General features: G+C 42.0%; 1 protein-coding gene and 1 pseudogene across 13 annotated transcripts; one reads left to right on the top strand and one right to left on the bottom strand.

Annotated features, from left to right (window-relative positions):
- Positions 1–44,369: 44,369 nt before the first annotated feature.
- On the bottom strand, positions 44,370–49,731 carry LOC126636547 (recQ-mediated genome instability protein 1-like; annotated as a pseudogene).
- Positions 48,306–70,730, top strand: LOC126636544 (heterogeneous nuclear ribonucleoprotein K-like). 13 transcript variants are annotated; one of them, XM_050308852.1, is made up of 17 exons: positions 48,438–48,664; positions 49,560–49,713; positions 51,028–51,099; positions 51,204–51,283; positions 52,129–52,238; positions 53,838–53,894; positions 55,329–55,372; positions 56,299–56,371; positions 56,966–57,079; positions 58,121–58,249; positions 58,718–59,025; positions 59,354–59,408; positions 66,561–66,611; positions 68,624–68,645; positions 68,735–68,802; positions 69,246–69,415; positions 70,193–70,730. In XM_050308852.1, exons 4-17 carry the CDS (start codon positions 51,235–51,237, stop codon positions 70,224–70,226), a joined length of 1,284 nt encoding a protein of 427 aa, XP_050164809.1. In that variant the 5' UTR covers positions 48,438–48,664; positions 49,560–49,713; positions 51,028–51,099; positions 51,204–51,234; the 3' UTR covers positions 70,227–70,730. The 13 variants fall into 13 exon arrangements, with proteins under 13 accessions (XP_050164801.1, XP_050164806.1, XP_050164802.1 ...); XM_050308846.1 differs by having other exon boundaries at positions 48,441–48,664; positions 68,720–68,802; positions 70,254–70,730; XM_050308840.1 differs by having other exon boundaries at positions 48,443–48,664; positions 68,720–68,802.
- Positions 70,731–72,089: the final 1,359 nt, after the last annotated feature.

Below are 72,089 nucleotides of genomic sequence, written 5' to 3'. Positions count from 1 at the left end.
ACCCACGGGAAAGCTGTAAAACATGCTGAGGAAATCCCACGATTGTTAGAAGCTGTCCAACTCCCAAATCAGGTGGCCATAATGCATTGCAAGGGACACCTAAGAGGTAACACCATTCCAGAAATCGGTAACCGAAAAGCTGATGCAGAAGCTAAATTATCTACTGCAAGAACTGATGAGGTAATTGTATCAACCCTAGTTCCAGAGGAATTAAATACTAATTTTAAGCCAGAGTACCAGGACTCAGATCACAGGTGGATACAGACAAACAAAGGTAAGATGCTAGATAACGGGTGGAGCCAGTTAGAGACAGGACAATTAGTACTTCCAGAAAAATTAAACTGGCAATTTGTAAAAGCAGAACACGAAAAGGTCCACTGGGCCTTAGATCCCCTCTATCAGTACTTAAAAGCCAGGATAGCAGGACCAAAGTTTTTCACAGCAATTAAGCAAGTCACATCTCGATGTGAACGTTGCTTGAAGAATAACCCCAATGCAGGGACTAGAATACAGAAAGGGGCAATTAACAGGGGAAAATTCCCCGGAGAAGTGTGGCAAATTGATTTCTCTGAACTTCCAAGAAAAGGGGGGTATAGATACCTCCTTGTTTGGACAGACACATTTTCTGGGTGGCCTGAAGCATTCCCGTGCAGGACAAATAAAGAGAGGGAAGTAACCAAAGTCCTGCTAAATGAAATCATACCGAGATTTGGGGTACCTAAAAGTATCTCCTCAGACAGAGGCTCACACTTTTGTGCCAAAATTGTAAGAGCAATAAGTAAAGCATTACAAATCAATTGGCAATTGCATACACCTTAGAGAAAATGAATCATCTCATCAAACAACAAATTGCCAAAATCTGCCAAGAAACCAATTTGCAATGGTACCAGGCTTTGCCTATTACTCTGATTAGGCTGAGAGTGAAGCCTCGTTCAAAAGAAAAGCTGAGTCCATTTGAAATTCTGTATGGTAGACCTTATGCAATGCAAGTTGTTAACAGCGAAGCTGTGGATCAAATAGGCAATCAATACATATATGACTATGTAATAGCAGTGGGAAAACATTTTGATAAAAATGCCACAGTGGTAATAGATAACCAACCCAAACAACCTGACTGTAAATTGCATCCTTTCCATCCCGGTGATTGGGTATATGTTCAGAATCTTTTAGGAAAACCTCTGCAGGAAAAGTGGGAAGGACCATTCCAGGTGCTACCGACCACCTTCACGGGGATCCGGATTAAGGAACGACCTGCTTGGATCCACTACTCCCGAGTCAAGAAAGCTCCAGAGAACCCACAAGAGAATTCCTGAAGGAACCCACTACCATGGACTGGCAGACTCCAGCATTATTCCTTGGACTCTTGATAAGTATAACCTCAGCACAAAACGTTACCATGGAATGGCCATGGTCAAATGCACGAATTATCGAATCAATATTTTTGACTGGGGAAGATCCAGGACCTAAGCCAGGCATAGCCATTTACGTCCTACACAATAACAAACCATACACAAAACAGGACTGGATTAAACCCCCGAAATCATTACCCACTGTAATAGGAAAATGGAATGAAGAAATACAAATAGGGTGCAGAGGTATTCATACTTTACCACAAAAGACTAAACTGATCGAATTGGTAGTGAAATCCTTGACAAACCAATTGCTCACATTTAACCAAATAAATAATAATATTTGGGTTAAAAGAAAGGGTCCAATTTCATGCCGAAAAGACAATATAAAAGAGAATGAACAACACAAAGCCAAGTGCGAAACCAAAATACTACTAGATCAATCAGTGTCAGTTCAGTGCACTTGGGAAAGTAAAAATAGAGGTATTTCTGAGATGTTTATCATCAACCTTGAAGCAAGCTCCACTACCAAGCCACCTGAAAAAGGAATGAACAAAACCACAGTTCCTACTCCAAACTGCAAGGGAATACATAATCTGACCTTTATAGGACCCCATGTAGTGCGACAATCTAATGAACTAAAATTACTATTTGATCCCACATATTCACTGAAAAGAATCCAAGTAAGTGTCCAGATAAATGTCACACACATACAGAAGGACTGCCAGCCCTTCATACAACAAAGCCTTAAAGGCTGGAAGGCATGGTTGGCTGCCAGATCACACTCACGACATGTACGAAGAGATGCGACCAGATGGCTTGGCACGGGTTAAGGAGTTCTAAACACAATAGACCAGGAAGTACTAGTAAATAAGCTGAGTGTTGTCACATCCAACCTGGGGAAACTTAAAGTGCCTCTAAGCTCATCCATGCTTATTCTAGCTGAAACACAGTCACTAGCAGTTCAATTATTAACCCTAGTAGCCAACCATACGTCCCAGGATTTTCTCAGAATCACTGATTATATTGGAAAGGCTAACAAAAAAATTGCACTCGCCTTCCAGTGCATACAAACACAACAATGGGTACAAACAGTAGCTGCAGGAATACTAAGAGAGGGAACATCAGGAATACTACCTCAGGAAATAAAAGCCACAAACAGTTCCACCACCCAATTTGAAAAGAATTATCAGGCATGGTGGCAACTACTGAATTTTACTTATAATCCGCAAAATGAACAAATTGAGGCCTACGTGCTTACTATTAGCGCTGCCAAAGAGAGAATTATTTTTCCTGTCCTGACCTTAGGGACCATACATCAGAATGTCATAGTTTGACCCATAAGTCATAACATGTGGGCACACTATGATTCCTCCAAGAACAAATGGCAGTCAATCAGCATGGAAGCCTGTATCCCTAAAGAACAACTAGGATACATCTGCGAAAATGCAGTCATAGAAAATGAAGATTTGTGCTTAGATGTTGAGAATAGTGTGTGTACTTTTGAGATGCTTCCCCATAATATAAACCAATCGCAAGTGTACTATGTAGGAAACGGATGTGCATGTATTAGAACATTTTGTATCTATGTTTTTACTGATCATTGCTATGTAGAAATGAATGGTACTAACTTTTGTGTATGTAATTTTACTAGGATAGTAAGTTGTGATTTTAATTATACTGTTCCTATTACTACTAAGCAACTAATTGAGGTTAAATATAGTTTGTATCATGATATACCAAAATTACAGATAGGAATGGAACCTGATCTTTTTAAAGCAATGCTTAAGCACCCTGACATAGACTAGTCCAAGAAGTAAATAGAAAGTCTCAACGAATGATTTGGCAGGTTGAACACGACTCCACCAGTATAACAAATGTCCTGACTAAAATAGAACAAACGGGACAGCATCATTGGTGGGATATCTTTACAGGACAATCCCCTTCGGCAACAAAAGTGTTCAACTACCTAATACATCCAATATTAATTATAGTAATAACCATGCCTTTGCTGTCTCTTCTAAATATATGGTTGTGGTATAGGTTACACTCTATAATCAAAAGGACCCAAATAATATGGGCAATAATTCACACCCATACTTCATTGGAACTTGACGAAAGAGTTCGTAAGTTCTAAAAAAGGGGGGAATGAAGCAAGACAAGGTTTTAGAAGAGTTAATCGAAACACTTTTACTGTAAGAACCACTTCTCTCCCCCCTCCCTCTTCTGTATTGCTCAAAGGAAGACTATGTTCTGTACTAGTGCACCAGACCCAGAAACCCACATCAAACACTGAACAAGGAGCTCAGCACTAATAAATCTTACCTAGGGGAGCCAGGCTAGACATTTGAATAGGTAAAATAGGCCTGAAGCCAAGCCTTTTCCCATGCTCTACCGATCAGAACATAGAACAATAGAAAGAACAGAAGGTTACGAGGTCAATTGCTGATGAAGAGGAAGATCGAGACCCTTTGACAAAGTAAAGACTGGATCTACCCCAAATTATTCCTCAAAATTGAAGACCATGCCTCCAACTCCACCCTGACCCCTCCTGCTATGAATATTGTAATCTAATAATCCAGTAATATGAATATGTATGCGAATATGTTGTAATCATGGTCAAAGCTGTATAAATCACCCTTTCTTATCTGACCCAAGTGGAATCTCTTTTTCCGGCAATAACCGAGAGACTTCCGCGGCTGCTAATAAATACCTGCTGTTTAAAGGCATAAAACTCTGTCTCTAAGCAGTTTTTTTCAATCTGCCTTTTTGGGTATCACAAATACAGTGCTAGTTTCACCAGGCAGACAAAATGCAGAGCACCTGTTCTCTCAGTGCCTTTTTATAGCCTGCCTGGCCCCCCTACAGGGGTTTCCAGACATGATTGTGAGAACTTTATATTTTTTTTGTAACAGGGAGTCAACCTCCCTGGCAAGCAGAGAGAGAAACACACATAAAGCTATTCATGGGAAGAAATCCTCTCCCAAGCAGCAAAGTTTCCTTGAGTGTTTTTTTCTTCCTCCTCAAGCAATTCTTCCAAAGGTTTTCTATACTTACATTCAATTCCCTCACTCACGGAAAACATTCCCATTGGGACTAGAAATCTAGAACATAATAGTATACAGAGATACGTGGCAAAGCATATAGGAAAGGAATGAACATGCAATGCTATGAGGTGAATGCCCCAGTCTTCCTGTAACGATATTAAACCGTTCAGCTAGCAAGGCATCACTGACAAGGAGCCTTAGTTGCCATATGGAGTCTCGCCAATGGCAAAGTCCCTTTCAGTGCAGCTGGTTCAGCAGTTATGCGGAAGCAGCACATGCTGTCAGACTGAGAACAGTGCATGTAGTATTGAGACAGGAGGTAGCATATCAGCAACTGGACTGGGAAAGTTCTCAAACATAAAATAGAGTTTTTGGTGGACACTGGTGCAACATTTTCTGTGTTAAATCAAGAATTAAATGTTATAGATAATGTATCTTTGAATGTTATAGGAGCAACTGGCCAACATCAGAAGGTACCGTTTCTGAAACCTTTACGTTTCAAATTAGGTAAGACCTTAGGTATGCACAACTTCCTTTATATGCCTCATGCACCTAAATCACTTGTAGGATGGGATTTATTAAAAAAATTGAATGCAGAAATTAAGTTTGAAAATGGGGAAATGAAAATTAAAGTAAGAGAAAATGAACTAATCTAAGTCTTAAGTCTTGCTTTAATTCAGCCACAGATATCGGAAGAAGTGCCATCATCAATCTTTGATCAAGTCTACCCTGGGGTTTTGTTACGCTCTGAATTAAGCTATGAACTGGCCAGAGCGGTTGCATTTTTTTATTTAAGACTTTTTAAAAACCTTTTGGTTCGTTATAACCTCTAATTAGCTGTCAGGAGAAAGAGTCACACATTCTCCTCTAAGAGAACTTCTTTTTAATTTAGTGAGAAAAATAGGATATTTTGGCAAAAAGGTTTAACAGGAGTAAAATACAACCAAGAGAAGAACATTTCACTAAAATATTCAGACAAAGATCCATTCCACAGGAAACACCCACTAAAACAATCCAAATACCAGCTTTAGTAAAACACAATTCATTGGTTTTAAGGTACCCACAAGAGAAGGAAAAGAGTAAAAGAAAATAGATTAAAAGGAATAAGGAAGGAGAGAAGAGAGAAGAGAGAGAGAGAGAGAGAGAGAGGAGAGAACAGTTACTGACAAGATTTGATGGTTCACATGATGTGGACTGGAGAGGGAGAAGAGAAGAGGGAAGAGAGAGAGAGAGAAGAGGAGGAAAAAAAAGTGTTACTGACTCACATGGTTCAAGCTGCATGGAGGGAAGGAGAGAGACACCGCATGGAGTCTCGTGTATTTATAGAGTTCAGTTTCCCTCCCAGGCAGGATATCCAGTCAGGGCCTTCCAGGTCAGAGTGAGTTGTGCTGTAGCCAGTCACAGACTGCAGGGTTGTGGTGTGGGCAGGCTACCAGGCAGTCTCTATCTTGACCAACAGCTGGCTGCAGGCCTTCAGCCGTGCCATGTGCTCTGCATGGGCTGCAGGCCTTGCCTTCTGGCTCTGCCCTGTGCCCTCAGCACAGGCCTTGATGTGCAGGCCTTACCATGTTCCTGCAGGTCCAGACCCAGCCTTTCCCCACATGCACACACACACTCACAGTGAGTTGGTTCTCACCCATATCAATAATTCAGTGAGATTCAGATCCAGGATCTCACAGGTTTGGGCTGATGAGACCCCAGGAAGAGTTAGAACTGCACAACCAGTACAAGTAAGGCTAAAACCCAGAACACAACTGGTAAGAATCAAACAGTATCCTCTCAAACTAGAGGACAGAAAAGGGATTAAGGAAATAATTGACAATTTTATCAAATTTGGGTTGTTAATTGAATGTGAATCAGAATATAATACCCCTATATTGCCAATCCAAAAACCAGATGGCAAAAGTTATAGGTTGGTACAAGATTTAAGGGCCATTAATGAAATTGTTGAAGATCTCCACCCAGTAGTAGCAAACCCATATACACTTTTGACCAAACTAAAAAATTAATATGTCTGGTTTTCTGTTCTAGACTTAAATGATGCCTTTTTCTGCATGGCTTTGGACCCTAAAAGTCAAAAATTGTTCGCCCTTGAGAGGGAGAATTTGGACACAGGTCATCAATCCCAGCTCACCTGGGCCATATTACCTCAGGGATTTAAAAATAGCCCCATGATCTTCAGGAATCAACTTGTGAAAGATCTTGAAGAATGGACTGCACCATCAGACAGCAGAGTCCTCCTGCAGTATGTGGACGATTTGTAAATTGCCACCAGGACCCAGGACGAATGTGGAGAATGGACTGTAAGCTTGTTAAACTTTCTAGGACTGAAAGGGTATAAGGTATCCAAAACCAAAGCCCAGATGGTCCAGAAAGAAGTCACCTATCTAGGGTATGAAATTTCAGGAGGACAACGTCAACTGGGACCAGAGAGGAAAGAAGCCATCTGCAAAATACCTTTGCCCCAGACTCCAAAAGAACTTCGCACATTTTTAGGAATGACTGTCTGGTGTAGACTTTGGATCTACAAATATGGACTGATAGTCAACCCCCTACACCAGATTCTACAAGATGGGATTAAACAATTAATGTGGACTGGGGAAGCTAAGCAAGCTTTCCATCAAGTACAGAAAGAACTTATGCAAGTGTTGGGGGTAATCTGGACGAGGGCGAGGAGTTTAGAAGGTGGAAAGAAATTACTTCTGGCAACATAGGTCAGACAGCATCAGACTGTTTGTTAGATTGTGAGCTGTGAACCCACTGGTCTGAGAAGACCCCAAAATCCCAAACCGTGTTAGATGGCGTCCATCGTGGCCTGAGCTGTGGTTTTCTTAAATTAAGAAAACTTCTCAGTTCCACCAGGACTTCACACTTGTTCAGAGAGGGACAAGTTCTGGCGGTTCCACAATTCGCTTTCGGAAGATCAAGGGAGATTCTTCCTACCTGCTGGACAGGTGAGCGTTTTGTGGCATTTCCCACCCCTACCCCTCCTTTCAAAAAACTCCATCTGGAAATTAACATCTTGAAAATGGGAGCCACATTAAATAAACCAGAAAAAGAAATATATAAGAAAATCAGAGCTCTGATTGAACTTGAAGGACATGCATTTGACAAATGTCCCTAAAAGCCTTGTCTCAGTGGCTCCAAATAAATAAATCTTTTGTCCCAGAGAACCTAAATTACGAAAACTGGGATAGAATCGGGCATCACCTTTGGAAGATAAGCCAGCGAGGCGATACCTTAGCAGCTTGGAGGCTTGTTTTAATGGTGTTAGAAAAAAACCGGCAGAAATCACAGCCTCGAGAGCGAAAAACAGCAAATCCCCCAGAAGCAGAAAATCCTTGGAAATCTGATACTTCCCCCCTTCGCAAGGCACAGCCGACAGACCTGCCGACAAACGAGCTTCCCCCACCCGTTTGCCCCGCTCAGCAAGGAGAGCAGCCGGAGAGGGGTTGCCCCCTCCTCTGTCCCGCTGACCCGGGACCGACACCGACATCAGAGCCCCCCCCTGCCCCCTCGAGCCGTGGACACAAACAAAGGCAGGAGCCGCGGTAGGAATGCAGATTCTCCCCCCCACTCCAGAGAGCTGGATAACAAACTATACTACGGCGAGACTGCCCCTCCCAAGCCCCCTCGGCCCCGGCAACGGTGCGACCCCGCCCCAAGCCTTTCCCAACGCGGCATGCACGGCGGGATCCCGGCAGAGAGTCCGGGAGGGACTAAGGGGGGAGAACAAAGCCTGGGAGGGGTGCACCAGTGCCACATGGCAGCCAAGATGGCGAAAGAGAGAACAAAGAACAAAGCAAACTGAGCGAAAACTTTTCCGAACTTTACAAAGGGGGGAGGGAGAGAGAGGGGGCGGCGACAGAGAAATTATACCCACTCCTTTACACGCCTCCCTCGTATGAGCCTGAAAACTCCTTCATACGGGGAATGAGTCACTCAGCCCCAGAAACTCCGGCCTTCTCACATGACCCAGGGAAGGTTCCCTCCGCCCCTCCGTCACATGACATCGACTATCATGGCTGTGCCCATGAAATACAAACGGAACGAACTGCATCGATGCGACCTATATATATTCCAGTCCCAGTTGCAATGCCTCTTTCATCATCAGACATTTCTCAATATCAAACGCTGTTTCCTAGCCTGCCTGAAATGCAGGCACAGCTGCAAGCTAAATTCCAGCAGCCTGCCTTCAAAAAGCAGACCTCTACAGAGACACAGACAGAAACACCTGCAGCTGCTTCAGGCACACAAACTGAAACAATAATAAAAAAAAAACAGACTACTCTTAAAAAGACAATTTCTACATCTACTGAAAGCTTGAAAACAACCCCTTCAGAGAAACAAGCACCGAGTTCTGCATCTATAAAGCAACGTGCAACATTTACCACAATTAATACAGCCACAGTGTAATAAGCTATATTTTAGAGGGGATTCTTTTTTGTTAAACTTAGTAAAACTTCAGGACATTGATATGTGATTTCCGTGTGTTTCCCACATATCTGTTAACTACCTCTAACAAGCTGGCGTTTGTTCTCGAGGCTGATAAGAAAGGGGGGAGGGAAGTCTGGCACTGTAATCAAACGGCACCAGCTGGGGATACTGAGGAGATTCCTCTAAACAAGAAGTCAAAGTGACTTATATAGACGATAAGACTGGAAGGGGAGGAAAAATACCTACTAAAGGCGCATGCTCCAAGCCGGGTTCATCTAGCGGACATCGAGGAAGACTAAAAATCTTCATCACAGAGACCCCGGCCCACAAAGAAACCCCCAGACCACGGACGCCGGTAACACAGCCCAGGAACATGCATGGGGAAAACTTTGCAACTGAGCATGTGCAAAGAGCACATGCCCCGGACTATGTATGGATAAGAACCTATGTACTGAGCATGTCTGGACGGCGAACCGGGGGGTTCAAAAGGGGAAGTTTGAGAGCCTGAGGGGGGGCGGCGGCGGCGAGCTGTGAGAGAACTTTCTTTTGTTCTAAACAGCACCCCCCCTCCCGGCGCGCCGATTGTTTATCTACCGCTTACTAATAAATTTGCTTACTATTGTAAATTGGCTCCTTCAATTTCTTTGAGGCATCGCTGGTAACCTATAACAACAGGTGCTGTCATACAAAGTAACACAGCACCCGACGACACCAAACAAGTATCAGGACAATGGATAGATGTGACTCATCAACTTGTGGAAGCTCATGAGAGGGCTTAGAAAGTTTTTCAGGAACAAACACTTCAGGCTGGAGATATAGATTTTTTAAAAGCATTTCCTGTTTATACGGAGGAAGGGAAACGACCAGAATGGAGGTCATTTAACTATCCAATCTTGAAAGATATCAAAAAGGCAGTTGTTGATTATGGTTTGAACTCTCCATATACCATGGGTTTAATTTAATCATTTTTTCAAGCATTTACTCTCATCCCCAACAACATAAGACTCATTACAAGAGCCTGGCTAACAGTAGTTCAATATTCAGCTTTTGAAGCAGAATGGAAAGTCCTGATTAAAAAACATGTAATAGAATCAACAGATCTTAAAGGAATGACACAAGTTCAGGCTGTAGACAGGCTTTATGGTGAAGGCAGATATGCTTCTAATGCTGACCAAGCTAAAGTTAACATGGATCAGTTAAATATCACAAAAAACCTTGCTTTTACTGCTTTAAAAAATGTGGCTAACACTTCAACTCCTACACAATCATATGCCATGATTTATCAGGGGATCAAAGAGCCATTTATTGAATTTACCACCAGACTCAAAGGTGCAGTTACTAAACAAATAGAAGACCCCCACTCACAAGAAGTATTGTTTAACAGCTTAGTTATAGAAAAAGCGAGCAAAGACTACCAGAGAGTTCTAAGACCACTCAAACAACCAACACTCCTTGAAATGATTGAGGCCTGCAGGAATGTTGGCTCTCGAGCAGAGAAGCAGAGACTCATGACGTGTGCTGCCACAGGCAAGTGTTTCACCTGTGGAGAATCAGGACATATAGAGAGGAAATGTCCCACATACAGACCACCACAACAACAGCTACCAGCCTATAACTGTCAGAGATGTGGAAAAGGCAGACATTGGACATCCGAATGCAGATCCACATTTGGTATAAACGATCAGCCACTGCCACCAAAATCACCCAAGTTTTCTAGACCACTAACACCAACACTGCCTAGAACATCACCTAGGCCTAAAGTCCGTTTCTCCACACCCCCTCCACAACGACGCTCGCAGTCTTTCAACCAGGGAAACTTGGCAGGGAGCACTGCGGAGAGCGCTCAGACACTAAATGCCCCCCAATGCCAGTGCCACCACTGGTTCCCGAGAACCCAGTGCAGCCCAAACATTGTGGAAATTCAGGACGACCAGGGGGAACAGTGAAAGTTCAAGAAATTCTCCTTACCATGACAATCTTCACAGATCAAGCTGATTTAAACTTCAGTCCATCCTCCCCAATCTCTGAGAAAGACACTTACCTAATTTCAGTTACTCCAGAAGCACAAGAAAAAGAACTAATCGTTGTTCCAAGAATCCTTAAAGGTTTAAATCCAGAAGACTTGTCAATAACAGTGTTTGCTTCTTTTCCCCCTATAGACATTACAGAAGAAGAACCTATTGCAAAACTGTTGTCTCTGACTCAGTTGGCAACAGCAACATCATCAATAGCAGCAAACTGGACACAATCCATCATATGGGAACGCCCCGAAATAACTGTTACTGCTTTTCCCCTTACAGCCTTCTTGATACTGGAGCAGATGTTACCATTGTAGCAGCGAAGGATTGGCCATCCCATTGGCCAGTCAAAACCACCTTCATCAGTGTCACAGGAGTAGGGGGATCTCAGCATCCCAATAGGAGCAAACACCTCATTTCTTTTTCAGATCCAGATGACAAAATTGCTACCTGTAAACCACTCATTTTACCACTGCCAATGACACTATGGGGGAGAGATGTCCTTAACCAGTGGGGAGTCCAAATTAAGTCAAATTTATAAGCTTCTACCCCCCCTCAAGTGGAAAACTGAGGTTCCTATCTGGGTATCCCAGTGGCCAATGCCAAAACATAAGCTGCTTGCATTACATGATCTAATTAGAGAACAATTGGCCTTAAATCATATAATTCCCACAGTGAGCCCCTGGAACTCTCCCATATTTGTCATTCAGAAAGCAACAGGCAAGTGGAGGTTACTTCAAGATCTCAGAAAGATCAATGAGGTCTTGGAGCCAATGGGACCACTCCAACCAGGCATGCCTTCTCTATCCATGCTGCCTCAGGAATGGCCCTTGGTGGTAATAGACATCAAAGACTTCTTCTTTCATATTCCATTACATGATCAGGACATAGACAAATTTGCATTCACTGTCCCTTCCTTAAATGCAGAGGAACCTAACCGGAGGTATACCTGGAAAAATCTTCCGCAGGGTATGAAAAATTCTCCTACCCTGTGTCAGCTGTACGTTTCCCAAATTTTAACCCCAATCAGACGTGAAAATCCAAATGCCATAATCTATCACTACATGGACGATATCTTACTCTGTACCAAATTTGAATCAGACCTCAAAAAATTGTTACATCATACAATTGAAACATTGAAAATTTTCCAGTTATACATCTCTGAGGAGAAAGTTCAGTGGCAAGCCCCTTGGCGATATTTGGGATGGAAAGTAGATAGCAAATGCATTACTCCACAGAAAATCACTCTGAACCACGACATCCACACACTTAATGACCTGCAGAAACTCCTTGGTAATATTAATTGGGCACGCCAGAGCCTTGGGATCTTCACAGATGAATTACATCCCTTGTTTACACTGTTAAAAGGAGATGCTAATCTGGCATCACCCTGAAGCCTTACTCCAGAAACCAAAACTGCATTACAGCTTGTTGAGCATAAAATCTCTCATCTTCAAGCAAGTCGCAAACTCCCAGGTGTTCCACCAACACTCCTGGTACTTCAGGGGCCCAAACAACCCTTTGGGGTACTAGGACAGATAGACCAAAGTCAGAAAGATATCAGCATATGGGAATGGATTTTTCTCCCTCATCAGTTCGGCAAAACATTAGTTACTCAGCCTGAGTTAATTTCTAAAATTGTTTTTAAAGGACGTACAAGGTGCTGGGAAATGTCTGGAGAAGAGCCAGAAACTATCTATCTTCCCCTGACATCTGAACATCTTGAACAGCTACTGACAGTCTGCCTGGATTTTCAATTGGCTATAGCAAATTTCACAGGGCAGATAAAATTCACACTGCCCAACGTAAAAATTTTACAAAAGGTTAAATACCTGCCCATAGACCTAAAATTTGTCCAGTCTGTTGTTCCCCTTCCAGAAGCAACTACTGTGTTCACAGATGGGTCTGGAAAGACTGGAAATGCAGTTGTCATTTGGAAGTCTGGAAGTACCTGGGAACAAGACATCCACAAAGTCCAAGGATCCTCGCAAATTGTAGAATTGTCAGCAGTTGTTCGTGCTTTTACCATTTTTCATTCAGAAGAAATTAATATCATTTCCAACTCCTCTTATGTTGTAGGTATAGTGCAAAGAGCAGAAAATTCCTATTTGAAAGAACTAACAAATCCAACTCTTTTTTCTTTATTCAAACAGCTATTATTCCTAATTCATAGACGAGATCACTCATTTTTTATCACACACATCCGCTCTCATTCCACTTTACCAGGACCTGCTGCTGAAGGGAATCGCCAAGCAGACCAACTCACAGGTATGTCTATTGTCCCACAAAAATTAGAACAAGCAAAAATTTCCCACGATTTTTTCCATCAGAATGCAAGAGCATTACAAAAACAATTCCAATTGACACAAAGTCAAGCTAAAAATATCATAAAAATGTGCCCTGACTGTCAAGAAATTGTGCCTCTCCGGCCTTCTGGAGCCAATCCTAGAGGGTTGGAGCCTTTAAAAATCTGGCAAACAGATGTTACACATGTCCAACAATTTGGCAAACTGCAATTTGTTCACGTTTCAATTGATACATTTTCCAAATTACTAGTTGCTACAGCACATTCTGGAGAAAAGAGCCGTGATGTCAGAAAACACCTAATCACAGCTTTTGCCTACATGGGTATACCTGACCAAATCAAGACTGATAACGGCCCAGCGTATAAGTCAAATTCCATGCAAAGTTTCTTTCAGCAATGGGGCATTAAACATACCACTGGCATTCCCCATAATCCAACAGGTCAAGGCATAGTGGAACGTGCCCATCAGACCCTTAAAAACACTATTAAAAAGCAAAACAGGGGGAGTAAAGACCTAACCCCACAGGAAAGGCTTGCAAAAGCCATGTACGTTTTAAACTTTTTAAACAGGCAGGATGAACAAAACCTAACACCAATCCAGCAACATTTTTCTAATACTAGTATTGTTCCTGTGCAAAAAGCAAAAGTATTGTACAAAGATTTATTAACTGATGAATGGAAAGGTCCATTCCCTCTCATAACGTGGGGGAAGGGACATGCATGTATTTCCACAGGTAACACCACGACATGGGTTCCTGCAAAGCGAGTGCGTGTGTACCACAAGCCCTCATCTTTCTCGCCATCCTCGCCAGCGGGAACTCCGTCCCAATAAGAGAATGGATGAAGCAACCCCAAGAAAACCTCTGGGTATCGTTGGCGAAAGCTACAGGCACAGACTGGCCACAGCCACTTAAGTCTTGTCTTGTAGGGGTCCCAGTGACACCAGGGTCCCTATGGAAAAATTTCACTGCAGAATTGCCAGCAGCAGCGACAGAAGAACTCACCGCAAGAACCCTGTCTCAAGCCGTTTCCAGCTTGAAATTCATCTCCTCCTCTCCTCCTGAGGTCGACTTAATAGGCTCACTTCCTACTAAATTTTGTTTTAATTTCATTCAACACACTACTAATCCTCTCATTGTCTCTTACAGTGTTTCTGCTAACGGTTCTCTCTATCAAAGCACACCTTCTACATGGTGCGACAGTGCAGTACCTGCAACAATAGCTACTGAACATTTCCCTAAAGCAGCAAAATTACCCACCGGGTTCTTCCTTCTGTGTGGAACCCGAACCTGGAAGGATATCCCACCTTATCCAGTGGGAGGTCCATGCACAGTTGGAAAATTGGCTTTATACAATCCTGCTAAGTTTGAACAGTTAAAACTGATCCCCGTAGCACAAAAGGAATTGACACAGCAACGAGTTAAGAGACAAGCAAAAAGACCACCTGTATATATCACCTATTATGACCAAAATCATAAACTTCAAATGAAAATATATCAATCTGGAACTTTAAGGTCCCAATCGGATGTTAATCCCATTCCTCAAGAAGTGCAGACAAAGGGTGTTGCTTTGCCCTCCCCTTTGCCATTTCCTGAGGACTGTGACTCCACTATACAAATTTGGTCTCAGATGAGAAACTTTTGGGCATCTGCCATCCTCCCAGCAATAGGGACACACCATGCACTCTCATTACTTACCCATCTTGGGTGCTAGCTCACAAAAGAAGCCAACGCCACCACTAGAGCAATAGAAGACTTGTTAGCAGACACACAGCCACTAAAAACTGTCACTCTCCAGAATCGTGCGGCTATTGACTTCCTGCTTCTAGCCCATGGACATGGTTGTCAAGAGTTTGAAGGCATGTGCTGCATGAATTTTTCTGATCACTCACAATCTATTCATAACAGCATTTCTAAGCTAAAAATCTAGTCCAAGACATCCACGTTTCCCAAGGCAAGGGACTCAGTGGACTATTCAACTGGATTCATTTTCCAAGTCTGCCCGATTGGTTGAACAAAATGATAAGCTTTCTTGTTTTTGTTCTAATCATTCTATTTGCCCTTCTATTCATTCTCCCATGTCTCATCATCTGCATCCGTAAAATACTAACCAAAAACCTTTCAACAAATCTCATTTTAAAAGACAAAGAAGGAGGAAATGTTGGGGGAAATCTGGACGAGGAGTTTAGAAGGTGGAAAGAAATGACTTCTGGCAACATAGGCCAGACAGCATCAGACATACAGGCTGTTAGATTGTGAGCTTTCTCTCTTGCTGAGGGAGAGCAGGTTTCTCTGATTGGCCAAAGTTCAGTCAGAGGCAGTTAGTTTTCCCAATTAAGTACCTAGTAGTTATCTGAAGATGCATGTATCCCCCCTATTAAGTATATCAATCTTAAATCCTATCCAATGCCCTGTCAAAGTTTATATATACCTATCCCCTTTTTCCAGAACCTTCCTTATCTGCATATAAAACCCCTCCATTTTGTAAAATAAAGTTAGATCAGCTTTAGCACCCACAGCTGGTGTCTCTGTGTGATTTGACCTCTGAGCTCAGCCGATACACCACCGGGCACAATGAGAGAAACTGCAGCTCAGTTGTGAACCCGCTGGTCTGAGAAGACCCCGAAATCCCAAACCGTGTTATGCAAGCACTTGCACTAGGTCTCCCAGATGTGACCAAACCCTTCTGGCTTTTCTCACACAAAAGGCAAGGGATTGCATTGGGGGTTCTAGCTCAACAGGTAGGACCATATCGACAAGCAGTGGCATACTTCTCTAAGCAACTAGATGAAGTAAGCAAAGGATGGCCAGGATGCTTGAGGGCAGTAGCAGCAGTAGTGCTAAATATACAAGAAGCACGAAAGTTCACAATGAGACAGAAAATGACTGTTCTAGTATCACATGGTTTCAGCAGTGCTAGAACAGAAAGGGAGTCACTGGCTCTTGCCCTCCAGGTTTCTCAAATACCAAGCCATCCTAGTAGTACAAGAAGATGTTGAAATCATCACCACTAACATCTGTAACACACAGATAATATAGAAATGCCAAAAATTATGTTTCGCCATTGTTCTGCCTGTCAAAAACTTCCTACCAAAAATTCTCTGTCAGCTCTCTGCCAGAAGTTCTCACCAGAGCTTCCCACGGGACTTTTCCTGCCAAAAGATTCTGTCATTGTTTAAGGTTATCATATCTCCTCGGACATCTGAACCGGTTACATGCCAAGAAACCACATACAACCTGCTTTGAACACTGTAAAACTCGAGGACAAATTTTGGAAAATCAGAGAAGAGGAAAGGGAGAGATAACTGTTTGCCCCAGGAGTCTCTCCTCACCTCCCCTCACCTTTTCTCTGCCACTGCATGCTGCCTACCTGCCAAGGGAGATTGAGACTCTGCTGGCCTGGAGAGAACTGAGACTCCTGTGCTACACATGTGAGTTATATGTTATCCTTCCAGCCTCACTATATTTCTGAGGGTCAGGGAGCTGCGGCTGAACGGGACTCTGCACAGACTGGGACACCGCAGCGTGAACAGTGAAACCACACATCCTGCATTCCAGAGAACTAAAACTGCTAGACCCCCTGCAGTTAAAGAGATAACACCGAAAAGCAGGAAAAAAAAAAAGACAGAAAACTGTTTCTCCCCCCACTCACACCAGCACGGCAGAAAGATAGTTTTTGGTGGTATCTTTTCTCTGCTTCTAAAAAATAATCTTAGCATTTTCCAATCTTTTCTTATTTTTTCCTCTTTCTCTTTGCATCTCTTAGCAATTAATAAAATTAGTTTTTCTTATCAACAGATAACTTGTGTAAGTTTTAATTTTACTCAAGGGAATATTTGAATCTGAAGTTCTTTCTGCAATATTTAAGCAGATTGTAACAACATCGTCAACCCAGCCACCTTTTTGTCCAGTTCAACAACTGCGTGGGAACCAGTGCATCACAATTGCATTGAAACAATAGGGGCAACGTATTCCAGTAGACTGGACTTAAAAGATACACTACTGCCTGAGGTGGAAATGTGGTTTACTGACAAAAGCAGCTGTGTGAAAAATGGGACCTGCAAGGCAGGATATGCAGTAATGACTGTAGATCATGTCATCGAAGCACAGGCACTTTCTGCCAGCACTTCTGCACAAAAGGCAGAGATAATTGCACTCACCAGAGCATTGTATTTAAGAAAAGGAAAGGACATCAATATATGAACAGACTCAAAGCATGCTTTTGGTGTAGTGCATGCCTACAGAGGAGTATGGAAAGAAAGAGGATTGCTCACATCACAAGGAAAACAGATAAAGCATGCTGAAGAAATTTTAAAGCTACTTGAAGCTGTACAATTACCAAGAAAGCTTGCCATTATGCATTGCAGAGGACATCAAAAAGGTAATGTACCAGGAAAAAGGCAATCAATTGGCAGATCGAGAGGCGAAAGAGGCAGCAGAAAATGGCCAGGTATGACTCGCATCCTTAATCCCTGATGGCAAAATCATAGACGTAAGCTCTAATATATCATATTCAAAGGAAGATTTAAAATTATTAAAAGATCAGTAAGCTCAACTCAAAGGTAACATGTACCAGTTAAAAACAGGACAAGTAGTAATACCTGAAAGAATACTATGGAAAGTTGTACAGGAAGAACATAACAAAACTCATTAGGGGAGCAGATGTGATGCATAAACATCTAAAGAAACAAATAATAGGATGAAATTTATACACTGCAATAATCCAGGTTACTAAACAATGCAAAACTTGCCTCTACAATAATCCTCGTAGAACCAATAAAATAGAGATAGGGACAATTGGCAACGGTAACCTCCCAGGGCAACAGATAGATTTTTCAGAACTGGCTGGGAAAGGGGGGTACAGATACCTATTGGTCTTAACAGATACCTTCTCAAGCTGGCCAGAGGCTTTTCTGACCCGAAGCAATAAGGCTCAAGAAGTTGTCAAGGTACTGCTTAATGAAATTATCCCCAGGTTCGGAGTACCTGACATCATCTCCTTTGACCAAGGACCTAATTTTGTAGCTATTATTATACAAAGGATTAGCAACATTTTGCAAATTGATTGGCAGTTACACACTCCATATTGACCATAGGCAAGTGGTCAAGTGGAAAAAATTATTCATTTGTGTCGTGGTTTTAGCTAGCTCTTGTGAACCAGGCAGGAAATTCTTCTCCCCTTCCCCCCTTCCCCCCTTCCCCCCTTCCCCCCGCCTTCCCCCCTTCCCCCCGCCTCCTTCCCCCCTCCCCCCTTCCCCCCGCCTTCCCCCTTCCCTTCCCCAGCCATCAAGATAAGCCCTTATAGAGCACAAAAGGCAAGCTGGCTGGCTAATGGCTGAAAGATTAGTCTCCTAGGAACGGGGTAGATAAGGAACTCCACCTTTTGTTCTTTTTCTCTTGTCTCCTGGGCAAGGAGAGGGAGGAGTTGGGGGCTACGGTGGGGCTGGAACTCAGGTTGGGAGGTGTGGCTGGAGGGAGGTGGGAAGGAGAGGCTTGTGTGCCGGTGGGCGCAGGACCTGCTGCAAGCTGCAGAACTGCCTGGTTTCTTCTTTCTTCCTGTCGGAGGGGAGTTTGCTGCTGCTCTCTTCTCAGCTGTTGCTGGCTGCAGGCCCTGCTTAAAGCTAATCCTAACCAGTTGAAGTTTTTGAGTTTTCTTCCATTGGAAGAACTTTCTGTTTTATTGTTGTTTTTTTTTCCTTCCCCCTTCCCCCCCCCCTTTTTTTTCCAGTGTGGGAAGGGAAGGGGAATCGAGGGGGTTTTTTTTGTTTTTTCTCCGATATACCCTGGGGGGTGTTGCTTTTTTTTTCCCCTTCCCCCAACCCACCTGGTGGTGACCAAGGATTTCACAGCGCCGCCTGGTGACAGGCACTGGACATTACAAATTCTGCTCCTCCAGTGATCCAACAGCGCCACCTGGTGAATGGTACAGGACATTACAAATTTTGCATCTCCAGTGACCCGACGGCGCCCCCTGCTGACCGTGGTTGGAATTGCACCAAAGGGTGCAAAAATTGAACTATTTAATTTTCCTTTTGACGGTTTATTGGTTTTGTTCTTGAAGGGGATTATTGGTGGGTATAGGAGTATTGCTTGGTTGTTTTACTTGTTTTTTTCGTGTTCCTGTTAATATACACATACCTTTTAATAAAGGGCTGTTATTTTCCCTTTTCCATAATTTGTTTTCCTTCAATCGGAGCCTCTTAATTTTGGATTTATAATTGCTTAGAAAGAGAAGTTTGGGTCTTTTTCTCCTAATCCATCCTCAGCAAAAGACCCTTGTCTCATTTAAACTGGGACAATTTGATAAAATAACAATTGGTAAAAATCTGTCAAGAAGTAAATCTGCACTGGTACCAGGTTTTAGCCTTATTGTGAATAAGGGTCAAACCTAAAACTAAAGAAGGGCTAAGTACTTTTCAAATGATGTATGGGAGACCCTATGGGAATCATGTCATGGTTTAACTGGTCCTTGGAAACCAGGCTGGAATTTTTTCCCTTCCCCCTGCCCACAGCGTGCGGGTATCTTAAGTGAGCAGTCAAGGGACACAAAGGAACTGGCTACCTTGCTTAATTGCTTAGAACTTAGTCTCCTAGGAAACGGGGGAGATGAGGGGCTCCTGTTTACTTTTTCTTTCGTCTCCTGGGAAACAGGGGGGGAGGAGTTTTTGGCCTGGCTGTGGTTGGCACATAGGTCGGAGTGGAAGCTTGGTGGTTCTCTCTGCCCTTAGCCTGCTTGCCAGTTGTTAGACCCTGCTTGGATTTTTTTTTCTTCATCAGAGGAGCTGTTTTTTTCTGGAGTTTTTTTCCCCTTCCCTGTTCCCGTTTGTTTTCTTTCCCAGGCGATGGTCCTTGTGCACATCAGGGGGAGAGAGAGGACTGTGTTGCACGATTTGGACCAGCTGAACAGAGTGAGTCTTGTTTTTCATAGGGAGGACTTTCTTTTTGTTGTCTTTTCCCTTCCCCCTCTCCCTCTCCCCTTTCCCAGTGTGTGGGAAGGAAAACCTTTTTTGGTCCTCCGACATACCCCTGAGGGTGTTGCCCCCCCTGCCCCCCCATGGCAGTGACCAGTGATCCCACAGTGCCCCCTGCTGGCTGATGTGGAGAATTGCAGGTTCTCTATCTCCAGTGATCCAACAGTGCCACCTGGTGACTGGCACAGGACACTACAAACTCTGCATCTTCAGTGACCCAATGGCACCCCCTGTTGACTGTGGTTGGAATTGCACCAAAGGGCACAAACGGAACTGTTTACCTTTTTTTTTTTCTCTTTGCTTGTTTATTGATTTGTTTTGAAGGGGATTATCTGGGGGTATAAGAGTATTGTTTGGTTGTTTTACTTGTTTCTTTTCATTGTTTCTACCAATACACACATACCTTTTAATAAAGGCTTGTTATTTTTCCTTTTCCATAATTTTTTCCTTCAATCGGAGCCTCCTAACTTCGGATTTATAATTGTTTAGAGGGAGGAGTTTGGGTCTTTTCTCATAACTCATCCTCAGCAAAAGACTTGTGTCTCATTTAAACTGGGACAAATTATTATCAAGGAGAAGACATCATACAAGTTGGGGAAGGATATGTACAGGAATAGTAGATCACATTGAGTAAGCAATTGTCAGAAATTAACAAACAAGTAATGAGCACTCACTCAAGGGGAATAGACCAGCCATTACATAACATTTCCCCTGGACAGTGGCAGTATGTTAAAACTTTTTCAGGCCAACCACTTGATAAGAAGTGGAAAAGACCATACCAAGTACTTCTGACAACCTTCACAGCAAACAAAATCAAAGAACAACCTACCTGGATTCACTATTCAAGAGTAAAGAAGGCACCTAAAGAAACATGGACATCAGAACCAGTCGGACCAACAACCCTCAAGTTTACTTGACATTAGCTGTTGGAACTCTGATAAGTATAATAACTCTGGTTCAAGCCATTACCTTAGACTGGCTGTGGTCTCAGGCTTATATCGGTGTCATGGATTCAGGTGGCTGAATTTTTGGTAATAGGGGGCCATAGAGATGATTTCGGTTAGAAGCTACTAAAAGCTTTTGCTGTTCTATGAAAAAGCCAATGATAGTCAGCTCCAGGATGGACTTCCTACTACTAGCCAATGGTATTTGTTTCTGTGATAACACAGGAAGAGAAGGTTTGTGTCGTAGAAGAAATTCCAGCTCAGAGGACAGCAGAGGAGAACATTAGATAGCAATGTAGACTCCAAGGTCAGTGTAGCAGGACGGGAGAGGAGAGGCCCAGGGGGGCCCCCTCTCCCCCTCCAGCAGGGGAAAGACTGAAAGTCAAGACTCCTGCTGCCTGTGGGATGAGGAGACCCCCCTCCCCTGCAGCCCCCGCTGGAGTAGAAGACTACATGAGGAGGCTGTGACCCCGTGGGAGGTCTAAGATGAAACAGTCTTGCTGGAGACCTGTGGCCCATGGAGAGGGAAATCTATGCTGGAGTAAGTTGTCCCGGGTAGGACTTGTGGCCCTGTGGGGGATCTACTCTGATGCAGCTCATTTGTGACCCAAGGGACAGCAGATTATGGAAGAACTGTGGCCCGAGGGATGGACCCACACCAGAGAGGTCTATCTAACAGGGTTTGAGGGAGACACGCTCTCCAGTGCAGGGTAGAGGCAAGCCCTGGTGCAGAGCAGCCTCAGAGAGCACACAGCATGCAGGGAGTCCCGTAGCAAAGAGACTTTATTCAAGTTTCCCGCAACTTATAAGGCTGCTGGGAGGAAGGGAGGAGCTTGGCCACTCGGCTAGCCAACAGAAGGAGATGGGAGATTAAAACCCAATAGGAACCCAGGGACCAGAGAGAGATAGGTCAGACAACCAATGGGGTTAGGACAGGGGCGGGGGTTGGTTCAGTGAACAGAATCAAGATGGAGCTGCCCAGGGAAACCACGTGGGGGGTGAGTGAGAGAGATTTTACACAGCACATAAATTCATGATGCCTGAGTTTAAACTGTGTTTTTCTGTGTTGACTTCGGCAAACTGCATCTGTGTTGGTTTTTCCTCTAAAGATGTTGTTTCCAAAGCTTGTATTCTGAGCTGTCTCTCACATCTGTCGAGGACTGTCTCCCGTGTGAAGGGACCCCACAGGAAACAGGGGAAGGACTCAAAGCCGTTACCCCCTATAAGCGTGGTGATGACCATGGTAAAGCAAATTGTCCCCTTGCATCCCATGGAGACCATCAGAGTGCAGAGAGAGAAACCTCTGCACCCGATGGAAGAGTGACCCCCCAGGACAGTGAACTGGGAAGAGTTCCTGTCTAAGAGATGGATTTTTAACAATGGCAGAAGCAGTCGCTGGCTGTGATTCCCCCCTCCCCTTCCCATCTCCCTCCGCTGCTGGGAGGAGAAGGGAGAACATGGAAGGAAAGGGGGAATAGAGGGAAGGTGTTGTGTTTTCAGACTGGTTTATTCTTTTACTCTTTAGTTCTTATTCTATTAGCAATAAATTCAGCTTTTAGTTTAAGTTTGTTAGCAATAAATTTAAGTTCTATCCATTTTGAGTCTGTTTGCCCATGAAAATTACTTAGTGAGTCTCCCAGTTCTTATCTCTACTCCGGAATTCTCTGACTGGTTTTTTCTCTCCTCCGAGAAGAGCAAAAGGGGGAGGAGGGAGGAAAAGCGTCTTTCAGTGAGTGTTTAAAATCCGGCCAGATTCAAAACCATGACAATCGGATATTCTGGTACATCTGGAAGAGACATTTCTGATTTAAACCTGGCCACTGTGGTCATGCACAAAAATGAATCATATTTAAAACACAATTGGAAGAAAAGGAATGAGCTTAGCACCTTAACTGGAAAAATTGGGGAGGAAATATGGATAGGATGTAGAGGAATTAATGTATCTGCCCATGAAAAACCAACTTCCCACACTCAAATCACTGTAAAAGACTCCATAGAATATAACAGGGGAAAAATGTTTGGTCAGTCCATCTGTGCATCTGATCAGTGCTGGCACAACTTTACACTGGACAAACCAGTTTCCATAGTATGTCTTTGGGCTACTTTAAAAGGAGACAGGGCATTATCAAAGAAATTTGTAATAGACACTAAAATAGACACCACAACAACAGTATCTACTCCAACTGTACAGACTTCTGCTAAACTGACTCCTTACTCATATACACCCTCAGAATGTACAAAAAAAAGTCATAATCTTTCTCTTGTAGGACTGTGGTAGTTTTAATCTAGGCCTTCCTTGGTGACCAGTTGGTAACCAAGGAAGTGGCCATGTTCCCAGTATTCCATACAAGTTTTACATAAATCAGGGTATAAATAAGAATGGAAGAGAGGCCTTCGCCCTCTTCTATTCCGGCGAGGTTCAGGAGCAGAGGGTCCTTGTGTTGCTCTTGCTTATCTGGAGCCTGAGGCCTGCAGTGACCACTGGTCTGCCACGTGGGGAGTTTGGAGAGTGCTGGCCCTGTCTGGAGATCTTGCTTTTCTGAGGGACGTGGTGAGATTTGTTTTGCTAGTTCTGGGGTTTGATTGTGTATATCTGTTCGGTGTCCCTTTTTGTCCCTTTTTGTCCCTTTTTTCCACTTTTCCTATCCCTTCGGGGAGTGTTTGGATTCCCTTCACTGTGTACATAGCATTTTAATTGTATATAATTGTAATAGATGTAAAATATATATTTTTATATAACGAGCTTGATTTCGGGTTCTTCAGTTTCTATAGTTTTTTTTCCTTTGCCCTAAGGGAAGAAGGGAGGGGGAAGGGGTTGTTACTGTGAGTTCAGGTATTTGGCAGGGAGCCAGGTTCCAACCATCACAGATTTTTTTGGTGGCCCATACAGGGATTGTTTTGGTTATTCCAGTTTGTTTTGGAACAGTTACTGGGAAAACTGCCAAGAGAGGCTTGTTTATATAAACATTGTTTGGGAACAAAGAGAATGAATATATAAACATGGCCTTTTTATTCATTTTTGTGGTCATCCTAGCCATTTTCATATATATCTATGGATTTCCTATAAGAAGGGAACCAGAAGGCATCTACCAATTTCTACCTTTCCTCACTTATGACCTCAATGGCCTAGTAGTGGAGGGCCCTTGGATTGGAATTGGCCCCAATCCTGACATAAATGGTTTAGCAATGGTGCTATTATTGATAAAGGTCATGGAAGTGTTATTTAAAATTGAAAAGGTAGTGTGGTACTGCATTCCTTGTTGCAGGAAAGGCTGAACCTCAAAAGAATTCACTGGAACTTTGGGAAGGGCCTTGAAAAAGCCAGACTCTGGATGACAAGGAATGTGGGTGAATTTTGGCAAATTGGTAGGATGTGTGACACCTCCCATTAGTTGAGATTTCACGCCAGAACAAGTGTTTGATCCTGATGAGATGGCATGTCATTTAGTGGAAGGGTGTTTTTCTTATGAGGATCCAAACATGCAGTTCTTTGCTTTGTACTGGGGTCTGGCGAGTGCTTATCAAGCTGCCATTGACTACTCTCGGAAGGCTAAGGCGGAGGCAGAAACTCAAACCATGCCACCTGGGACCAGCGCCACCTCTACTACATCCACTGGAAGCAGAACTCAAACTACACCACCCGAGATACCCCTTGCCCCTGTAGTGACAAGGAAGAGATGGATATAAATGCCTGACAGCGTTAGTCTACGACCAACGGGAGCTCAAAGCAAGTCAGATGATAGCGGAGAAGGGCCCGATACTGACACCAGTGCCAGTAGTCAACAAAAAAAAAACCCCTCGAGAATGGAAAGTGAAGTTTTGCGATCAATGACCCCGGCAGAACTCTGAGACTTGTGAAAAGATTACACTCATCAGCCTGGTGAACGAATTCTATCATGGCTGCTTTGATGTTGAGATGGTAGGGCTAGAGCTCACGTATTGGCAGGTCGTGAAGCACAACAACTAGGATCCCTCACCAGAAATCGCGAACTTGATCAATTAGTTGCAGACGCGAAACCCGAAACAAGTCTTTGGGCGCAGCTTGTCACAGGTGTTAAAGAAAAGTATCCATTCAAAGACTATTTAATGTGCCCTCTGAGGAAGTGGACTAAGGTAGAAGAAGCCATCCAGTACTTAAGAGAATTGGCATTGTTGGAACTTGTGCATGATGACTCTCAATACGATGATGTCATTGATGAACCAGAGGGTGTCACTTGCACAGTGCCTATGTGGAGAAAGATAATCCAGGGTGCTCCTGCATCATATGTTCATGTCTTGGCAGCAGTGATGCTTCCAAACACACAAGAAATGCTTGTGGGCATGCTGTGTACTGTTATGACATATAGAAGAAACAGTAGAATTCAGGAATGCATTTTCTAGAAACAATTCTGATTCCAGTTACAGACGAACACCTGCAAGAGAGGGGTCTTATGAGCACTCTGAATATGAGGATGACTACGGAGACTACAACGACCAACACTATAGAGATATATCAGCCAAACGGTCTTGACCACGACCTTGATCTCGGTCCTGGTCCCGCTTGCGATCTCCTTCCATCACATGCAGAAGGAGAGAAAGCCCTAAGAGTAGATCATGTCATGAACTGTGGTCTTATCTGTGTGCCCAGAGAGAGAACATGAGGAAGTGGGATGGAGAAGCTACTTCCAAACTTGAAGCCAGAGTGAGAGAACTAAAAAGCGAGGAAGCTGATAAGAAAGTCATCTACATGGTAGATGCAGATGTCCTGGAAAGAGAACTGTGATCTCCAAGACGCAGGAAGACTGAGGTCCGTTTCCAGGATGACAAGAAAGCCTCTGACAAGCCACAGCAAAGATCTGACAGTGAATGCTCAAACCAGAACCAATAGAGGGCACCTGCCTTCTGCCAGGAGAAGGAGAGGGACAAGAAAGATGACAGAGTTTACTGGGCTTTGTGGGTTTGATGGCCTGGCACATCGGATCCTCAAAGATACCAAGCTTTAATAGATACCGGTGCACAGTATACGTTAATGCCCTCAGGACACGTGGACACAAAGACTGTTTCCATTTTTGGGATGACAGGAGGGTCTCAAGAGCTGTCAGTGGTAGAGGCCGAAATAAGCTTGACGGGAGACCAATGGGAAAAGCATCCCATTGTGACGGGGCCAGAAGCCCCTTGCATTCTCAGCATGGATTACCTCAGGAGAGGATACTTTAAGGACCCGAAGGGGTACCGATGGGCTTTTGGTGTAGCCGCGGTGACTGAAGAGGAGTCCAAATGATTATCTGCCCTGCCTGGCCTCTCAGAAGATCCTTCTGTTGTAGGATTATTGCAAGTCAAAGATCAGCAAGTGCCGACAGCCACTAAGACAGTGCTTGTGTAATTAGACAATCTAACGAGCAGAAGTTACTCCTGGACCCTACATATTCACTAAAAAAGGTCCAAGTAAAAATCCAAACAGATATATCCTCTGTAAAAGGGGATTATTGGCCCTTCATTCTCCAAAGCCTTAAAGGATGAAGCTCTTGGTTGAGAACTAGATCCCACCATGATAGAACACAAAGAGATCTAACAGGATGATTTGGATCAGGACTAGGTGTATTAAATTCAATAGATCAGGAAATATTAGTTAATAAACTCAGCACTGTAACCTCCAATTTGGGAAAACTGGAGATACTGCTAAGATCATCATTAATGACTATAGTTGAAACACAATATCTTACTGCAGACTTGATGATTTTGTTAGCTAAATACACATCTGAAGATTTTCAGGTTGTGACCAATTTTTTAGCAGGTTTACAAGAAAATGTCTCAATAGCAATACAGTGTATCCAAACTCAGCAATGGATACAATCCGTAGCTGCGGGCATCATTAGAGAAGGAACATCAGGAATTTTGCCTCAAGAAATAAGAGAGATCATATCTAGAAATGACACCACAACCAAGTTTGAAAAAGAACATCAGGTATGGTGGCAATTAGTAAACTTCACATATAACTCAAAGCAGGAGCAGATAGAAGCATATGTTCTTACCATCCGTGAGGCAAAAGAATGGGCCATATTTCCTGTCTTAGCATTAGGGGCAATACACAGGGACATAAGTACTTAAACCCATGGGATATAATGTCTGGGCAAGCTATGACAGACTTAAGGAAATGGCAATCTATCAGCACAGAAGTTTGTATACCCAGAGAACAACTAGGATACGTATTTGAAAATGCTGTAACGAAGAAGAAGGATTTATGTTTAGATATGGAAGATAGCGTGTGTACCTTTGAAATGTTCCCAAATACACAGGCACAGTCCCAAGTATACTATGTAGGCAATTTTGTGCATGTATCAGGACACATTGCACAAATGTAACTATTGATGATTGTGAAGACTCAATCAATGGTACTGTGTTTGCAATTTTACTAAAATAATAGGATGTGACTTTAGTTACACTGCTCCCGTGACCACCATGCAATTGATTTCGGATAAATATATGTTATATCATGAAGTACCTAAACTACAAATAGGCATAAACATTATTATCCTCCAGAAAATGCTCTATCATCCTGATATTGAAGAAATGATGGAAAAGGTAAACGCTACTTCACATCGCATGCTGTGGCAGGTGAAACACGACACCACGGAGATCAAAAACATCATTACAGAAGTGGCCAAAACTGGAGAACATAATTGGTGGAACATATATCTAGGAATAACCAATATACATTCACCCACTGCAGCGCAGTTGTTTAATTTCCTGGTCCACCTGGTCTTGGTCTTGATGCTGGCGGCTTTCCTTCTGACAATCATCACTCTATAGATGTAGTGGAGAATTAAGACCATAGCGCAACAAGTACATGTGCTCTGGACTGTACAAAGGGTGATGCAAAAGAATTTGCAATAGTTAAAAGAGAAGGGGGGATTGAAACAAAGACAAAACAAAATAAAACTGTCGTGGTTTTGCTTTGGGTTAATTTGCTTTTACACCCCACACACAATTACTAATCAGTTGAGAGAAGGTTTATGCAGACAAAAGAGATTGGATTGGGGAAAAAAGTATGAGTATTTATTACTAGCACAATAAAAACTATTAAAGAACTATATCTATAACAATCTTACTTAAGTAAAAGGTGCCATGTACTTACAGAAAATACTCCTCTCCCCCCCTTTTTATATTAGTCCAAGGAGGAGAAGCAGTTTCTGTCTCCATTTTCAGAGTTCCAGCTCTCTCTCTCCAGTAACTCTGCAGCGCTCTCGTCTCAGTTGGAACTTTTTCTCCTTCTCTGTGTTGGCCTCCAGGGCTGGGCCTACCCCCCTCCTGGGTTAAGACCGGAGGCTGGGGGTTACCTAGGCCCTGAAGGTCTTCTCTTCCATGGGCTTGCAAGGGGACACTTACTTACCATGGATTTTCACCACAGGATTACAGAGGATAATGGTTTTTGAGTCCACCCCTGTTTCCTGTGGGGGTCCCTTCCCATGGGAAAACAGTCCTTGATAGACTTTTCGGCATGGGTCTAGCATGGATTCTACACACACACAGATTCCAACATCTCACTCAAGCTATTCTTGCTCCAGCGTGAGGTTCTCTCAGGGTCATAAATCTCTCAACAGCAGCACGGATCTCATACACACATGGATTCCAACGTCTCACCCAAGCCGTTCTTGCTTCAGCGTGAGGTTTCTCTTAGGGTCACAAATCTTCAGCAGCAGCACGGATCTCATACACAGATCCCAGCATCTCACCCGAGCCGTTTCGCTCCAGCGTGAGTCTCATTTCCCTCAGGGTCATATTCAGAGTCACAAATTTTCGACAGGTCTTTGTCTCACCTCAGGTCTCTCATAAAGTCTCGGTTTCTTCATGCAACCTACTTCAGTGTAGGCTCCTCCACGAGTAGCACGAGGGTCTCTTCACCCCAACAAACTTTTATAAGATAGCAGGGATTATTTTTTTAGTCTTTACCCTGCTGAAGGGAGAGAGCGAAAAGGGGAAAGAAGCAGCCCCCCCCTCTGAGTCTTTTTTCTCTCTCCTCCGGCTGCCAGTGTCGACCTTGGACACTTTGTTATCTCTTTGCTGGAATTTCTTCTGCCGCGGTTTCTGTCCAAGCAGTTAGTCTTTTAAACTTTTTTTTTCTTCACTCTCTTACGAGAAGGGAGGCTTCAGTGCCGCATCTGCCCCCCCGGCCCAAGCCGGGGGAGGAGGGGGCCTTGCCGCCTCTCTCCTACATGACTGCATAATTTCAACTGCGCAACCAAACCTTCTCTTCCGTTTTCTTAAAGATGTAATTAGCAAAGGCATTACTGAGAGTTTTAATTGGCTTCTTGTCCAGAACTTCACCTGGACAAAACCATTCTCAGCCCTAGGGGCTGGTCGGCTGGGCAAAATCATGACAAAAGCTTAACCATGTTAGCATAACTTTTGAAATTTAGCATAAGTGTGACTTTGCAAAATGTATCTGCCTACAAGTAGGGGGTCTGCCCAATTGTGGGCAGTTAAGATAAAGGGGAATTATGGCTTGCATGAATGGATAAGACTGACAGGGAAAGCCGGAAGAGAAGTGCTTTTAGCACATAGCAAGAGTAATCAATAACATTGCAAGGGAAACAGGAGATGGGTGGGGGGCATAGTTGCTTGGAATGATAAGGCTTTATGTAACTACCCTATAGTAATAAGCATAGGGGATAGGTAACCGAATGTATAATTAGATAAGGCAGACTTTGTACTGATTCTCGAAGAATGTATATGATAGATAATATTTAAAACTTACTCCTTCCAAATGTATTAAAGCTGTTGTTTTTTTTTTACTTGTCAGACACGCACTTGGAAGGCAAAAACATCTGCGTGGCCCCGGCCGTAATAAAAGTGTGTTTTACATACTGTGTAAGGATTCCTTTAAATCACAATACCGACATACAGTCACCTGCTTATCAAACGCCGGCAGTGTAACAAGATCCCATGTCAGGTACTCACACCGGATAGCTACAAAGAAAGCGGCAAATCCCAATTGTGGAGTCCTGAAACAAAAATGGCTATTCAGTGTTCCAATTATCCGTCCCGCCGGCACATTAATTGGGACTATTGACACCGTCAAAACAAACGGAATGGCATCTCCCAGGGTTAAAGTAACCTGAGCCCGGAGGGTGGGGGCGGAGCCACCACCCCAGCTGCAGATCTGCAAAGTAGCTACAGTGGGAACATTACTATGTCATATGGTAGCTTCTGAGCCTGTATACACCAAAACCGGCACAGGCAAAGATCCTTCAGGTCTGCACCGAATAGTCAGAGGAACGTATGGGCGTCACTTCCCCCCCACACCCTGCAAAGGGTCACGACAGCAGTTGCCTGGTGGAACCTGCTGACTCACTGCCCCCACCGCTTTGGCATCCGCCGGGAATCACAGTGCACAGAAGCAGCAGGGAAAGCGGGGGAGAACCAGGTCTCCTCACAGGTTTCAGCCTCTGCCAGTGGCGGAACATTTCAGATGTGGTAATCCCCAAGGGGGGCTTCTTCGGCTTTGCTGGCTTAGCGTCTTTACTCACACAGCCGGTCTAACAGCCAGAAGCCCCATCTCCTTCAGGATACTTGCAAAACCACCTATAATGCTCTCAGTAGTCCCGGCCATCAGTAAAAGCATAGATCTCAAATCATCAGGTGCTCGATCTATGAACTGCATTTTAATATCTCTCATCAGCGGCATAGCATCAGGATCATACCCTGCAGTGAGGGTATGAGCTACCCCTATCTGCCATAACAAACTAAAACCTTCCTCTATCATATACCAGGTGCCAAGAGACAATATCAGCTCAGCAAGGTCAGCATATACTGCCAAGACCACAGCACATAGCCATTGATACACGGTGGGGGCTAAGATTTCCTGTCCATCAAGGCCCTTCATATTTCAAAGTTGGACATACCCCCTTTAAATCCCGTGATCAGAAGTTATGGGAGTCAGTAAATCCTTGTTAGTCACAACTAAAGGAACATACGGAGCCCCACCATCTCGCACTCGCAGAAGCCATGCTAGTATGTACTCCCCAGGCTTCTGTTGATAAGAACTGCCTAAGAACTGTTGTGACACTTTTGGGGTGTAAGTCCATGTGACTTGCACCCCCCCTATGTGGTAAATTCAGGTGCCCTCTGACTTGTAGTAGGGGCTGGGCCGCTACCCGCCCAGCAGCTACTGGGTCAGGTTCAAATACAGTCCCAGAGTCTGTGGACCCCATGCAAACACTTCCATCCCACCTCCTGGGATCCCATGAGGGATCCTTAATAGGGGCACAAACCCAGGAAGGTGAGACCTTACTTTTACTCTGCCCCCGATGCTGTTTACCAGCAATATGTACCACCAAGCATTCTACCATATGTTGGAGTACCTGGTAGTGTTCTTCTTGAGCAGCTAACATGGCCTGCTCCAAACTCTGTGCACATTTCAGGTCACTAACCCGTTCTTCCAGGGTTGCCACATGGTCTCTCAAAACTGTAACTTCCTGGTCAAGACATAAGTCCAGTGAGCAGAAACTAGTCCGCTCTGTCTGCTAACATACGAGCAGACTTACATACTGACTTCCATGGCAGTTACAGAATCACAGAATCAACTAGGTTGGAAAAGACCTCTGAGATTATTTAGTTCAACCTATGACCTAACACCACCTGGTCAACTAGACCACTACACTAAATGCCACATCCAGTCTTTTCTTAAACATCTCAGGGATGGGGACTCCACCACCTCCCTGGGGAGCCCATTCTAATGTCCAATCACTCTTTCTGTGTAGAACTTCCTAATATCCACCCCAAACTTCCCCCAGCACAGTTTAAGACTGTGTCCACTTGTCCTATGGCTAGTTGCTTGGGAGAAGTGATCAACCACCACCTGGCTACAACCTCTGTATTTGGGTCTGGCTGAGCTGGAGTTCATTTCCCCATAGCAGCCTTCACAGTGCTGCGCTTTGCATTGGTAGCTAGAAGGGTGTTGATAACACACCAGTGTTTTGGTTACTGCTGAGCACAGCATCAGCACTGTAACATTTCTTCCCCAAGTGAGGGCAAGAGCCTGGGAGGGGACACAACCAGGCCAGCTGACCCAAACTGACCAAAGGGATATTCCAGACCATATGACGTCAGCTCAGATATAAAAGCTGAGGCAAGGAGCAGGTGGGTGGGCATTCATTGTCTCCAATGGCTGCCTGCTGAGGAACCGTTACATGCACTGAAGCCCTGCTTCTCAGAAGTGGTCAGCCATCAGTGCTCATGGGAATTAGAGAATAAACCTTGTTATCTTACGCTTCACTTTTGAGCATGCAAGCTTTTGTTTTGCTTCTGCTTTAATAAACTGCCTTATCCCAGCCCACAAGTTGTTTTCCATCTTACTCTCTCCCGTCTGGTTGGGAAGGGGAGTGACAGAGCAGCTGAGTGGGCACCTGGTGTCCAACCAAGGTCAACCCACCACAACCTCCTTTCAGGTAGCTGTAGAGTGATAAGGTCTCCCCTGAGCCTCTTCTTCTCCAGGTTAAACAACCCCAGCTCCCTTAGCTGCTCCTCATAGGACTGGACCTCCAGATCCTTCACCAGTCTTGTTGCCCTTCTTTGGACATGCTCCAGCACCTCAATATCCTTCCTGAATTGAGGGGTCCGGAATTGGACATAGTACTTGAGGTGCAGCCTAACCAGTGCCAAGTACAGGGGAAGAATTACTTCCCTGGTCCTGCTGGACACGCTATTCCTGATACAGGCCAGGATGCTGCCTTGGCCACCTGGGCACACTGCTGGCTCGTGTTCAGCCTGCTGTCAATCAAAACCCCCAGGTTCCTTTCTGCCTGGCCGCTGTCCAGCCACTCTGTTCCCAACCCGTAGTGCTCCATTGGGTTGTTGTGGCCAAAGTGCAGGACCCGGCACTTGGTCTCAAATCTCATCCCATTGGATTCGGCCCATCTATCCAGCTTCTCCAGGTCCCTCTGCAGAGCCCTCCTACCCTCCAGCAGATTGACGCTCCTGCCCAACTTGGGGTCATCTGCAAATTTGCTAATGGTAGACTTGATTCCCTTGTCCAGATGCTCAATAAAGATATTAAACAGGATTGGGCCCAACACTGATCCCTGGGGGACACCACTAGTGACTGTCCATCAACCGGATGCTGAAGCATTCACCATCACTCTCTGGGCCCAGTCATCCAGTCAGTTCTTAATCCAGGAGAGTGCACCTATCCACGCTGTAGGCTTCCAGCTTTTCCAGGAGTATGCTATGTGAGATGGTGTCAAAGGATTTGCTGAAGTCTAGGTAGACCACATCCACAGCCTTCCCCTCATGCACCAGGCAGGTCACCTGGTCATAGAAGGAGATCAGGTTGGTCAGGTAGGACCTGCCCCTCCTAAATCCATGCTGGCTGGGTCTGATCCCCCAGCCATCCTGTAGGTGCTGTGTGGTCTTGCCTCTTGCCCACCCCCAGCCTATCAGTTTTTGGGGGCAGGGTGAGGTTGGAGAGAGAGCCTTGATGCTGTGTGAACACTGCTTAGCAGTAGCCAAAACATCCGTGTTAGTAATACCATTCTAGCTACAAATACAAAGCAAAGTTATATGAGGAAAGTTAACTCCATCCCAGCCAGACCCAATAAAGCCTCTCAGAAAATAAGAATCCAAAGATGCCTTGCAGGGTCATGGTTTGCTCAGGTTTTCTTTTGAGAAAAAAAGGGAGGAGAGGGAGGTAAGAGACCAAGGAATTCATACATTGATTACCTGTATGAAATAAAGTCTTTAAAGAGCCTCATGCCTTACAAAGCTTTCCCCTCTTCTACCTCCCTCCATTTTTCCCATGGTCTAACATCTATTATTTGGATAAAGACAAGGCTACCAAAGAAGATACTAACAGTCCAGTAAAAAACATAAACAACAAACCAACTCCTCTCCTAACTACCAATTTTACATTCTTTGCAAAAAAAAAAAAAAAACCAAACCAAAAAAACCCCCAAAAAAATCAACACCAAAAATCAAGGAAAGAACAAAACCAAGCAAACCATTTTTGATACTCTAGACACACAGTAAAGCATAGATTATCATTTGAAAGTGACTAAAGAACTTCCACCAAAAAGTTTTCATTGTTTCTTTTAAAATACAATCTAAAAGCAGAAATTTAAAAGATTCAAAATTAAGGTCAATGTAAGTATACATGTACAACCTAAATATACACATACAACATTTGGAACACAACAACTATTTGACTACATTGTGAAAAGGTTAGACTAGTAAACATGAAGAGATAACGAATAAGGATGGCCATGGGTTTGAAATTATTAGTAATGCTTAACATGCCAAAAAATAGATTCCCTATATGATACAATCATTCTTTTCTGTTAAGTAAGTGATGTTAGAAACACCTGGAGGGGTTGGCTTTGTTGTTTTTTTTTTAAATAAGTACATAGTTTTTAATTCCATTTATACATACACTTTTTTCCTCACATGAATATTTAGAAGATAATCTTTTATTTCTCTACACTTTAGGTTCTTGGCATTATTGGAAGTGACTGCATCTAAACAATGATTGTTTAAATGTACTCAACCACTTTACTGCAAGACAAGGCTGGTTGTGTCCTATAGCTATCTTTTAAAAATTAGGTAAATATTCATCCTTGAAAAAAGTGTAAGAATGAGCTGATTTGTTCTTTATTATCCATTTCCTGACAGTCTGCTAACCCAGATCACCAGTCAAGAAGATAGAGGATTTTGCAGAAGAAAATCAATACATGAATATTTTAAATCAAGCCAAAAAAGTTCAAAAATTTATTTCAATATTATCCCATAAGAAACAAACTGGTAAATTCCTACCTGCTAAGACATCTCCTCCTCTTACTTTGCAACTATTGTTTCTGAGAGAAAAAAGGCATACCACTTAACTTTAAAATTTAATTTACAACAGTCTTTCAGGGAAAATCTTGCCTTAAACATTTCCCACTATATAATCTACAAGTTTGCGCATATTATTTATTCAAACTGATACCTGGGAGTTTTGATGTTTTAATTTTTTTGTTTTTGTAGACCTTAGAAGTAGTTAGGTAGTAAATGTAGATTTTAGAGTAGCAGCATATTATCCCTTTACCCTTAACACACCAGCTCAAACCCCTGTTACCCATTCCCCTATCAATTCCCTAAATTCCATAGCCTGTTTAGTCTCTTTTTCAAGGTAGAATTGTAGAAGAACACCCTAACCCTACGGAACAAGATATAGCCATAGACCCAACAACCTTCAGGCCTAGAATTCTGGAAGGCCTCCAAGGACATTACGTGCTCTGAGGAAGATGAAGATGAAGAAGAGGGGGTCCCAAAACGCCCCCAGACCCAATTTCCAAGAGGCGTGGCGGGGGCAGAACCTGGGTGGTAACAGGACGGGGATTGGGCAAAAATCATTATAAAAACTGTGGACATCTGCATTCCGGGAGCGCGCGCTGGGGTATTCCAGAAAGCCTGAGGACTCATTAAAACTTTTGTATCCTTATCTTATCTCCTACCTAATTTGGCTTGGAGTCTTTTTTTCCCCACAGCCATTTAGGCAACAGTTTGGTGACTCCGTACGGGGAATCGAGACCTGTGACTCCTCTGGATCGGTATTCCGTTTTGCAGGGATTTCTTTCCGGCCGGCATATCTTGAAGAATTCCTGCTCTGATCTTGGGGGGCCCAGCTTCTCGGAACCGCACGTGGAGGAGGTAAGATAAAGAACAAAACTCCTAGAGAATTTTAATTAGCAGCTGCGGGAAGGAGTTTCCCCAGGGCTAGGGAATACGGTGAGGCTGGGAAGGGAAACTTGGACTTGGGCCCAAAGTCAGTGTTTTCCCAGTCTGTTGGCAAAGGGATTTTTGCCGGAGTGGGCAGTGGAACTGCCCGGAAAGTTTAAGTTAGGGCAGGCAGGAGGATTTCGGGTTTCTTGTTGGCCAGGTGCGGCCGGAGAGGGGGGGACGCCTCCCGCTTGAAACTCTGTGTTTCTGCCTGAACCTGGTAGTGTCTGGATTAGACACAAGGTCTGCGGTGTGTGTGGCTGTGAGTTCTAGGCTAGATCTGTCGTTTTCCTCGTGTGTTGTTTGTTAACATGGGATGTACACAAGCTAAAGAAGAAATTCCAGAGGGAACCCCTCTTGCTTTGGTTTTACGGTATTGGGATGATTTAACTGGCCCTGAGACACCTTTAAAAAGGCGGGAAGTAGTTAGACTCTCTATGGATGTTTGGCCCTATACCGGGAAAATTAGAGGAATAGCCTGGCCAAAATTTGGCTCTTTTGAGGCAAATACAGTGTTTCATCTTATGACAATCCTTCATAAGGAGGAAATGTGGTCAGAATTGCATTATGCAGAATTATTCTACCTTTTCTTAACCCGTCCGAAATTGAGAAAGGTATATAAAAAGGACAAAGTTAAAATAGAAGCAGAACACACAGAAATGGTATTACAGGAGAAAAAGAAAAAGAAAAATCGTGCTAAGCATGATCCTGAGGAGGAAACTAATCTTGAAAACCCTGGAGATGAAAATCTGGACCTTTTAATTCCCCCAAATATGAGAATAGGAAGCGCACCCCCCCCTTTGGCTCAGGCTGCGGGCGCAGCAGGCGTCAGTCCATCAGGAGCGGGGGTAGCCCCTGGGGCGGGTCCTGCCAGCTCGGCAGGGACGGCTGGATCTGCAGTGCCGGGTCCAGTTGCTTCGGGGGCCTCGGGGGCAACGGGGGGACAGGTTGGGACTGCTCCGGGAGGAGCGGGGGTCCTGGGAACTGCTGGTGGTGCTCCGGGACCCGCGGGGCTGGGGCCGGCTGCTCCGGCCGACGCGGGAACAAGAGGAGCGGGGGCGGTCCACGTCCCGCCTGCCCCTCCTGGAACAGCTGAACTGGCCCCTCCCGTGACCGCGGAGCCGGTCCGGTCTGAAACTGTGAGCTCCCTAGGTGTCGGTGACCGGGGGGCGATAGCCCCTGTCGGAGCCGGGGTGCCGATCCCATCTGGAGCTGCGAGCTCTGCCGGTGCCGAAAGGGGGGCGGTGACCCTCCCCGGGACTGCAGGTCCTCTCGGTCAAAGGGGGGCTGCACTGGCTCCCTCCTGGGCCATTCCGGGAGTGCCAGGTGCAGGAGCGGTTGCCGGGGCAATGGGGGTGGGAGGTTCGAATCTCAGCACTGCGGGAGGAGGAGCGGGGGCGGTGTCTACAGCCAGAGTCCCTGCCCCGCCTGACACAGGACCCTTTAGCTCTGCCATGAGGGCGGGAACGAACCCGCCCCCATCCCTTCGGCACCACCCTATCCTACGGAGGAATGGGGGACCCAGGGTTTAGAATTACAGCAACGGGGGAGAAGCCGGTTAAGGAGGAGCAGTTCGGTTCCTCCTACCGACAAGAGACAAAGATGGGGTCTTCCCCCTTTTGACCCCTCGAGCACAAACGTTAAGACTCGGGATAGTGATTTTTTTGATACAGGCACAGAAACTTCTGAGGATGAATCAAGTGATAGACTGGAGAGGAGGGAAGAGAAACCACTTATAGTAAGACTAAAGACAGGGGGAAGAAAAGTACAAGAAGCTCTGTCAGACCCCAGTCCGGTGGCTAGTAGGACAAGATCACAAAAGGAAAAGCCTACAGTAGAAGCCCCCTTAAGGCAAGCCCTGAGCAACCAGGGTCCAGTTTTGATAAAAACTCCCTTTTCTCTAGGTGAGTTACAGCAGTGGAAAGCTTCAGTTGGAACATATAGGGAAAACCCAGACAAGGTAACTAGGTTTATGAAAAGAGCAATAAAGACACAAAATCCTGATTGGGAAGATTTGGAAATAATGTTAGACACATTATTAGATTCTAGTGAAATAGACATGGTTAAGAAAACTGCCCGGGATGAAATAGAGAGGCTCATAACATCTGGGCAGATGCAAGGACAACTGCAAGATGTGTTTCCCTCAGAGGATCCTAAATGGGATCCCAATTTACCAGAAAAAAGAGAAGCATTGAAACGCTATCAGGATTGGATAATTTATGGTCTTAAATATGGAATTCCAAAAGCAGTAAATTGGTCAAAAATGTATACAGTGAAACAAGATAAAAATGAATCGCCTACAGATTTTTTGAACAGACTAACAGAGACCGTACGAAAGTACACAGACATAGATATAGAATCAGGCGCAGGGAAAAGACACTTGATTTATTTATTTATAGGCCAATCTGCAGACGACATAAGGAAAAAGCTACAAAAAGCGGGTGAGGACAAGAGTATTGGTGAATTAATGAATATAGCTTGGACAGTCTATCAAAATAGAGACCAAAAAGGTGGAGGAAAGGAGCATGATAATGACCAGCAAAAATATCGCAAACACAATATCCACCGTGAAAATTATAGATCTACTTACCAGCATGATAAGACTAATGATGTATGTTCTTTTTGTAAAAAGAAGGGACATTGGAAAAGAGATTGTCCGGACTTGAAAAGGAAAAGTGAATTTCCACCCCCTCCTCCAGCCTCCCAACTGACTTTAAGCCAAAATGCATGAAGGGAACCGGAGGTTTCTACCCCAGCAGAACCTCTGGTTGTAGCTAAGCTGGGGGGAGAAGATGTGGAATTTTTAGTTGATACAGGTGCTGCATATTCCGTGTTAAACACCCTGGAAGGGAAACTGAGTCAAGATACTGTAACTGTGGTTGGTGCCACAGGGGTAAGTGAAATCAGGCCTTTCTTCAAACCCTTGAAATTTAAATTAGGGAAACACTGGGTAACTCATCAATTCCTCTATATGCCAAATTCTCCTATGCCTTTATTGGGTAGAGATTTATTAGAAAAACTGGAAGCTGAAATTAAATTCTGTAAGGGGGGGGGAATAAAAGTTATCATCCCTGACACTAAATATATCGAGGCAGCCACCTTCTTCATACAGGAGAACCACGGAGAGATCCCCGCAGAGGTTGAGAATGCTGTGATCCCTTTAGTGTGGGCTAGCGAATATCCTGGGAAGTCCAAGCGAGCAGAGCCCGTAAGCATCACGCTCAAGCCAGGAGCAACACCAGTAAGGCAAAAACAATACCCCTTGAAGCTAGAAAGTCGTCAAGGTTTAGCACCCATAATTGAAAAGTTCCTTAAATTTGGCCTATTGGTAGAATGTGAATCTAAATATAACACCCCCATCCTTCCAGTGAAGAAAGCTGATGGTAAGAGCTATCGATTGGTCCAAGATCTGAGGGCAATCAATAAAATAACAGAGGATATATACCCGGTAGTAGCGAACCCCTATACCTTGTTAACCACATTAACAGAGGAATTAGGGTGGTTTACAGTGCTTGATCTAAAAGATGCCTTTTTCTGCATTCCTGTGCACAAGGACAGCCAAGAGCTTTTTGCTTTTGAATGGGAAAATCCTGAGACAGGGAGAAGAACTCAACTTACATGGACTGTCTTACCGCAAGGCTATAAGAACAGCCCGACGATATTTGGAAACCAGCTGGCAAAAGAACTAGAAGACTGGAGAAGGCAGCAGCCAGAAGGACTTGTCCTACAGTATGTAGACGACATACTAATTGCTGCTAAAAGTCGGGAACAATGCATCGAGCTCACTGTAAGTCTTTTAAACTTTTTGGGACTAAGTGGATATAGGGTCTCAAAAGAGAAAGCACAAATTGCAAAGGAAATAGTCATTTACCTGGGGCTTGAAATCTATCGTGGACACCGACGGCTCAGCACAGATCGGAAAGAAGCCATCTGCCGTCTCCCAGAGCCCCACACTGTACGAGAAATGCAGGCTTTTCTAGGAATGGTGGGGTGGTGTCGCTTGTGGATAGCTGACTATGGGTTATTAGTCAAACCCCTATATGAAGCACTGAAAACAGCCAAGAAAGGAGTTATAACATGGACAGATGAGATCAGAGCTGCATTTAAACAACTGAAACAGTCCTTAATGTCAGCTCCAGCACTAGGACTACCAGACCTAACCAAACCCTTTAAACTGTTTACATATGAGCAACTAAATGTTGCCCTGGGGGTACTGTCACAGACCCTGGGAGACCAGCGAAGGGCTGTGGCCTATTTCTCCAAACAACTAGACAATGTCAGCCAAGGATGGCCAGGGTGTTTGAGGGCTGTGGCAACAACTGTTATCTTGATCCAAGAGACCCGGAAACTCACCCTGGGACAGCGCATTGTCGTATATGTACCCCATACAGTCCAAGCTGTACTTGAACAAAAGGGGGGCCACTGGCTGTCCCCTAGTAGAATGCTTAAGTATCAAGCTGTGTTGTTAGAACAAGATGATATTACCCTGAAAACAACATCTGTTGTAAATCCTGCTATGTTTCTCTCCACAACATTAACTGACAGTATGCCTGAGCATGACTGTTTACAGACCATCGAGGAAACTTATTCCAGCAGACCGGACCTGAAGGATGAACCTCTGGAAAACCCAGACTGGGAACTGTACACGGACGGAAGCAGTTTCATGCGAGATGGAAAACGGATGACAGGGTATGCAGTGACAACCACGGACGAGGTAATCGAGGCAAAAGCCTTGCCTGCTGATGTATCATCCCAGAAAGCAGAACTCATTACATTGACAAGAGCTCTAGAGCTGAGCGAAGGTAAGAAAGTGAATATCTGGACAGATTCTAAGTATGCATTCAGTGTGGTACATGCCCATGGAGCCATCTGGAAAGAGAGAGGGCTACTAACTGCACAAGGCAGTGGAATTAAACATGCTGACCAAATCCATGCACTCATTCAAAGTATCTGGAAACCAGAAAAGGTATCTATTATGCATTACAGAACTCATCAGAGAGGGAAAACAATTCCTGAATTGGGAAATCATTTTGCTGACCAGGCTACAAAAAGGGCTGCAGAAAAAGGCATTCTAGCAGTAGTTCCACAGAAAGAAATCGATTTGACAGAGTACACCCCAAAATATGATGAAAAGGACCACCAATTAATTAAATCACTTAAAGCTGAAATCAAAGAAAGTGGGTGGGCTGTTACACCAACAGGACAGGTTGTGGTCACACCCCCACTCCTAAGGGAAATAGCTCTGCGGGAACATGAGGCTACCCACTGGAGAATAGAAAACCTTCTAAAACACCTAAAGAAAGTAGTGATAGGGACAGGTATGACTGAAGTCGTACAATCCATAGTAACTAAATGTGAAATCTGCCAGCAAAACAACCCGGATACAACCAAGAGGGTGGTGCTAGGAGTAACAAAGGCTGGAAACCTTCCTGGAGATTACTGGCAAATAGATTTTGCTGAGTTACCACCGAGAGAGGGATATAAATACATACTAGTGCTGGTTGACACTTTTAGTGGATGGCCTGAAGCTTACCCGTGTCGCACTAACACAGCAAGAGAAGTGGTAAAAGCTTTGCTTAATCACATAATTCCAAGATTTGGGGTTCCTCTGGGAATGTCATCAGATAGAGGGACACATTTCATTGCAGTGATAGTGAAAGAGGTGTGTCGCGTCCTAGGAATTGTTTGGGACCTACACACTCCCTATAGACCTCAGACAAGTGGCAAAGTGGAACGCATGAATGGCACTCTTAAAATACAAATTGGCAAAATTTGTCAGGAAACATCCATGTCATGGGTTCAGGCTTTGCCTCTGGCTCTGCTGAGGATTCGTATCCAGCCAAGGCGGAGGGATAACATAAGTCCTTATGAAATATTGTATGGAAGACCATACCAAGCTCCACACATTCCAGGGGACATTCATATGAGAGGGAAAGTTGATTTACAAAAGTATTTAATTGCTTTAGGCTCTACTTTACAGAAGCTCCAGAAATTTGTCGAGCTTTCAAGGCCCATTGGATTGGACATCCCTGCTCATCAATTCCAACCAGGAGACGGGGTCTACATCAAATGGTGGGACAGTGATCCGCTGCAAGCCAAGTGGAGAGGACCTTTCCAAGTCCTGCTGACTTCCCTCACTGCTGTCAAAGTTGCTGGCAAAGGACCGTGGTTTCATTACTCCAGAGTGAAGAAAGCTTCAGTTCCTGGAACTATCAGCAAATCAGAACCCAACTCAGATGAAGAGGATGTGCCATAAACTGTTTCTACTGTACATGTTATCTGTACAGTCGGTAACTATGAATCGAGTTTGGGATCCAAAACTGCATGTGGCCATAGTCCAAAATGTATCCAAAATTCTCCGCAAAGATGACTGCTGGATTTGCACCCAAATACCAGCAATCGATGGTAAAGATAGCATTTGGCCTCTTATTGGCATTTTACTAAACGAAACAAACTTTGGTAAGTCTATGTTAGAATTGCCAGGAACCTGGAAGCCAGTTACTGAGGCCTACTATCCGGTAACCCTGACTCACGTGATGTCTGACCAGGACAATTACACTGTCCCCTGTATGGTTGTTAATGCTACAAGAAAAATCATTCTCCCTCCTTACTGTGATAAAAATAAATCTACAGAAGAAATAGGCCCGGAAATTGTAACAAGGTTGGCACAAGTCCCCTTGAGATTAATCCCCCCCCATGGTTTAGGGTGGTACTGGATTTGTGAAAAAGAGGCTTGGAAAGTTTTGCCCCTTGATAAAGATCGGGCCTGTGCTCTAGGGGCTGTAATTCCAAACATAACAATCTTTAACCAAATTGATGAAAAAGAAGAATGGGAAAAGAGTTATCTAAAGAGAATGAAGAGGACAAATAATCCCCTTATTGACCGTCCCACACTCTTTCACAGTATAGTCAGACCCATGATCCCATCTCTAGGGGTGAGTGAATTGGAAAAGTCAATAGTTAACATCTCAGCTGTAATTGAAAACATTCAAGATCAGGCTTCAGATGCAATTTCAGCTTTACAAGAGGAGGTCCATAGTCTGTCTCGTGTAGTTCTACAAAACCGACTGGCTCTTAACATCTTACTAGCCTCTCAAGGAGGTGTGTGTAAAGTCATCAACACCAGTTGCTGTTCTTACATAGACCAAAGTGGAAGAATTAATAACGATTTGGCTGCAATTCGGAATCAAACTAAAATTCTACATCAGGTGTCTCTGGACAATGTCTCACTGGGTTTGGGAGACACTCTCCACAAACTTACTTCATGGTTACCGAACTGGACCTGGATTAAACAACTGTTTCTATTGGTAATGTACATAGTTAGTGTTTGTGTAATAGCTTATTGCATGAACCAATGTTGTAGATGTTGCTCATCTTTTTGGAAAGTGATTAGAAGTAAGTAGTAGAGATTGGACAAAATTTTTGAGTTTTGTCCAGTCTCTAAAGGGGGGACTGATACCTGGGAGTTTTGATGTTTTAATTTTTTTATTTTTGTAGACCTTAGAAGTAGTTATATAGTAAATGTAGATTTTAGAGTAGCAGCATATTATCCCTTTACCCTTAACACACCAGCTCAAACCCCTGTTACCCATTCCCCTATCAATTCCCTAAATTCCATAGCCTGTTTAGTCTCTTTTTCAAGGTAGAATTGTAGAAGAACACCCTAACCCTACGGAACAAGATATAGCCATAGACCCAACAACCTTCAGGCCTAGAATTCTGGAAGGCCTCCAAGGACATTACGTGCTCTGAGGAAGATGAAGATGAAGAAGAGGGGGTCCCAAAACGCCCCCAGACCCAATTTCCAAGAGGCGTGGCGGGGGCAGAACCTGGGTGGTAACAGGACGGGGATTGGGCAAAAATCATTATAAAAACTGTGGACATCTGTATTTCGGGAGCGCGCTGGGGTATTCCAGAAAGCCTGGGGACTCATTAAAACTTTTGTATCCTTATCTTATCTCCTACCTAATTTGGCTTGGAGTCTTTTTTTCCCCACAGCCATTTAGGCAACAAAACAATTCTTCAGTTATTCTAGATGTCTTGCATCTGCATCCTGTAGAATTATTACAGTGGCTTTAGATGGAAAAAAGAATTAAACTCTATAGTCAAACAGAGATCTATCAGTCATCCTTGACATTTCTCTAAACCATCCTTAAGTTTTGGATGTGAAATGGTATCTTTTTCAACATATTCATTTCAGGCACTAAAAATCCAATCATACTTATTATAGTTTCATCAGCAAAATCTACTTTGAGATAAACTGAACCATCAGAAATTTTTGTCTTTATATCCCTGGACCCATTGTTGCTTGTGAGGTTTCTATTAAGAGTTAAAATAAAATAAAAAACCCTAACTTTCAGTGTTGGTGTTTTTTTTTGCAAGGAAAACAAATATAGGTGAAAGGGGGAAAAACTAAATCAAGATCACATGCCTCACTGCTCTACAAGGAAAGGATTGCATATCATTCTCTGTCTGAACTGCTTTGGGATCAGTTTTTCAAAAACATATGAGTTCATTGTTAGCAGCTTGCTGTCAGAAGTGTGCTGGATTATATGTCCACTCTTAACTAGGTCTATATCATTCCACCATTCTTTGGTAGTATTTTCCTAAGAGAAATCTGCAGAACTGTAAGTCTGATGTATGCTATTATGCTGTAAAAAGTTACTTGTACTATTTTAATCTCCAGCAGATACTGTTTTTTCAGAAGTCTTTTGCTTGCTGGTAGATTTACAGTGCAATTGAAAGATGAATCACATGAGCTTCTAGATGTATGTAGAAGCCTCTCAGTAATTAAATCTATGTTTCTCTTCATGACCCCTGACAATACTTCTTCCAGCTCTCTTTGGATCCCTTCTTCCAGAAGAAAGTAATCTTCCAAAGAAAAGTAATTTTAAAAGCCACCAACATTCCAAAGAAGAAATTTGTTCATCTGGATGAGGTAAAGAATTTCCAAATTCTCATTACAAAACATTTTCATCATGTGCAGTAGCAAAGCTGAAGCTGTAGGAAAATTGTCTCTTCTACCGCAGTATCCACTTTCTGATGGTATCACAATATTTAGAGTAAATTCATTATTTTCATCAAGACTAGTTTAAAGATTTTCATTTGAAGGGCTTAGAGTTTGTCCTAATTCATCTACAGGCCTTGGAACAATTTGTTCATGATCAGTTTGTCCAACAAGGTTAAAGTTCTCAGCTTCACCAATCAATCTAGTGAGGACTTTTTTCTGAGTATACTCCACTATAAGAACCTTCATCCAATTCACCAAAAATTTCACATTTTCTGATTTAAGAAGGACTCCAAGACAACATGCAATATTTCTCCATACAGAGTTTTTTGTTCCAGGAAGAAGATTACTATGGAGAACAGGGACTGGTTGATATTCCATGCCCTATATTTGATCTATCGCATCAGTTAGTTGCAGCATCTGCATATGAGTACACTTTGCTTCCCAGGATTCTTGAGATGCTGTCATGGCTTAACCCCAGCCAGGAACCAAACACCACACAGCTGCTAGCTCACTCCCCCACCAATAGGATTGGGGAGGGAATTGGAAGGGTACAAGCTAGAAAACTCATGGGTTGAGATAAAGACAGTTCAATAGGGAAAACAAAAGCCACACACACAAGCAAAGCAAAACAAGGAATGAATTCACTGCTTCCCATGGGCAGGCACGAGTTCAGCCATCTCCAGGAGAGCAGGGCCCCATCACATGTAATGGTTACTCAGGAAGACAAATGCCATCACACCAAATGTCCCCCCCTTCCTCCTTCTTCCCCCCCACTTTATATACTGAGCATGACATCATATGGTCTGGAGTAACCCTTTGGTCAGTTTGGGGCACATGTTCCGGATGTGTCTCCTCCCAACCTCCCATGCACCCCCAAATTTCTTGCCAACATGGCATTATAAAAAGCAGAAAAGGCCTTGGTTTTGTGTAAACCCTGCTCAGCAACAACAAAAGCATCTCTATATTATCATCAGTGTTCAGCACTGTATTGGGTCTGGCTGAGCTGGAGTTCATTTCCCCATAGCAGCCTTCACAGTGCTGCGCTTTGCATTGGTAGCTAGAAGGGTGTTGATAACACACCAGTGTTTTGGTTACTGCTGAGCACAGCATCAGCACTGTAACATTTCTTCCCCAAGTGAGGGCAAGAGCCTGGGAGGGGACACAACCAGGCCAGTTGACCCAAACTAACCAAAGGGATGGTGTCCAGCCAAAGTCAACCCACTAGAAGCACAAATCCAAAACACAACCCCATAGCAGCCACTAGGAAGAAAATTAACTCTACCCCAGCCAAAACCAGCACAGATGCTCAAGTGTTGGCTGTTACTTCTTCATTTATAGTATTTTTTCCTCTGAGCTTCTGCAACTGTGAATGAACATGCTGGTTGGTTAACATCAACCAGTGAATCAATCTTTATGAAGTACAAACCAGAAAACTCTGTTTTGGGAGCATATAAAATGCAATCAGGCAAAATGGAATATTCAAAATCTCTTAGATCTAGTAAGAAGCCATTGTTCAAAGGAACTTTAACACGCCACATGTGGCTAAGTTTCCATTCTCCTCCAAGTGTTTTTTGTTTATTTTATTCCTATCAGTACTGTTGTTCACACCTACTTTAAAAATTGACCCAAGAAGTTATTCTCCCATCTCATTAGCACTGTTAAGAACTCAAGTGAGAAGCCTCCTTTACGATATAAACAAATTGGGATCTGTAAGTATTTGTACCACAGGGGTGATTTTTACACTGTCATAGAATCATAGAATCAGATGGGTTGGAAAGGACCTCTGAGATCATCAATTCCAACCCTTGATCCACTACCACCACAGTTACTAGACCACGGCACTAAGTGCCACATCCAGTCTCTTCTTAAATACCTCCAGGGACGAAGAAGCTACCACTTCCCTGGGCAGCCCATTCCAATGCTTGATTACCCTCTCTGTAAAGAATGTCTTCCTAATATCCAATAAACCTCCCCTGGCAGAGCTTAAGACCATGCCCTCTTGTCTTACTGATAGCTGCCTGGGAGAAGAGACCAACCCCCACATGGCTACAGCCACCTTTCAGGTACCCATAGAGAGTGATGAGGTCTCCCCTGAGCCTTCTCTTCTCCAGGTTAAACAACCCCAGCTCCCTCAGCCTCTCCTCATAGGACTTGTGCCCGTGTCCCTTCACCAGCCTGGTTGCTCTTCTCTGGACCTGCTCCAGCACCTCAATATCCTTCCTGAACTGAGGGGCCCAGAACTGGACACAGTACTCCAGGTGTGGCCTCACCAGTGCTGAGTACAGGGGAAGAATCACTTCCCTGGACCTGTTGTCCACACTGTTCCTGATACAAGCCAGGATGCCCTTGGCCTTCTTGGCCACCTGGGCACACTGCTGGCTCATGTTCAGCTTCCTGTCGATCCAAACTCCCAGGTCCTTTTCTGTCTGGCTACTCTCTAGCCATTCTGTGCCCAGCCTGTAGCACTGCATTTAATGCAATGAAAGCTTTGGAACTGACAACAGAAGGCTAGCCTGAAATATCAATATTATCTAGAGATCCAGTCCAGGATTTGGCTGCAATAGCACCAAATTTTGGTGGTCATTGTCTCAAGAACATCAGTGGTTAATAAGCTCTAGCTTCTTGATAGCTTTGGAAGTACCTATGCACATTTAAATTGTATAACTGCACTTGGAACCTGGTTATCCCCTAAAGGGGGATGACCAAGGAGCTCAACCTCCCCACAGAATTACACCAAAGAAAAACTACTGTAAGAAGAGTAAAAAAAACACAAGGTTTTTGTCTTCTGACATTATAACCTGCCGCTAAGAAAAAAATATCCTGCCTTTAAGTTCACCCCAAAACTCCACCACTTAGAAAAAAACGAACAATTACTTATGGAAAATAACCCATTTGTTTACTCATAAATGGGTCTAATCCCCAACACGTCACGACATTTTCAGCAAGTTTCTCATGTTGTCCATGCAGTCCTTAAACAGCCTATCACCCGTTTGGCACTGCTACCCTGAGCCAAGACCCCCGGGGGCAGTGAGGTCAGCTGTCACCCCCCATTCCTGCAGGCACCGACGAGCTGCGGTGGACTGCGATGGATGCTGAGACGAGATGGCCCGCCCTACCAGAGTCATATCGAGGACGAGACACATACCTCCCTACTCCTCAAACAGGCTGACTAGAGACCAAGCCCCTTCCCTCACACCCTACCCTCAGCCGAGCCACCCCACACACTTATCTGAGGCAGGGGCGGTGCCAAACGAGCGGGCAGAACTAGCAGGGCAGCCCACCTCCCATCACCCGAGTTGTGGGTGGAAAGGGAGAATACACCTGCTCTCTGCGAACAACCCCCAAAAAACCCGCGCAACTCCACAGCCAATTGGAGGCGTAGCGCCCCGCGCGGCTTTAAGCATCGCAGGAACACTACCCCGCCTCCTCTGGTGCTAGGGAACAAGCAGAAGGCGGGGTTTTCGCAGACGCCATTTTTTCCAAAAAAAACCTGAGGTCGCTCTCGTTCTCCTTTACTACCTTCCATTGTCTCCACTGTTCTTGTAGCTCTTCTCGTGGCTCCTGTCGGGCAGGTAAAACAAACAAACAACCTAGGCACACTGCAGCGGTGTAGGATGGATGATACTCCTCTCCTCGTGATGCTCAGGCCCGTCTCGCTGTAGTCCACACGGAGGGCGGGGCGAACTAGAGGCCATCCTTGCCCTGATGGGCAGCTGCCTTACCCAACGGGACCGCAGTGGGCCTCCACGGGGGAGAGGAGGAGGACGTGGTTGGACCAGTCGTCTGGCGGTGCTGGTGGATTTGTGTGTTGGTAGTAGGAGCTGCTCACCTTTTTCTCTCGTACGTGGTGGGTGTAGGTAAGCGCTGTTCAGAGGAGGTGTTGCTTGCGCTGGAGGTGGGGTAGGGGGGGATGGGTTAAGCTGGGCTGAAGGAAGTGAAGCTGTTGATCGTGCCCCTCTCGGCCCTGCTGTGTGACACGTAAAAGCGGGAGGCCTGAGTCGCCGCCGGGCTCCAGGATTTTTGTGGACTTTCGCAGGGACAGTGTTCTTCCCCGCTGGCGAGGCTGCGGAATTTGGTAGGTCCAGGGACTGCTGCGGGGAGAAAGAGGGGGCCGGGAGTGACTCCTCCTTAGCTACTGTGGAGTGGTTTGGCGCAACCTGCGGACCCAAGGAGCCACATCTATTCTAAGGGAAGGGCGAAAAAGATGATCTGTGTCTCTGCCAGCAGCCGTCGCGCCTTGGCGGCCTTAGTGTGAGCACGGCGGCCCAACCGGTTGCGGCTCCCGGAGTGGCGATGTGGTGGAGGCAGATTGCACTGGCGGTCGCCGCCGCATTCTAGTGCCCCCCCGAGTAACTGTGGATGGGGTGGTGAGTTTTGAGGAATTATGGTGGGCAGAGAGGAATAAGAGTGAGGGCGCTCTCTGCTGTGGCCTGTGCGGAAGCAGCCGTTCCAAAACGATTGGGGAGCTCTCTGCAGCAGGGCCTGCTTTTAGGGGCGACCGGAGTTCTCGTGGCGGGGCTTTTGCATTCTGCTGGCTCTGCTTGAGCTCGGGTGAGTGCCTCCTTTGTGTCTTCCCAGTAGGAATGGGGAAAACCTTGTGACCGCGTGGTGGTGGTTTTTCGGCTCACGGCTCCGCCTAGCAATGGGTAGGCGCCATTACAGCAGCCGCCATTTCTGCTGGTCCTCCTCACCGCGGAGGTGGGTCTCGGACTGCGGGGGTTATATAACGGCGTCTTTCCCTGTCCTACCTAGGGAGGGATCTGTGATTTTGAGCGCTCGGCGGCTGGATGGTTTTAGAAGCTGTGCGAGGGGTAAAGGTGAACGTCAGCCCAAGCACTGCTGGCGCGTGGGCTACGGAAGGGGAGACGTCCGGGCGGGAAGGACCATTTGTCCCGGAGGGAGTGAGGTAGAGACGCGCCGGCATCTCCTAGCCTTCTTATTCGTGTCCTTGACTGCTTTATCCTTTCGATGTTTTCAAAACATTGCGTGAACCAATTTAATCCCCCAAACTCGTTTTACACAACAGAGCATAATAACTAGTTGAGAGCACCTTGTCCTGAACAGTATATTACACTTCTTCTCCCCGCAGCTCTAGAACCTTTGGGAGGGTCGTAAACAGAATAGAGTCTGGAAGGGTTAGCCATTTGAACCTGGTGAAATTTCTCTTCCTGCCCCCATCCCCGCGTTCTAGCAGCGTCTGTTTTGAGACTTGGCTATTCTTCAGGCGGTGCTTTTCTATTAGGGGCTTGGAAATACTGTCATGTGCTGGGAAGGCGGTCTCTCGACAGCAACTGTAAAAGAATGCATGCCTACCTGGCAAGTGCTTGCTGTTAGCCTGCAAAAACAGGGTAATTTACAAATTAACAGATGATTGAAATTATGTTTTAAAAATTTTAACGTACCTCACTTTTTCTTCCTGGATACATGCGTCAACTGTTTGTTCAGGCTATGAAAGTTAAGCAATAAAATCCAAGGAGGGGAAATAGCGTTCTTTGTTTGGCTGTTATCTGTACAAAATAATTTTTTAAGATAATAAGGTGCAAAATTGTTCTGCCTGGACTTCTAATTTGTTTTACAAGTATTCTCACGTGGACTTAGCAAAAATAGATCTTGAAAGAGGTACCTGTTTCACAAGGTCAAAAAGGTTGCTTTTGACATTATTCATGCGTGTATGCAGAGGTTATACATTACAGCATGCTATTTTTAACAGAATTTTCAAGTGTGGTTTGTGTGTAATTTTTTGTTCATCTGTTTTATTGAATGTAAGACATGCTAGGAAGTTGATGGAAAACTTATTATGATCACCAGCATTAATAACTTTTTAGTCTAAATTGGTTAGTCTAAATTTAGAACTAGCAATTAGGAGATTGAAAAATAGGGTCTCTTAAAAAGGAAATTCAAGGTATATATTATATAACATCCTAAAAGTAGGAACCAGATAATTATTCACTTTAAATATCTGAAAATCAGTATCAGTTAATGTGATTGCTTAAAACTAGCAAATGCTTGAAAAATGAGCAAGTTTGGAATAATTCAGAGTGTAATTGTGTGTCTGTAAGCTTTTGTACTTGATTATTATTTCTCATTGATGTGTTTGGCCTTGTTTTCTCATTTATAAAGAAAAGCTTTGCAGCAAAATCTCAGGTCAAAGCCCCGTTTTCAGTTGTAGCAAGAATCATACCTTTAAGTGAACAGAGCCTGATCTATGCTGTTTTCATAGGCTTCTGAAGCAGTAGGGTTTTGATCCCAACCAGAACGCTTGAGTTTTGCTCTGCAAGTGTATGTAAAACTGGTAAGTTCTAAAAGCAGGCATCTCTTTTTGCTTTTCCCAGTAGTATGATGTAGCTTTTTTCCCCCACAAAATAATGTACTAGTTCTTTTTTTATTCTGCAACAGGTTTCATCTTCACTCCTAAGAATAAGAGGTAATGGAGACTGAACAACAGGAAGAGACCTTTACCAACACAGAGACAAATGGTAAGTTTTATAAAGGGCTATTTTATTTTAGGGAGATTCATTTTTTGAGTCTTGGTATTTTTAACTATTTTGGAATGCTTTAACTGTATCATGTTTCCTTTAATCTTTTAATTTTTAAGTGTCCTGTCTGGTTTTATGTGATTTTTGTATCATGAACAAGTAATTTTTCTGTGGGAGTATTTTAGACATGATTTAAGTATCTAAAAGTTATAAGTAAAAGATTTGAAAATATTTGATAGCTAAATGCTCAGTACTTGTATGGAAAATGTGATCATGTAAAAATACTCTTAGGCATATCTATTACTGCATCTTATTTATTGCAGTTATTACTTTGAAGGAATGTGTGTAGATATATATATATGAAATATCTCTAAATATTAGCTAAATGAAAAACCTTTTGGACATAATTAGTGAAGAAGACTTATAGCATTAGTATTGAGTTGACTCAGGCCAGTTTTTCTAAGTGATTTGAAATACTGCTTTCCTACTGTTTCACCAGTATTTCAGTATTGGACAAACTACTTTTGATCTTATGGACTTTAAGGTTTTCCCAGTTGTAAAAGAAATACTAAGTAGGTGATGCAGCACTGTTGTAAACAACATTGTAAATTTATTCACTAAGTTTGAAAAATTCTTATTCCAACTGTAGTTCATAGATTTGAATGACTTCAATAATTAATTGATATGTAGAGTGATGTTTCTGTGCTATACTCAGGGTAGATGTCAGAAGTTAGCACTGGGCTAATAGGAGGGAATGCTTCACTAGGAAGACAGTGCATAGATTGATATACAGTTTTATTGTGACTTAATAAATTAAATATATATTTGTGTTTTCCCCCCTATGGACCTGTCTACAGGCAAACGTCCTGCAGAAGATATTGAAGAAGAACAGGCCTTCAAAAGATCTCGGAATACAGATGAGATGGTTGAATTGCGCATCTTGCTTCAAAGCAAAGTATGCTTTTTTAGTATCACTCTGTTCCTGCTTATACCATTACTTAAGACAATGGTAGCAGTGTATGTTGTGATGCATGTTTAGAAAGAATGTGTGCCTTATTTAAAATAACTTATTAGGAATATTTGTAAGCATCATAGTAGAAGTGTATTGCAATGGTATTACCTTCAATAATTTTTTTCAAGGATGAGTCTAATGATCTATGGGACTTCTCTGATTTAAAAAAAAATGTATTAATTGAAAAAATAAATAAAAGTTATAAGCCCATTCTCATGTTTAGGTAGAACGTAATTGTTTCTAGGGGACCATCTTTAGAAAGCAAGCAGTTTAAAGAATGATCAACTTATGACTGTAAATTAAATATGAGAGGCAAGATGAGGACTTTCTCAAGATTTTGGTAATTTTCCCAGATTTAGTAAATCTATATGTATCAACAGGAGGAAATAAGGGAATAATGTTTCATGGATTGCAATTGCTTCATTAACTAGTATAGATTGTCACAGTAAAATTGCTATTTATGAATCTCCTTTAGTGTTTCCAGTTGTTGCAGATGTTTGTGCTGTCTGAAGTAACCCAGTCTTTTGTGTCAGAGTAGGGGAATGTTACCTTAGCTCTACATGGTATTTCTGATGAATAGTCAAGTTATGTGGAGTGCCGCAAAATATTTGTGGTGCTGTTAACATCATATATGAACTGCATAATAAAAGCAATAATTTTGCATGTAGTTCTTGAAATAGCCTGGTAAGAAATTAGTTTTACAATTGCCCCTCTTGAATATCTGAGTTTATTCCCGTTGATTTTAGCAACTGGAGAGTAGCGATTGTTTATATTGACTTTACATTCTTCGGACCGTACCTACTTGAGTGGTCAGTTGAGTCACATATGCTTCAATCAAAAGTAGCATTTGTAATTATCAAATGTTTGAAGTGGGAAAGTGAAATTTGCAAACATTTAAAAAAAAAGTGATCAAATAAATTGTCAAAATCCTTGATCTACATAAAATGCATGAAATCCCATAAGATATTTTTTCAGTCATACTCTTAACTATGAGATGGTTGGGGCCCTGGGCAACCTGATCTAGCGAGTGGCGTCCCTGCCCATGGCAGGGGGGTTGGAACTAGATGATCTTTAGGGTCCCTTCCAACCGAAACCATTCTATGTTAAACATGACAGATACCAGAATAGACCTCTGTGGTACCCCACTTCTTACCAGCCTTCAGGTACAGTAAGATCCAGTAACTATTACCAATCATCCAACCAGTTTTTTATTCATATGCTTGTCCAGCTATGATTCTATGAGAATACAGGCAGAATTGCCTAGAAACTTAAAATTGAAATTATATTACTGGGTATTTTTATGTCTTTCCAAAGTTTAGTGGTAAGAACTGTATTGACTTTTTTTTTCCCCCATGGTAAAACCATGTCAGTTTATGTTTTGATTTAATTTGAACCTTTCAAGAGCAAAACAAGCCCCACCCCACCCCTAAATGCATCCCACAAGGTAATGCAAAAATAGATACATTGTTCTTAGTCTTTGGTTCAAAAATGTAGTCCCTGTGCTGTATTAGCATAACATAGCTTCTGAAAACTATTTTCCAGAATGCTGGAGCAGTGATTGGAAAAGGTGGCAAAAATATCAAGGCACTTCGTACAGATGTGAGTATACATGGATTTGAATTACTTTACAACAATTCTTTCAGAGCATTGCATTGAAAACTTGATTGCTTACATTTCTGGAAATTGAGAAATTCGAACCTAGACAACAGTAATTTAATTATAAACCATTTATAATTGTTAGAGGAGATAACTTTAATTTTTAAATTTGTGTTTTAATTAAAGCCCAGCTCAAGTTATGTGGGAGGAGAGGTTTATATGAAACCTCTTTACTTTCAAACAGGGTTCCTCTCAATTACACACTTAAAGTAACATCTTTAATTAGAAATATTGGCAAAACTTAAAACTCATAACTATAACATTTCCCATATATGTGAATCAATTATAGTGCTATTGAAAACTATTGCTGGTGGCTGACTTAACCCAGTGATAAAAGAATTCTTTAACTTCCTTAAAAAAAAACCCAAAACATAATGATTCATTTGGTTTTACTTTAGCAGTGTGGACATAAAGCACAAAAACATTCATGTTAAGGTTGCATGACTTAAATACAGGTATAGAACAGTAAAGAAACATTCCACTTGGAAGGATTTTTAAGTGGTCATGACTTATTTACCTATTCATATTTTATATGGGTTGACTCTTGTGATTAGACATATGTTCAGTGTAAATGTTATGTATTTATAAAACTTGGCAATGCTTCTTAAATTCCATTTGTTTCCACTCATACTTAGCCTTGGCTACAATTATGGCAATTTTTTTCAAGTAAGACTGTGTTCAACACAATATTTGCTAATATATCATCACAGAATCAGTTCCATCTAAGTTCACAAACTTTAGCAACCAGAATTGAGGATTAAGCTGAAATGGTCAGGAATCATACATACACTCACTAACTTTGGCAGCTAGGGTTTTTTTTTTAAGTAAATAAACACATCACCTTAGTTCAGATAATTTAACTAGTCTGGAATACTAACTTTCCCAACTTGCCCAAGGTTTCAGTAATATGGATCTCAACAGTTTTTGTGCCTATGTTTATGAGATGGCCTGCTACTGAAACGTCATTATGTTAAAAGTAAAATGTAGTTTAGTCAGATAACTCATGAAGATCCATACTGTTAAGCCACAGTCAATGTAGCAATCCATTATTGTGTTAGTCTTCAGAACAACTTAAACTTGCTTCATTAACTGAGAGTAATAAGTATAGTTTGTATTAAATTAAAATTTATTGCTTTTCCCCCTTTTCCCTCTCCTTGTTTTTTTGGCCATATATCTCCGTTGCCCATGTACTGGATCGACTTGCCCCTGCGTTGCCCACCATGACGTTGGCCCATCCGCCCCTGAACGCCCATGTGAAAACCCTGGTTGGCTATGCCCAAAAATGTGCTCGTTGCCAAACGGGTACCATACTTGACAACTTCTGATTGAATGCCCATGCCCAATGCCAACATCCACGAACGCCAATGACCAATGCAGTACAATGCAAGTGTTTCAGTCCCAGACAGCAGTGGCCCCGAGCGGTATGTCCCAACAGTTTATGCCTCACTGCCTAATTAGAAAGAGAGAAATGTATTTTATTACCTGCCTTTGATATAATTAAATAGCATCCCCTTATAGACCGTGTATTGTTTTTTTCAAGTTTTCTGTCTTATTTTCCCCATTAAGTCTTTTTGTCACTGAACTTCTACGTGAGTTGGCCACCCAAACAATCCACTAATTTTATTTCAATGGAAAAAACACAGCTTCAAGTGTTGTATATTCACTGCATTATAAATCAAACTGTTTCAAGAGTCTCTTGCTCTGGTCTTTGTGGCCCACCTTTCTCCCCCCAGCATTCTCTGTTCATAATTATTTCTGATGAAATACTAACTCTAGTTCACTTCTCATTTGTGTTACATTTTTTTTGTTTGTGGGGTTGTTTTTTTGTTTTATTTTTTTTTCCCTTGTATCTATATTCCATTTTTTGCAGAGCCCATTAGTAATCTAATTTCTAACTGGTGTCTCAAACTTACTGCAGATATAATGTTGACCACTTACATATCCCCACTTTTTCTACAGAAAGGTGTGCTAGTTTTACCGATGTAATGGCAAGGGTATACTAAATTAGCGGTGGTGGGGAAAGTGAATATTTACTCATACTTGCAGTTCTGCATCGATTTCTTGCCTGCTTAATCTGTCTGAACCCTTCCAAAAGCTTTCCTGTGCTCTCTCATTCTCTCTGCAAGATCTATATAGCCTTAAATTCATCATGCATATCTATTGGACATAAACGAAGATGCATGTGTTGTAAATCCAGTGAACAGGTTTACTTTAAATGGGGAATATTAATTGTAAGTTCTTCTGTGTAGTCAATCTTGTTAGAATTTTGTATATGATTATGAATACTAAACTTATTTCTGCTACTTTCCACCTTCTCCATGTTTTCTGACACTATGGCCTCTAACAGTATCTTGAGTATAAGTGCAGATACAGAGACAATTGGAGAAATCTTGAAGAAGATTATCCCTACTTTAGAAGAGGTATGTCTCTTAGGTTTGTTTCTTTTTCAGAGATATAAATTTAGATTTTAAAACAAGAAAATTCTAGATGATTGTGTGCTATTTTTAGTATGGTAATTTAGAAAATAAAACCCAACCTTTTTTGAAAGAAGGCCTATAGCGCTCAATGTATGTCTTGTTTTTTTTTTTTTTTTTGTAGCGGACAGAGACAATTTCTTCTTAGAAAGTTAATATTTGGAACAGCCTCCTCCCCTTCAAAACACCTGTTTCCTGACTTGTTTAGTTCCCAATTTGAAGTAACTCTATTGTAATTTCCATTCTGCCTTTGCTTTGTAATCAAGTGTGTTGCACTGTTGGATATATTAAAATTTTATACAATGACAATAATAATAAAAGAAATAAGGAAAGCTAATTTGACGTCACCTCGTGTTGAGGCAAAGTACTTAAAAATATGTGATTTTTATTGTAGCAAATACAGTATTACAGTTCAGCAGTAGATTAAGTCATACCATGCTGTTTGGAGAAAAATCTTAACAAAGAAAACCAAAATGAATATTTTGATTTTTCAATTATTTTTCCCCTGACTAATATTTTATTCTTGTATGCATCTTACAGTATCAGCACTACAAAGGTAACGACTTTGACTGTGAATTAAGACTTCTAATTCACCAAAGTCTAGCAGGAGGAATTATTGGTGTTAAGGGTGCTAAAATCAAAGAACTCAGAGAGGTACTGTTTCCTATTCTTTCCAGATTCTGCTTTTATTCTATTAAAAAAAATTAGGTTTTTGTGTTCATAAGCAGTGAGTGTAAGCATCATCTGTGACTTATGATCCTTCAGAACATATTTCATACATGAAGTGGCTGTTGGTGATAGAGCCTAGAACGTCTTATAAAGCTTTTAAGCATATTAATGGTAATCTTTAAAAATAAAAGATACTTTTTAAAATTAAAATACCATTCATCACTCCTTCTGGAATGAACTGCTGAATAGACTGTTGGTGGTGTTGGACATGGAAAATGGTTTAGCGTGGATGCATCTCCATAAACTCTTAATGATGATAATTTAATAGATGTTTGAATATTGCTATAAAAAGGTAGTGTGGGGCGGGTTTCTCTTGGGGATTTCTTGGTTTGTTTAGTTTTGCATTTGTTGGGGTTTTTTTTAAGTTTCACTTCCTTGAAGACCACTGTTTCTTTTGTGAAGGAATGAGGTTTTGTTTTAAGAAGCTAGTGGTCTCAATCAATCTATAGGTTTTTTTCTATCCTTTCCTCACATTGTGTCAAAAGCAATTCCAGGTCAGTTTAGGCATAATCTACTATTTGTGTGGACTGAGGGGAAGGCAAGATGATTAGACATAATTATGGCAACATTGCTGTCTTAGATCCAAAGAATGTTTTTATGACATATGAAGGTTTATATAACCTGTAAGCTTACAATGAATATGTGGTCCTTTTGCTCATATTTGATGACCATGTAGATGAGCCATAATTGAAAGATTTCAAAAATTTTTCCTTTTCACTAGCATTTCATACAAACTGATGTCATTGCAGGTCTTAAAAATATAATATCCTAAGATTAAATTTGTTGTAAGAACTCAGAACCCAAGCGTTCACTTAAAATTACTAGAAGTTTAATGATTTTGTTTGATCATCTCTTTTAAAATGTTTCGGTATCTGTCTTACCTATTTTGTTTTCAATAAGTTTATAAAATTGTTTAAAATACTTCTATTTGAAGGTTTTGGGGATTGTTTTTCTTCTCTTCGACAGAACACTCAAACCACCATTAAGCTCTTTCAAGAATGTTGTCCTCATTCCACTGATAGAGTGGTGCTTATTGGTGGAAAACCTGATAGAGTTGTGGAGTGTATCAAGATTATCTTGGATCTTATCTCTGAGGTAATGGGTCTTAAAGTTATTCTTTCATTGGTATGCATGAAAGTCAGGATGATTTGGCTGGAAAATTAAATCTTTCCATTTCTATTTTGAATTCAGTGCCTCTTCTTCAGTAACAAAATAAGCATTGGACTGTTAGTACCCTTTGAAATTATTCCTGTTTACTAGAATTGGAGTGTACCTTATTGGAGAGAGAAGACATTTTTGGTTCTAAGGGACTAGTCATGCTTTACATATCAGTAAAATAAGAAAATTTAAACTGGGGAGAAATTAAGACAAAGTTACGTGACACTCATCAATAACAGCGGTTTCTCTATCATAGTTAAACTCTCAGGAAACATATCACCATCCCTGCCTTGCTTATCAGCATTGTGAAATAAAGAACATGCTCAGCATGTATAAATTCATATTTATACATTTATTAATTTATTGAAATATAATATTTTTGTTTTGTGTGTGTGTGTGTCTCAGTCTCCAATTAAAGGACGGGCCCAGCCTTACGATCCCAATTTCTATGATGAAACGTATGACTATGGTGGCTTCACAATGATGTTTGATGATAGAAGGGGACGTCCAGTAGGCTTTCCAATGCGTGGAAGGGGAGGCTTTGATCGAATGCCTCCTGGTCGTGGTGGACGACCTATGCCTCCATCAAGAAGAGATTATGATGATATGAGCCCTCGCAGAGGACCTCCACCACCTCCCCCAGGTCGTGGTGGCAGAGGTGGCAGCAGAGCTCGTAATCTTCCTCTTCCTCCTCCACCACCCCCTCGTGGCGGGTAAGCTGTTGCATAAATGCGTTGTACAAAACTCAAGTTGAGTAACATTTACTGAATTGTGCTCATGTTTCCAGGACTTGTTTCACACTCCATGTTGGTAGTGATTATGCAGGATTGAGTGTGCATTGCACCAGAAAATTTTTAAAAATATTTGAATTAAGTTATTTCTGCAGTATTTTCAGGACTAGTAGTTCTGTAACTTTGTCGTTCAGAACTAGGCTAAAGCATTCAGAAATTAATAATTGTGTGCAAATCATTAAAACTTGAATTAGAATATATAAACTAGTTTATAACATGAGTCATGTGCTACTGCTTTTTCTCATTTTAGAGATCTTATGTCTTATGATCGAAGAGGTAGACCTGGAGACCGTTATGATGGAATGGTAGGAGTTAAAATTCATTTTGTTTAGTCAATACAGTTAACACTTTGAGTATCTGAGGAAACTGTTCTTGAATACGTACTTTTAAGTGTGGGGCATGTGTGTTTCTGATAAACTTTGATATCACCAAAATGTTTTGGCCATACAAATGGTCTCCCCAAGAATACAACTGTTTGGGGTGTAAAGAGTATTTGGGATGTGATCATCTGTGTGGTTTTGCTTTGTGGGATTTTTTTTTTTTGGTTGGTTGTTTCTCCCACCTACCATCAACAATGGAATAGAAAGTTGGTAGCGCACAGTCCCTTCAGGTTTCATTACCCAGACCTTCTTTTATACTGTTTCTTTTTAATCATGGTGACAGAAATAAGAATTGGGAGGCTTTTCAGATTGAGAAAACATCTGTTGGAAAACACTGTTCTGACATGCTAGCAGAATTTGAGAACATGGATAATATCTTTAAAGAGCTCTAGTTGGTCTGGCAGATGATTGCTTTTTCAATTCAGTTCTTGTCTTTATGCCAATCTCTGTCTGCAAAAAAATCTACTGTAATTTCAAATGTTTTGGAGCCAGGACCACTGATAAGTTGAATTTTAAATGAAATTAGGTACATTTCAACCATGTTGGGAGATGGGGAGAATTAAAAAAGGCTTAAAGATTACTCTTCCATGTTGTACTCTGAAATGTGACTTCCTGATAGTCATTTATTGTATCCTCTTTCCTGGGAAGAGAAATCATAGGTATCTGGGAGGTAAACCTCTGGTTAACAATCTTTTTTCTTTTTTTTTTTTTTTCTTTTTTTTTCCCCTCCTCTGATTCTGTTTGACCTCTTCCTGAAGATGACAGGTTAGATGAGATTATTTTATTTTAAATGAATGGAAGAGAAAGGAGAGGAGCTATGAAATGGGCTACCTAAATGAGATTTACATGTTGCCATCTCCTGGGAGGAAGAGGCAATTACTTCCAGTAACATACTGGAAGCACATATTAAACAAATGTCAAAATTGAGGCACCTGAAGCCTAGCAGAAATATTGAAAAGAAAGACTTGCACTTAAAATTACCAAAACCAGACACCTCTCCCCCCCAAAAAAAAGTAAACAAACCTTCAACAAAACGAAAATCCCCCACAACATAAAACCAGCAAGTTGTCTATGCTACTCAGGATCTTAAGAAACTAGGAGTCATGAACCAGACCTCTAAGATCACTTATTTGTATTTTCATGTTTTCAAAGCTCAGGTTTTGTGTTTTCATATTTGCAGCTGGTAAAACCAATGTTAGGGCATATAAACAGAGCAGTCTGCCCTTCCTTGGATATGTAGTTGAGCACAGTCTTCAGCTTGGGCAATAGTGTGTTCTAGTTCTGTTCCATTTCATTTAGAATAGAAAAATCTATTCAAACTCTATTTAGTCTGACTTTGATCAGGCTGACCTTGGCTTTCTTGACATGACTTTCTACAAATAAATGGGAGTCACTTCTGCTCTTTTTTCATGTTCTGAAAAGCAATTCTGTTTTCACAGTAGAGCTGCTCATGGCTTTGGCTGCTTTATGCATGAGTTTTATAGCCTGCCTACAATGAGGACTGCTTTCTGACACAGATCATATTTAATTTTTAGTTTTAGTTAACCATAGTCCCAGTATCCTTAAATGTATAAACACATGAGAAGTCTTTCCATGGACTGTGTTGTCGTTTGTGAAGTAATGCATGGGAAAAGCTACTTTCAGAGAGCAAGACTGCCATTCTACATAAATGCATTAAAAGGCAAGAATAGAGTCTCTTTCAGACCAACATCTTGGAAATATTTTATCTACAGAAATCCTCATTTTCTGCCAGTTCTCTAAAGGTGGAAAAGTTCAGTAGTTCAAGACTTGTAAGATAGTGAACCAAGACTGGATGGTGAAACTTGATTTTTCTGAGATGTAACAATACTGACAGCCTTGTAAATTTAAAGATGGGAGGAAAAAATAATTGTGTGCATATATATGTATATATATAAACTATTGCATTTTACTGAAAGACATACATGTATTGTTTCTCTTATTTGCAGAGGTATATATTTTAGGCTGTAAGTACTCCAAATCAAATGCCTGTGGACCATAACGGCTATTCTGATAGCTCAGAAAACATGAATACATTTCTGCTATTTCTTTTTTAACACCCTCATCCCCATGGGTGCTTCAGATATACAAATGCACAAAATCATACCAGGGGAAAAAATAAGGTGGAGAAGTACATATAAAGCTATTTAATCCCCCTCTCCCCCCTTTTTTTGTTTTAATGGTTGATTCCTAATGCTTTCAAAGTATTTTTTAATTGGAGTTAATTGAGAGCTCAATCATAATGTCTGTTGTGTCATGTATGTTCAGATCTCTAATCTGGTTTTCCTCATTTAAATGATTCCTACTACTTAATCATTATATATATACGTGCATATACACGTCTGTATTAACACTTCAATAAAAGTACATACCCTAAAAAAATATTAAACATACTTCATGTTTAAAGAGATTTGATGTTAAGGAGCATGTAAAACAAAACCCAAACCACCACCCAAACAAACAAAAACAACAACAAAAAAACCCAACAGTGAAGGAAAGATGTTTGACACATTTATCTACATAAATACTAAAATTAGCAAAATTTCAAATTTTATTCTTCTGGGCCAAGAAATTTGCCATCAGTTAGGGTTGCATGCATATTTTTCAATTGCATGTAAAAGGCAATAAATTCTTATTAATAGTAATCGCTTTGTTTTATCCAGTTAGTGTTTCATTTGGTTTTGAGTTCATTTCTATTGGTTATCAATCGTAGCTAGCACAAATGAGTCTGTAGAGAAGAAAATTGTTACATATCTTAAGTTGTCCTGCACTTAGTATTTTAGGAACTGTTTTTAAATGAGCATTTATATTTTCATAGAATCATAGAATATCCTGAGTTGGAAGGAACCCACAAGGATCATTGAGTCCAACCCCAAAAATCGCACTATGTGTCTGAGAGCCTTGTTCAAACACTTCATGAACTCTGGCAGGCTTGGGGCTGTGACCACTTCCTTGGGTTATAGTGCCCAACTACCCTCTGGGTGAAGAACCTTTTCCTAGTATCCAACCTAAACCTCCCCTGACACAGCTTCGTGCTGTTTCCTCAGATCCTATCACTGGTTTCCAGAGAGAAGAGATCAGTGACTGCCCCTCTGCTTCCTCGTGTGAGGAAGCTGTAGACTGCTATGAGGTTTCCCTTCAGTCTCCTCCAGTGACCTCAGCCATTGCTTGTATGGCTCCCCCTCTAGGCCCTTCACCATCTCCGTGGCCCTCTGTTGTACACTTTCTAATAGTTTTATATCCTTCTTGTATTATGGTGCCCAAAACTGCACACAGGACTTGGAGTGAGGCCATGCTGACACACAGTTGAGCAGGACAATCACCTCCCTTGACCAGCTGGCGATGGTGTGCTTGATGCATCCCAGAATATGGTCTGCCCTTTTGGCTGCCAGGGACAACTGTTGACTCATATTCAACTTGCCATTGACCAGGACCCCCAGATCTTTGTGATGCCGCTCTCCAACCTCTTGTATGTTCATCCAGGGTTGCCCCATTCCAAGTGCAGAATCCGACACTTGTCCTTGTTAAACTTCATACAGTTGGTGATTGCCCAGCCCTCTAATTTGTCGAGATCTCTCTGCAGAGCCTTTCTGCTTTTGAAGGAGTCAACGGTTCCTCCCAATTTAGTATCAACAACAAACTTACTTAGTATCCTAATGTCGTGAGTTTGTTCTGGGCCAATTTCCTCTCACCCCCCACACAATTGCTATAAGTTGAGAGAAGGTTTAAGCAGACAAAAGAGATCTGATTTGGGGAGAATAATATTAGGATTTATTACTAGTAAGATAAAAACTACAGAACTATATATATATACTGCAATTCTAATTAGGCAAAAATGCTATGTATTTACAAAAATACCCCTCCCCCTTTTGTATCAGTTCAGGAGGAGAAGCAGTTTTTTTCTCCATTTCCAGAGCTCCAGGTCTTTTAAATAATTTTACGGCACTCGAAAGTTCTTCTTCTATTATCTCTAGGGCGACAACTCCAATTCCTTGCAGCTGGAACTGTTTCTCTTTCTCTCTCTCTTCTATGTCAGCCTCAGGGCTGGGCCTGCCCCCCTCCTGGGCTAAGACCAGAGGCTGGGGGTTACCCAGGCCCTGTGGAGTCTTCCATGGACTGCAAGGGGACACTTGTCTACCATGGATCTTCACCACAGGATCACAAGGGATAATGGCTTCCAGCATAGGTCTCTCTCTCCATGGGCCACAGGTCTCCAACAGGACTCTCTTTCATTCTAGGCTTTCCCATGGAGTCACATTTTCTTCATGCACTCCTCTGCTCCAGTGCAGGTTCCTTCATGAGCTGCAGAGGGTCCCTGCTCTCCAACAATCTTCTGCAAGTGGCAGGGATTTTTAGTTTTCAGTCTCTTCCCTGCTGAAGGGAGAGAGAGAGAGAGAGAGTTGGAGGGGTAGAGAAGGAGTTCCCCTTCCCTTTGCGGCTTTTCTCCTCTCACTCCTGCGGCTGCTAGCTTTGACCTTGGAGGCCCATTATCTCTGCCTGGAATTTCTTTTGCAGTATGTCTTGTCCAGGCAGTCTTTCTCTAAAGTTTTTTTTTTTCTCTACTCTGTTACAGGAGAGAAGGGGGCCTGGCCCCCCTTGCCCAGGCCAGACTGGGCCTGGGGGGAGAAGGGGCGCACGCCCAGGCCCAACAGGGCTCGCTGCTACGCTGGCTCTTCCATTTTTCTTCTGTGCAACAACCTTCTCTTCTGTTTTCTTAAATAAGCAATTGGCAGAGGCGTTACTAAAACTTTTGATTGGATTTTTGTCCGGAAATCCACCTGGAAAAAATTATTTTCAGCTCCAGGGGAGAATGGTCAGCAAACCCATGACACCTTTCTAGTCCTGTGTCCATTTATGAATATGTTAAAGAGAACTGACCCTAAAATGGAGCCCTGCAGAACCTTACTAGTGACAGGTTGCCAGTCTGATATCACCCCATTCACTATTACCCTCTGTGCTCAACCTGTGAACCAGTTGCTCACCCACCACATGATGTGTTTACCCAGCTGTGGGCTGGACATTTTGTCCAGAAGGATCCTGTGAGAGACAATATTGAAAGCTTTACTGAAATCCAAAAAGATTACATCAACTGGCTTCCCTTGATCAACTAGGCGGGGAACCTTGTCCTAAAAGGAAATCAAGTTTGTCAAGCTGGACCTTCCCCTCATGAAGCCATGCTGGCTTTGACCAATGACTGCAATGCAGTCATTGTCTGTCAGGTGTTTTTCAATAACTCCAGAATAATCTTTTCTGTAATTTTGCCAGGCACTCAAGTGAGACTGACAGGCCTGTAGTTCCCAGGGTCCTCCTTCTTGCTCTTCTTGAAAATTGGGACAGTGTTTGCCAGTTCCCAGTCAACTTGGACCTCTCCAGATTCCCAAGATCATTCAAAAATCATTGAGAGAGGTCTTGTTATGACATCAGTCAGCTCTTGGAGTACTCTTGGATGAATCTCATCAGGCCCCATAGATTTATAGGGATCCAGCTGGAGCAGCACATCCTGCACAACTTCAGGGTCAACTGGGAGTTTATCATTCTCACAGTCATCATCCTCCAGCTCAGGACACTGTGACCCCATTAGCCTGTCATCCGAGTTGAAGACAGAGGCAAAGAAAGCATTAAACAAACACCTCTGCCTTGTCTTTGTCCCTGTTTGTGAGGTGATCATCCTCATCCTGTAATGGGTCAGTGTTATTTATGGTCTCCTTTTTGCTATTGACATATTTTAAAAACTCATTTTATTGTCCCCCCACAGTTCTGGCAACTTCAACTACAGTTGAGCTTTGGTTGTGTGTATTTTCTCCCTACAGCGGCAAGCAGCATCTCTGTATTCATGTCACCTGACCTTGCTTCCACTGTGCATTGACTTTCCTTTTTGCCTTCCAAGAGAAGATCCGTACTCAGCCAAGCTGGCATTTGCCTCGCCTGCTTGAGTTTTGACATTTGGGAATTGCCTCCTCCTGTGCCCTTAGGAGGTGGTGCTTTTCCTTCTATTACCAGAGATTTTAAACTCAATTGCATTGTGGTCACTGTGGCCAAGACAGCCACCAATCACCACTCACAAGACTCTCTCTAGTAACAAACAACAAATCACAGAAGGCACCTTTCCCAGTTGTCTCTCTTAGTATCTATACCATGAAGTTCTCATCCAGGTGTTTTAGGAATCTTATGGACTTGTTTGTGCCAGCTGTGTGGTGTTCCCAGTTAATATCTGGCAAGTTGGAGTCACCCATAAGGACATGGGTGGTTGATTTGAAGGTGTCCCTTAGTTCCTTGAAGAATAATTCATCAGTGGTGTTGTCCTTTTCTTAGTGTACCATTCATGTCATGTTGCACGTTTTAATCCAGCAAAGGCCTTTGCCTTAATAGTAATTCAAGTGGATTCTACAAATTGTATTTTTATAATTCTACTGATTTTTTCCCCCAACATTTGTTATAGAAGACTGAAGGAAAGAGATGCTATATATCACACTTAAAAAAAAAAAAATTTGATTTCCAATATAATTAGGCAGTAGTAGCTGTTAGTTTAGCTGTTGACTATATAAGGTATACAGAAATTAATTAATAAAATATGAGAAGCCATGTTCTTCCTGCTTGACCTGTTGTTGACATAGATATATCAATAACAGTTACTTATTTTACTAAATGCCTTTTCTGTTTTGTTTTTATGCATGAGAGAAATAGAAGGTTTTGGTATCTAACATCTTTTACTATATAGTACAGTTTTAGTACTCAGAGGTAAAAAACCAAACAACAAACTGATCTTTGCTCTCCCCTTAACTGTCTGACATCCTTTGTGTAAGAGGAATATCTGTTTATGCCACAGAAACAAGGGAAAAAGAAGTGTGACCAGTTACAGTTCCCTAGCAGTGAAAGTAAAAGGGAGTGAATCTTGTAACTGGTCTATATCGTGTACATTTGAACCTTTGTAGTACTTAAGGTAGTGCAGAAAAATGTTGGTATGTATGTGTTTGTTTGCCAAGTTACCTATAAGCCTTTATAACATGGACTTAATATGCATACATTTCCTTTTTCCTTTCATTATGTTGTCCCTGGAAGATGATGCAGTGTCATGTGGATGCCTGTGATGACATGCAACCACCAGAGTTGGTGAGTGTGCTCATGCTTTTGACTGGTTTAATAGTTTATTCTTGAGGAAAAAAAATTGAATTGGTTAAGTGATAACTGGAATTTCTTGAGATTGAACGTAGTTAGCGGCAGCTTGCACCTATTGAAAAATCCCTAAAACTGTCATTCTAACTCAGGTTATTGGCAGTTTATGTCCTGAACAGTGAATCCTATACAGGAAGTTAATGTTCCACAATGGAAGCATGCATCAGCACAACCAAGATAAACTTTTCTGTTGTATTGTCTCTTTTGTACCCTATTTTACTGTTCTAATTTGTAACTTTCACTGTAACTCTTGCTTTTTCAGCACCCTGTAGGTGCATCTATTTAGGAATATGTTTTCTCTTAACTTCGTGGGTTTTTTCCCATTTCAAATAAGGAATGTTAAAAATACTTATAGTTGTGGATAAACTTGTGCATTACCTATCCATATATATTTGAAAGTATTCCATTTGATTTGTGTTTATCAAACTTCTTACTCTTAGGAGGTGTAGGAAGGAAAGTTCAAAGGGTGTCAGCAAGTGTTTATGCTCTCTAGAAGATGGCAAAGTGCCACCAAATATCAAATGTTAGTTCCTAGCTTACATAAACATTGCAGTTTGAATTATTCATCTGCTGTCAAATTCATTTACTGTCTTGTACTCTGAGGAGGAGAAGCAACAGAAAGGGTCAAGAAAAGGATTGTTCATTAAAACAAGTTAGCCCAAAAAAGGGATTCCCTGTGCAAAATATCAGCAGAAGTAGGTAGAAGAGTATGTGTGTGGAATATGCAGCTCTGATCAGTCTCTGAATTAAGTTCTAAGCAGTGTTCTTCACTGTTTTGTATTTTGCACTCCACTACAAACTCTATACTGTTGTATTATGGTCTGTATTGCTAAGCAACATGATTAAACAACACAGGTCACTTAGAAACAGATGACAGCTGAACAACTTTTTCTGAATAGCTTCCATTTTGATGTGACTAAAAAGCTAGCAGGTAAATATTTTTTTTGAAAAAGTTACTGCATTACAACTTCTGCAAAAAAGTAGTTCACACAGGTTCCTGTATTTCAGTGATATCAGTTGAATTCTAGAGAAGTGTGCACATCTATTCTCTGCTTCTAGAGGAAGATTAAAATGAGTGGTTTTGCATATAGAAGGCATTAAATGAAGCATTTGATATCAAGTACCAGTCTACAAGTCATAGAATCAGCCGAGTTGAAAAGGACCTCTGAGATCATCAAGTCCAACCCTTGATCCACTACCGCTGTGGTTACTAGACCATGGCACTGAGCACCACATCCAATCTCATCTTAAACACCTCCAGGGACAGAGAATCCACCACTTCCCTGGGCAGCCCATTCCAATGCCTGATTACTCTAAAAATAAAAGCAGTCAGGAGTGCTGCATTACAGTGATTTGGATTTGGTATATTACAGTTTTAGCAGAACAGTAGTTATTAGTGTCATGATTGTCCCTTCTAAGATACAAAGGACTGTAGCATAGTCTGAATGGAGAGACAAGTTATTAGAGTTGAATTGGTTTTTCCTTGAGATAATAGACGGAGTAGGAGACTTGACAGTTACCAGGTAAATGTCTTTTCCCAAACTGAAACTTTCATTTCTCCTGAGCTGTATAGGTAGTAGTAATAAGGCTGAACTCTGCTCTTTTGATTTGAGTGTTAGTTTAGTTCAAGGGTCAGGAGTAGATTAGCATCGAGAGCTGTTTACCAACTGAATTGATAAGGTTGCTTGGTGAAATGGTATGACTGGATCTTAATGACTTATTCTTAGAGTTTTAACAGAGCAAACTAAGAAGTTCTTGTGAGATATTCCCCCCCTGCCCCCTTTTTCCTGGTCTGTCCTTTTCCCCACTTTGTTTTTAATGACATTTAGATTAAGGTTGTGGATTTGGATGTTTGCATAAAATTAAAGTATGATACTCAAGATGAAAACATGTTAACGAATCATGTCTGGTTTTGCTATTTAAGGTTTTTCTTTCTCTTTTTCTTATAGTTTGAGGGTGGCTCTGGATATGGTAAGTTTTTATAGAGAACTTTGACATGCACTTCATTTAGTCAATAAGAGGCTTGATGCATATGTTTAAATCAGACTATTCTTACACAGGGGGCCGTGGTTCATATGGAGATCTTGGTGGACCCATCATCACAACACAAGTAACGATTCCCAAAGATGTAAGTGAAGCTGACTTGCTTTCTGTTTATATTTAAATAAATAAATAGAAAATCACAGCCTTTTCTTAGGCTATGTAAGTAAATCAAAAGTATTTGGGATGCTTGACAAGTACTTTTAATATAGAGCAAGTGTTTCTAAATCATCGATAGTATATTCTTAAGGATGTTTGGTTTGTCTTGACTTTAGAGATTGCACTGATTTTTTTTTTAATTGTTAATATTCAATAATAGAGATGGTCTACATAACTTGTTTTTACAAACACTTGGTTCTTCCAACTTTATTCCACCTGTGTTTATATAATATGCATTACAGAGACTGTTTTGAGGCTGGAACAGAGTAAGCTTCCATTGTAACTCTTAAAACTAAATGGATGGAAGCTAGTTGAACAGTACTGTGCAGAGAAAGTTATATCAAGAAATGAATGCTTTATTTTCTCCCCTAGTTGGCAGGTTCTATTATTGGAAAAGGAGGCCAGAGAATCAAACAAATACGTCATGAATCAGGAGCTTCAATCAAAATTGATGAACCATTAGAAGGCTCAGAAGATCGAATAATAACTATTACAGGAACACAGGACCAGATACAAAATGCTCAGTATTTACTGCAGAACAGGCAAGTTGAAGCTTAATGTTGTCCTTACTGTCATTTTTAAACTGATTTCCCTACTACTACATTCTAAAGCTCTTCTCTGCAATATAGTTTTTAGAAGGCAGGATTTAAGTAACTATTGAACCTAACTTCTCTAGTGGTAGTTCTACCTTGATTCTCTTTTCTCTGTTCTAAAGAAAATGAAAATTCCCTCAAAACTAATCTTGATGGAAGACACCTTAGCCAAGCAGTCCTCTCATTTCTCTGGTGAAAATTGCTGCAAAAAAGCTACTTGTAATTAATTATATAGAACCTGTAGAAAATATAGAAGATTTCAGTCGATGTTGGTCTAGTTCCGTGTGGAAGACTAGTGATTTTGTTGTTTTTAGATAACCGACAACAAATCACAGTCTGCCATATGGCACAGACCATGCCTCTACAGGACAAGTTGAAATCAATTGGTGCTGTTATGCAGCATTTCACACCTTGCTGGCATTACTTTCTCTTCTTCCAAATATTAACAGTTTTGGACTTGGCTTGCTTAGTTTTGCTTTAATAACATGTTGGCTATCATAGCATTTTTTAATGTTTAACTTGAATGTTTGGCTTTAGATTACTAATATTTAAATGTGCTTAAAATAATTATATGCCTGTAATTATTAGTCATTAAACTTTTAAAATTATTTACTTTTTAAAGTATTGGGGATTTGTAGTTTAATCTTTAAGAATACCATTGTAAATATTGATGCAAGATGTGCGGTCAATCATTCTAATATATGCTTTTTTCTTTTTCTTTTATAGTGTGAAGCAGTATGCAGATGTTGAAGGATTCTAATGCAAGATTATTTTTTCTTTTTTATAGTGTGAAGCAGTATTCTGGAAAGTTTTTCTAAGACTAGTGAAGAACTGAAGGAGTCCTGCACCTTTTTTTTTTTTTTTTTTTTAATATCTGCTTCTGTTTAAATAGTCAACATTCCTCTGCTTCATAGGTATTCTGCATTTGAGGTGTAGTGGAATCTGCTTTTCGCCAGATGTCATGTTTTAGTTCATTACAAATATTTAGGGGAGGGAAAAGTTGCAAAAGACTAATACTGAAATTTTGAAACAGCAGCAAAGAGTGGATTTTATTTTTGTTCAGTGGTGGTAAATCATAATGGGTTTTTTTTCTGTAACTATTGTGAACACCCTGCTTTATGTACACTGTAATTTTTATTTTTTTTTTTTGATGGGAGGGGAAAGGATCGGTTGTTCACATGTCCCTGACATCCTTTGAGGGCAGTGTGTAGAATGTAATGTTCTTTTTTAAAATGTATTTTATGAAATAAATTTAGTGAACCTATTATTGGTGGTCATTTTTTTTAATATATGTAAGGTAATATCTAAAATAAATGCACCCTTTTTTTTCCCCCACAAGAAAATGTGTAAATGAAAGTTGCTGTTAAGCTTGCTCTTCTACTTCTTTGATATAGATGGAGTTATGTGGTTTTGGCAAATTAAAGAAACAGTGTAAAAACAGTGACTCGGCTTTGCTATTTGGGGAAAAAAATTGCAAAAAATATTAATGCAAACATTGCGTGAAATTTGACCTTTTTTCATGTTTTTGGTCTTCTGCAGTACATATTTATATAGGTGACATATAAATAAAATATTTTCAAACTTTGTGATCCCATTGAGTTAACAGGGGGTTAAATACATCTGGTTCTACATAGATTGCTTAATGCAAATAACATTAAAAATAGCAGTTGGTGAATAGCAGTTAATAAATGAATTGTACTTTTCAGAGCTCTCATTTGTGTAAGATAGAAACTTGTATGAATTGACAAATAGACAGTATCTAACTTGATTTTCATTGTATACAGAACTTAAATTTGTTTGGTTTCCCTGTTGAATTCCATAGAAAATATTTGTGAGAAATTCAAAAATAAAGTACTTCTGGATATTTTTTATGTAATACCTTGGCATTTGTATATATAGTTTACAAGTTTTAATTTCACTTGCTAAATAAAAGCAAAAGAAAGAAATTCAAAAGAACTTTGTAAATCTGAATGCAATTGATCCAGATTAAGTGGATTATTTCACTTTGGGGGAGGTTATGTTGATACTGAAAAGCAGCAGAAAGAAACTCCTTAACACCAATTTGTAGGTGTTAAAAAGGGCATTCTTTATTCAGCATGCTGGAGGTTTGGAGGATAGCTCCTGTAATCGAATGTACCAAATGACAGACGGCTTTTTATAACACATACTGTTTACATATTCATTACATATTCTCACTTAATACACACTCATTAGTTTGCTTTACATAGTCACACCCGTTTTGGAAGTCCTTCTTTGGTCCTTCCCAGTCTTCTTTGTCGTCTTGACCTCAGTTCTTAAACAGGCACAGTATCATAGTGTTTGACCACCACAAACCATAAAGTTTATCTTGTTTGGGTACACAGAGCTTAGTTTACATCCTGTTTGTTTGAGTTACATCCCTTATATAATTCTCTAGAACTTCTCTAAGATTATATTGTTCTTTATTTGGGTATTCTGGAATACTGGGAGTAAAGTTTTTATTTCTCCTATCGGTGTCTTGAACATTTTATTTTTCTCATCTTTTTGAACCATATCATAGAATCATAGAATAGATTGGGTTGGAAAAGACCTCCAAGATCATCGAGTCCAACCCCTGATCCAACTCCAATTACTATATCATGGC

Source organism: Myiozetetes cayanensis, unplaced genomic scaffold, assembly GCF_022539395.1.
Source record: "Myiozetetes cayanensis isolate MyiCay16 unplaced genomic scaffold, myiCay2020 scf132, whole genome shotgun sequence".
NCBI classification, from domain to species: Eukaryota; Metazoa; Chordata; class Aves; order Passeriformes; family Tyrannidae; genus Myiozetetes; species Myiozetetes cayanensis.
The sequence above is the reverse complement of the archived record's forward strand: the minus strand, read 5'-3'. Positions and strand labels throughout refer to the sequence as shown.

Coding starts and splice junctions, on each gene's coding strand:
- LOC126636544 (XM_050308844.1), top strand. CDS start 51,235: ATGGAGACTGAACAACAGGAAGAGACCTTTACCAACACAGAGACAAAT. Junction 57,080..58,120: donor AAATCAAAGAACTCAGAGAG/GTACTGTTTCCT, acceptor TCTCTTCGACAG/AACACTCAAACCACCATTAA. Junction 68,803..69,245: donor AAGTAACGATTCCCAAAGAT/GTAAGTGAAGCT, acceptor TTTCTCCCCTAG/TTGGCAGGTTCTATTATTGG.